The 64,968-nt window shown below is 38.1% G+C and overlaps 4 protein-coding genes across 7 annotated transcripts; 1 reads left to right on the top strand and 3 right to left on the bottom strand.

Moving 5' to 3' along the window:
- Window positions 1-276: 276 nt before the first annotated feature.
- LOC145785100 (kinesin-associated protein 3-like) lies at window positions 277-13,774 on the top strand. Of its 4 annotated transcripts, none has more exons than XM_082596801.1 (19): window positions 277-404; window positions 631-762; window positions 1,611-1,759; window positions 2,647-2,880; window positions 3,363-3,499; window positions 4,589-4,676; window positions 5,079-5,177; window positions 5,932-6,113; window positions 6,503-6,665; window positions 6,981-7,138; window positions 7,615-7,710; window positions 8,271-8,405; window positions 9,091-9,256; window positions 10,202-10,327; window positions 10,661-10,761; window positions 11,191-11,274; window positions 11,698-11,863; window positions 12,863-12,977; window positions 13,219-13,774. In XM_082596801.1, exons 1-19 carry the CDS (start codon window positions 337-339, stop codon window positions 13,361-13,363), a joined length of 2,544 nt encoding a protein of 847 aa, XP_082452927.1. In that variant the 5' UTR covers window positions 277-336; the 3' UTR covers window positions 13,364-13,774. The 4 variants fall into 4 exon arrangements, with proteins under 4 accessions (XP_082452927.1, XP_082452929.1, XP_082452925.1 ...); XM_082596803.1 differs by having other exon boundaries at window positions 7,038-7,138; XM_082596799.1 differs by lacking the exon at window positions 631-762 and adding an exon at window positions 931-1,071.
- A 2,080-nt stretch (window positions 13,775-15,854) lies between these two features.
- On the bottom strand, window positions 15,855-27,888 carry LOC145785786 (glomulin-like). Its single transcript, XM_082597497.1, has 13 exons — window positions 25,689-27,888; window positions 25,019-25,232; window positions 24,604-24,766; window positions 24,125-24,242; window positions 23,677-23,809; window positions 22,868-23,082; window positions 22,559-22,646; window positions 22,015-22,204; window positions 21,254-21,383; window positions 20,735-20,911; window positions 20,037-20,160; window positions 19,746-19,819; window positions 15,855-16,053 (listed from the first exon to the last, which is right to left on the bottom strand). Exons 1-13 carry the CDS (start codon window positions 25,809-25,811, stop codon window positions 15,955-15,957), a joined length of 1,848 nt encoding a protein of 615 aa, XP_082453623.1. The 5' UTR covers window positions 25,812-27,888; the 3' UTR covers window positions 15,855-15,954.
- LOC145785787 (protein odr-4 homolog) lies at window positions 25,856-36,112 on the bottom strand. Its single transcript, XM_082597498.1, has 11 exons — window positions 35,974-36,112; window positions 35,218-35,295; window positions 34,900-35,025; window positions 34,419-34,580; window positions 33,945-34,076; window positions 33,171-33,359; window positions 31,330-31,452; window positions 30,227-30,323; window positions 29,717-29,832; window positions 28,803-28,971; window positions 25,856-27,984 (listed from the first exon to the last, which is right to left on the bottom strand). The coding sequence occupies exons 1-11, from the start codon at window positions 36,067-36,069 to the stop codon at window positions 27,926-27,928; spliced, it is 1,347 nt and encodes a 448-aa protein (XP_082453624.1). The 5' UTR covers window positions 36,070-36,112; the 3' UTR covers window positions 25,856-27,925.
- Window positions 36,113-51,587: 15,475 nt separating this feature from the next.
- Window positions 51,588-54,636, bottom strand: LOC145785959 (alkaline ceramidase 2-like; the record flags this gene model as incomplete). The annotated part of the gene is made up of 5 exons (XM_082597651.1): window positions 54,530-54,636; window positions 53,405-53,525; window positions 52,995-53,136; window positions 52,219-52,356; window positions 51,588-51,609 (listed from the first exon to the last, which is right to left on the bottom strand). Coding segments are annotated over exons 1-5 (528 nt in total), but the record flags the coding sequence as incomplete, so codon positions are not given.
- Window positions 54,637-64,968: the final 10,332 nt, after the last annotated feature.

A 64,968-nucleotide genomic window follows, 5' to 3' on the forward strand; every position in this document is an offset into this window, starting at 1 on the left:
CAAAACACTGTCTGTGAATCGTCATGTCAAGATTTCATTTGTAAGAGTTATGTAAACATTTGATTAGTGAGCACGGTTGTCTTTATTTTACTGTTCACAATTGTGTTCAAAGGTAACCTTTTATCTTTCTGAGTTAGTTGAAGACTGAAATATGATATGTTTTTGTTACATTTTAATTACTGAGCAAATTTTGCAGGAATTAGTAATTATTTTTAACAATTGTTTTGAAAATATGCTATTGACAAAGTTATACTTTACCATGATGTTATAGGAAAAGGGTGTCTGCTGGTTATTATTATTGAGCCATTTAAACTTTGTGCTAAAGAAAACTGTATAATGTATTATGATGAAACTAATCCTCCCGAGATGGTTATGCAATCTGAAGATGCCCGCTATTTGAAAAGGTCAGTAAAAGAATTACACTTCTCAAGTTTTTAAATCTATATATTGCTTTGCATGATTGTTTTGGAATGTATATACTACTTTCTTACCGTACCACAATGTGTACGGTAATATTTTTTTTTTTCAGTGTAATGGATAGTGAAGTATTTTACATTATAATTCTTAATTCTTTTGTTGATCTTGTTCACTACTTTCTTGATCATTGCATTTTTTCTGGATATCTTTCAGAAAAGTTAAAGGTGGTAACATTGATGTTCATCCAAGTGAAAAAGCAATACTTGTCAACTATGAAGTAGAAGCCACAATACTTGGCGAGCTTGGGGACCCAATGCTTGGTGAAAAGAAAATTAGCCAAAAAGTGTAAGCAACTTCAATGCCAATTTACATCACCACAAGCTGTAGTTTTCATCAACACAGTGATGGCATTTGCTCTTGAAAGCATATGTTGCCCAGTGTTAATATATTGTGGTGGTTTAAATTGGTGGCAATAATTTAGCCGTGTATAATTTTGTACTGTTGTTTTTGCAGAGAGTATTTCACCACCAGTCTAGATGTGCATCCATATGAGACAGCAATCGTAGTCAATTACAGTGCCAAGTTGTCAGTTTCAGATGATACAGGGGTCGACTCTTTTGCTTTGCTCAATGATAAGACTGATTGCAAGAAAATGTGAGAGAGCTTGAATTTGGCAGTGAGACTCATTTTTTTACATAATGTTAGATAGCTCTTGACGCATATTTTTCTAATTAGTTTTTGGTAGCAAATAGCAATGTAGCTTTGAGACAAGTCAGTGGTTATTTTTAGTTTTTCTGTATCTCTTCATGCACTCTCAGTTGAGAAATACAAAAGAGCAAGGAGTTATCAGAAGTTGTGTTGCCATACTCATTTGAGGAGAGGTTTACATCATTCACTCAGTGTCAGATCAAAACTCAAATAAACAGACAGAGTGTATGTACCTATGCAATATGCATTGTAGTTTATGCATGTAGTCTATGCATATGCACCTATGCATTGTAGTTTATAACTTTAGCAATAGATCATTACAGATAGGACAAAGTGTAAACTATTTGTACTCAATCTAATTAATTTGAATTACTAGTATGGTGCTGTTTAATTGGATTAATATCATTAGCTGGTAGTTAATAAATAGTAAATTGCTGAGAATTTTCAACTAAACACTATTGTGTTGCATGTTGTCTTTGCTGCAGGATTCGGTTGAAGAGCTTAAATGAAACCACAGACATCAGTGCTCTTGCAAAAGAGGTGGTGGAGAGATGTAAACTTATTCATATTTCAAAACTTCCTGAAGTTGAACAATTACTGTATTATCTTCAAAACCGCAAAGAAACTGCCAAAGGTTGGTGGTGACCTTGTTTTTGTAGATTTTTTTTTTTTAATTTCTTGTGAGTTGGAAATCACAGTGAACCTTCAATGTTGAACACAGTAAAGAGCAATCTAAGTGTGACAAAAGTGCAGAATATGAAGCATTTTTTACTTGTAGCATAAAAATAATGTGTATATATATTTCAAAATGACCCAGTCTGTCTACTTCTACATAAATCCTTATGCATAATTTATATGCACTCCAATGATTTCAATCAATTTCTTGCTGTAAAACATGCCACAATATAAAAAACAGCACAGACAAAACCAACAGAATAAAATGGCCATATGATTAAAACTGTACTAAAATGTACTTGACTACTTGTGGTATACTTTTACATGAAAACATGGTTTTATAACAATAATGCACTGCTACTAGCGGTCTTCTGTACTATAGTTGAAGCTGGTGGGTTCTTGGGAATTCATTGTATGAAAGTTTTTTAATTAAAAACTGGTCTTTGTACAAGCTTTCCTTTTATTTTGTGGGGAAAATGAAGTAATAAGCTTTCCAGAGGAAGACCACAACTTCTTCAATTAGACAATTTAAAGAATAAATATTTTTTTATCTCACTTTTGTCACCTTGATGCAACTTTTGAAACGATTTAATGAAGAATGTAAAGATGGCACTTGAAGTAGGTTGAACAAAAGTATTGCAATTTTATATGCATTTTTGTCAGTTACACCATTGTTTAAATGAAAATTTTCAAATAATAACAAATGCAAAACTTAAATTGACTAGCCTATTATTTGAAATGATTCTCCCACAAAAAAAATCTTTTAATTTCTAGGTACCAGAAATGCGTGAAAAGCAACTTCTGTAACTGAAAGGCTTATTACCGTTTTGTCTTTTCTGTTTCCAGCTCCCACTCAAGACAAGGCATCACGACCAAAGAAACCATTTCATGGACTTTTAGATCCCACTCCAGACTGCTTAAGTGACTCGAATTTAAGTGATGAGGAGGTTCCGAATATAAACAACATTGATGACTATGTGGAACTTCTCTATGAAGATGTTCCTGCCAAAGTCAAGGCATCCGCTTTATTGCTGCGTCTCACACGAAACCCCGACAATTTGGAAGAGCTTAATCAACACGGTATGTTGTGTTTCATTGTCTAAAAGCATCAAAACTATTCTTTTGAAGAACGTTCTGAAATGCTTTATTAAGAAAAGTTATTTAAGAAAACATGCCCGTCTCAAAATGTTTATTGAATTTATTCGTGTTGCAGAAAAAGAATTGTAAAGTAATTACAGGCGTCTTGACATTAGATTTACAATCAAGAAATAAGAAAATTATCAAATTTTAAAGACACACAGCCCTACCCTCAGCGAATAAAATCAGTTGGCTTTGAATAACTTTTACATTGTAAATTACTAACAGAAGGCACTGCCTGCAGTGATGCCTTAAGGGACGTTTTTTTCAATTAAGAGCTTTTATTTAAAAATTGCTTTGAAGTCAGCTGTTGTTTTTGCTAAAAGTGTAGCAAGGTGAATTTTAAATTTACTTATTTTGAAATTTTTGGAATTTTCTATTGAACACTTTTGAACAATAATTGACTTTTGATTTGATTATCTCAGAAACTGTGTTGGGCGCATTGACACGAGTTCTACGAGAAGACTGGAGGAAGAGCGTTGAGCTCTCCACCAACATAATGTACATCTTCTTCTGCTTTTCGTCGTACACGCAATTCCACTCAGTCATCGCTAAACACAAAGTGAGAGAAGCTATGGCATTTTGTTTAAATTGCGAAACTTTGCGTTGTTACATTCGATGCAAAGCACACAACATGCTGAATAATTGATGAACAATATTTTTGCTACGGCCGATGAAGACGTGTTTTGAACCCAGACTTTCACTTTTCTAAGATAAAATAACGCTGTTTGAACTCCATGCTTTCTGTGAAATCGAACCATTCGCCCAATATGAAACTAACTCAGGGATATCTAGAGAAGGGGATACGAAGGCTTTTATTACGTCTGACAATAGAAGGGCTTCTGTTCATCTTAAATAATCTCTGTTTATGGTAAAATGACAATTGGCACATATAGTAATCTAATAAACTTTGTTATGACAACCTGTATTGCACTATTACAACCAGGTATGGATATTCAATAAATGCTCATAATCACTTGTTAATTCAACTACCCGTATACTTGCTTTACACCTAGCCAACTGCAAAGGTTTTGTCAAAAAAAAACAGCTAAACTGGTAACCTTTCAACTGTCTTTTCAAACAAGTATTTTTTAAATATGTTCTTCATAACACTTGCTAACTGTCTTGTGTAGCTAAGTGTACCAGCTGCACTACAAAACTTTCTGCAATTTAAAAAAAACTGCATGTTTTCCGTGGTACCAACACCGCCCTTCTAGTGTCATGAGAATCAGCAATCGCTCTGAGCCTTCATATCCCCTTCTTTAGATATCCCTGACCTAATTACGGTACATTAGTGACTTACCTTGGTAAACTTGAAAATTCACTGTTGCGTTGAAGCAGGTAAGTAGTTCGTGAAGAGACAGATGACATGATCTACCCTTTACAATGCAATCGAGATGTGAACAATCACACAGATTTAAGACTATGTTGTGTGTTTTTGAACAGACTTTGCTAAAACCTTTTTTTTCAACTCGGTTCTACAGACTCAGATCTGTGATAGTTACATATTTATCGCAGCTACTTTAACACGAACAAAGAAAAACTTGGAAGAAGAAAACGCTTATTGAGGCTTGGCATAAAATATTTTGAAGTCTATCTGCAATTTTTACCTCATATTAACGTTTCTGTACAATTTATCACATATGCGCAGATTGGAGCGCTGTGCATGACGATTGCTGAGCATGAACTGCAGCGTCATGGTTCCTGGAAGGATGACGTGGAGAAGAGAAAGAAATCAAATATCCTTTCAATTCATGTTTGTTGCAACACTGATTTGTATTTAAGCATTTTTGTGTATTTTGCCAACGGTATGTAGCAAGAATTCACAGTGATAGACACGTGTTTCGTTATGAGACAAAATTGCTCGCTGTTCTAATGTGCTGTCTAATGTACAGCCTTGTGCTGACTGCCTGGAAGAACGTGTTTGAGCATTTAGTTTTATAAAAGAGCTTCTGATTACGTTAAATCAATATAAAACCGCTACATTTAGTAATGAACGTTGGTATGTCCTTGACCGACCTAGAGGTCCATACTTTTACAGTTTTCTTAGCTAGAGTTGACAGTGAGAGTACATATGAGAAATAGTGGTGTTTTGTAGCATTGTAAAAAGGAGTGATATTTCTTAACTGAATCGTCTCTACTAGCCAACCAGTCGGACAACGAGCGAGCTGTAAAGGAATTCGAAAAAGCCAACAAGAAATATATCGGTTTAGTGAAGAAGCAAGACCAATTGCTGAGAGGTGTGATTCATATGAAGCTTATATCGTTTTTACATTGGAACTGTTTCTACCCAGCCAGCAAAAGTTGCCCTTTTTACATTGTTTGCTGGGTAACTGCCAACCTTTCAAAACAGCCGAGAACAACCAATGGCTTGGCTGCATGCATCGAAAACGATAAACCTGAGTTCTTCTCAGTTCATTCATGTCGCTTCCTGGCAATATTGTGTGGACCCAGGCTACGTTAAACACAATTTGCCATTATTTGACGCAAATTTCAAATGTATTTAGCTCTATTTTTTCGACCCTGGTAGTTAACCTCGCTAAACAGATATTTGTTGACGAAAGGCTGTTGGTTATATTGACAGGGTTTAACTAGTTTTCCACTTTACGTCATACTGTGTAGTCGAGATTTTAGCCTTTTCTTACTTTATGTTTGAGCACTTGAGACCGATTGTTTATTTTTTTACCACCCTGGGTTGGAATTGTTTTTTTGAGATTCCTGATGAGGGCTGACGTTTAGTCGAAAACGTTCGATGGTTCACTTTTTTGCTTATACATGAAGTATATTGATTGTAATGCTTCAGCCCATGGTGTTACTTTGCCTTGCTTACTTTTGTAGCAGAAGGCAACAAAGAGCAGCCTTTGGTCTCATCATTTAAGACACATACACCTTCTGCTCCATTTGGCGGAAGAAGGATTTTTTAACGGAATTGTTACATTTTTTAACGTGTCTCCAACATTAAGGAAGTTCTTCCAACTTGTCACTGCTTTTCAGTCGCTTTTTATTTACTGCTGAACTTGTCCGAGGACACACGGGTGGAGGTGAAGATGAAGAACAAAGGGATTGTTTCCCTCCTCGTCAAAGCTTTGGAAACGCGTCAGAATCCCGACCTTATTCTCCTCGTCATTTCTTTCCTGAAGAAACTCAGCATCTTCATCGAAAATAAAAATGATATGGTGAGTGGTGGACCACTTGTTGGTCGTGTTGGTTCTTTGTCATTTGACGTGTACTGCGCAACAAATGCATGACTCACATACAGTCGTTAATGATTTTATTTGAATAAGATTTTTCTAGCGATTCCATTTTAATATGAAACAACCTCTGGGATTTTTAGATTAGTAAGCTGGGATGTAATTAACTATATCCCACAATTGAAAACTTCTGTGTACCTTGGAGTTGATGTGGCTTGTTGTACAAAAACGTGAATAAAGCTTTGCTGACAAAGGCCAATTTAGAAAAATCCGTCCCTTTTTATGCTTTCAATATCTTTAAACGTTGAATCAATGTAAAAAACGAATTTCACTAGCCGTAGAATGGGCACTGTTACAAGTGATCCGTTGTTTAGGCAAAGCAAGATATCATTGCAAAGTTGGCGCCTTTCACCGCGTGCGACAACGAGGAACTTACAAGCTTGTCTCTGCGGCTTCTTCTAAATCTTTCCTTTGATTCTACACTTCGTCAGAAAATGGTGGACTACGGCTTGCTGCCTAAGGTTGCTTCCACCCTTGGTGTGTATTGCTTTGAACTAGCTGATGGCTGTTCTTACCGCATATTTGTTTGTTTAAACATATTGTGTCAAGTTGTGCACAAAACTGGTTACCTGAAAGCGTTAGAAATTTTTAACTATTTTCTTAACCCATCGGTTTGTTCTCAGATAACAACTAACCCAGACAGCAAAATCCGTCGTATTTACACGTCTGCAGACGTTATATCAATGTAAAAATGACGGATTTTGTTGTGTGGAAAGTGTGATATTTGAATGTTCGAGCAAAATCATGGTCTGTTAAATCCAGTGAACGTCTGTAGACCATATGCTGATTTAGGGAAGTTCCGAGTGGGATTTGCAGTTTATTTCAAACGTTGTTGTTTCGTGTTGGTAGTGGACGAAAGGAACCAGACCGTCACTTTATGTTTGCTCTATCATTTGAGCCTGGATGAAAAAGTCCGGTCCTTGTTTTCCTATGCAGATTGCATTCCTCAGGTATGCTATCCACTCAGTCAACAATTTAACATCTGCAGACGTTGAATTAATCTAAAAAACGGCTGATTGACTGGTTAACAAATCAGAGTCTTTATTTTTGCATCATTGCTACTTTCTTAACGTCTTTAAGATAAATTAGGTCGGCCAGACGCTAATTTTTTAACCATATTACAAGTTCAAATTTCCGAGAATAGCCGTTTTAAAAATGGAATAAGAAAAATAAATATTCATCGTTCGCTCTAGCTCGTGTCCGAGCGTTGGTTTTGTCTTCAAGATGAGTGGTGATGTCGGATGTGGCTTTAGAGGCCCAGTTTGTGATGAAACAGACATGGGCAAAGTCACACTGCACAGAGGGTGGTGACGTGGATTGTTTAAGTTTTCGTTTCATTTTATCTTCTAAACATTTTTATTGGATTGTGTTTATGACTGAGATCAAGCGAGCACGGCTAGGTCACTTTACATCGGTATTCTTTCAGTTGATCGAGCTGGTGTTTCAATCTCCACCCGGTCCTATCAACATTGAAGTGGCAGCCCTGTGCATAAACATCGCTACAAAGAAAAGAAACACTCAGGTCAGGTGCTGAACTCGTGCATGACGAATATCAGTGACTATTCATAGTTTTAAGTTGAAAAACTGAACGCATGCTTTGAACGCAACAACTGCATGGGTGTTCTTGGTTACGATAGCTAAAAGATTCATGTTTAGTTTTCTAATTTTTTTGGATTGAGTAGCTTCAATAGCAGCCCAGACACTGGGATTTGTACCTGAGTTTCTCAATCTTGGAATCTTCATAGTCTTTTTGTAAATGTTAAAAAAATAGCAGCCATTAAAAAAATGTTGCGAAAAGTTCAAATATCTTTCACTGCCATCTCATTGCTCATAAGCAGCTTGCATGGCATTCAATCAGCTCTGCAGGTGATGTAGAGTCCCCGTTTAAGTGTCGGTGGATTTTAGTTCGGTCACGTAACAACAGAACCTTGTTTAACCTGAGGCATTAATTTCGGGCGAAAAGGAAGCCGCATAACTTGATAGGCTAATCTTTTCGATCTGTTCATGGTTTTTCTGAGGTTATCAACCTTTAAGCAATGAAGCAATACTGGAATTCATTATCTGAATGCTTCCGTCTCACAGATGATGTGCGAATGGGAGGATGGCAAGGCGCTCAAGTATTTGGTGAAGAGAGCCTTCAAATATAAAGACGGGCTGCTGCTCAAGATGCTGCGGAACATGTCTCAGCATGACGGGCCCACCAAGGAACTGTTCATTGTAAGTTTAACGTTGAAACAGACTCATAACAGCGCCACTGATATATTCGATGCTCATTGCTCATACGCAAAAGAAGTGACTGATATCAATTTCCAAAGCGCGTGTTTGCATTGGATTTGGCTTTGGATTATTTGTGCATTGTTACGTAAAAATATATCATTTTCGACAAGATGACAGCTCGGTTGGTAGAATGGCGTGAGTGACATGCACTGTGGAATGTTTGTGGGTGCTGGTTTGAATCTCATCCGACGTATGCTTCAATCCATTCTCACATGTAACCACTTGCTACGTTCTAAAGGGTTCTGGTTCGTCACCTGTGACACTTTGTGACGTTGAATGAAGGTGGACATTAAGATTGGCTTTCTTGCTTTTCATTTTACTTGATCTAAATCTTCAACTACCGAGCATCAGCTTGAATATAACAAACTCTAGACTGCTTGAAAATATGTTTGCATAATTTTTGATTGAAGGTGTCTGAACAAAACGTTTGACCTGACAACAACGAAGTAAAGCTATAATAATATAAACTGTTTTCTGGAAGTAAGAAAATTAAATAAAAGGTAGAAAAAGTTATTTGTCTTATGGTTACTTACAGTATATTGTGTTTGTTGAAGTACCACTTCGTCTAACAGCCGTTCATATGGCTCAACTTAACAGCAATAACCATGATGCAATCTTCTCGAAGGGGTATGCTGGGGTGTTTGCGAAGGCGATCAAAACAGAGAAAGAAGAGGATTTCGTCATCGAATGTCTTGGAACATTGGCCAATCTTAACCATCCCAGCATCGACTATGGCTCCATTCTGGAGCGATATGATCTCATGTCGTTTATACAGAGAGTACTGATCCCAGGTAAGGACCTGTCATCTTTATTTAAACCCAGCTATAAATTCAGTCCCTTTCGTCTGCAGACCACTATGAATCATAAAGGAAAAGATTCAACCAGTTTTGCAAAAAATCTAGCTAAACTTATAAAAAAGAAATTTCCATGTGATATTCATCCTGTATATAAAAAATTTAAAGTCCACCAATATTTTCAGCTGGAGTCGCCTACCTCCTTTACTCTTTCTGCGAATGTTGTATATTAGTTTAGTTGTTTGCGTGACACAAACCAGACATACATTGGTATGTCAACCAGACATTTGTTGACAAGGGCCGGGGAGCACTGAAACCCAAACTTAACTACTAAAAGTGCAATTGAAGAGCACATCGCCTTTGTGTGACATGCACTGACAATGTCTCGATCGACCAATCTAAAATCATCTCTTGAGGCAGATCTGAATTTCAGACTAAGATCATGGAAGCCTTAAGAATCAAACGTAATAATCCGTCTCTCAACAAGCAGTTATTTGCTTGTGGTTTATCGTTCCTTTTGTGTGTGTTCTAATTGTTTGTCATACGCCTGTATTTTACACCTCATGTGATCTGTATCCCGTCATTTCATTCTTGTATCACTTGTTCAGTTTGTGCTTTTCAGTCCAGAGTATCGTTATTGTCACTAGTCAGATTTACCTTATAATTTTCATTTTATGTATATTGCAGATTTAAATAATTCCTGATGAGGACACACGTACGTGTCGAAAACGTTTGCGTAGATTTTTTAATTATGTTATATCTTTAACAAAACATGTAAACCCGCTAAAGTTATTTTTTTTGTTTGTCTCACTGCGAGTCATTGTAAAAGATATTGATTTGCTGGATGGTGATTATAAAATGGATACAAGTCCAATGATTCAACGTTAAAAAAAAACGTGTACCAATGCAAAAAATGACTGAAACGACTTGTATTTCTTGCAGGCAGCGCGGAAGATGACTTGGTACTCGAGTGCATTGTTCTGCTTGGGACAGTTGCTTTTGACAGTGATTGTGCCGCCATGTTGGCTAACTCTGGTATCATCCAAGTACTGATTGATCTTCTCCAAGGTAATGTGAATACGATTCTTCATATTCTATTGTTGAAGCGTTTTAAAAGATGTCGTGAAAACGTGCACAGTAAGACATCGCCTGATTGGTTTGTTTAGACAAAGCCAAAAGCCCTTCCAATGTTAACCAAATACATTTTTCGAATAGATAAATTTCGTAATTATTGATGGAAACAAACAAGCCTAGGCCTAGAACAAGTACGGCATGCGCAGGAGATTTGTGATAAAAAAAATTATACATAAACTTTTTTTTGATGGATTTGCAAGTGCATGGCTTTTACAGCATGCTGGAGCGAAATTCGTCTGAAACCACAATAATTGTGTTCATTTTTAGCCAAACAAGAAGACGATGAGTTGGTGTTACAAATAGCTTACGTCTTCTACCAGATGATATGGCATGCTGAGACTAGGAACGTCATCGTTTCAAAGACTCAGGTTGCTTGCTCTAACTTTTCCAGGCTGCAAATCAACCGTTTTTTACATTGATTCAACGTCTGGTTTGAACCTGCTCAAATATTGTATCACGCAATTTTGTTACTTTCTTTACCTCTGCCGATGTACACTGTGCACTTGTACAGAGTATATTGCAATATGATGGTCCTGCCTTGACGTATTGTATTTAAACAGCATCTTACAAGCCCCAAACTAAATCACATTTTAATGAAAGTCTTTCCTTCCAGACCTAGTTTTCTGCGTTGAGTTTGTTTAAAATAATTGATTATAAAATTTGGCAGACAACAAATTACACATCCTAGTAATCATTCTATTTCTCACCATTTGGGCTTATAATGATTTACTGAAAGCCTGGTAGATTATATAGAATTGACTTCAGGAAGCTGGTAACGTTTTTATTTCTCCCATTAGGTGCCAGCATACCTCATAGACCTGATGCACGACCGCAATGCAGAGATAAGGAAAGTCTGTGACAACACACTCGACATGATCATGGTGGGAAAGTGGAAATATTTCTTTAGTTTCTTTCTATTTAGAAAGTCGGAGCTGTGAAGATCAACAAAGCAGTATTTTATTTTTAGGTTTCAGTAGATTAAGGAGTTGCTGATGCGTATCTCCAGTTTATAGGTTTAAAACACATTTCCATATTAATAGCTGGATAAAGAAATGCAACTATAACTTAATTTTACCCAGCGGAACTATCGTCTGACGGTTCAACTTTTGTGATTGTTTTCAGATCTTTAAGTTGACCATAATATCAAAAGCCAAGACATTTTTTTTATGGATGTCGTTATTTTCTCGTTCATCATCATCATCATAATCCATCGTCGGTTTGTTCCCCACTAGTGGGGGTGGCCGATTGTTTCCGCGCAGCAATTGTCTTAATCCCTCAGCAGTTCGTATTTCTTTGATTGCTAGGAATATGACGACAATTGGGCGAAGAGACTAAAGCTTGAAAAGTTTCGTTGGCACAACTCCCAGTGGATAGAAATGGTGGAAACCCAACAACAAAATGACGAAGATGATTTGTACGACGACGTTTTAACGCCTTACCTTCACGATGATGATCTTCTCTACGAGCCCAGTGAGTTTTTTTAGTTGCTTCACATGATATTTCTTGAAATATTGCTGACAATTATGCCACCACAGTTTCATCATCATCATCGGCCAAGCCTGAATAAGTGAGTCTCCACAACGATCGATTGTCCATAGTTCTAATTAAGTTTTCAAAATCTTGGTTTGTCCATGTTGGAAGATTTTTGAAGATTTCCAAACGTGGACGCCCCCGGTGCCTCTGACCAGGAAGTCGCCCCATCATTGCCGAGTGTTCAATTCCGCATTTGCGGTAGACATGCCCGATAAATGTCATTTGCCTTTTTTTGATATTTGTGATGAGGACGCTAGTCTACCGACGATGATTTTGTTTCAAATTTTATCAAAATGAGGTTTTCTGAAGAGGAACCTGCTGCGTAATTTTCTTTGCAGAACTTACACAAAACCCACTCGAATGAAATCATGTTTGTTCGTTCGAAAAACTGTCATAGTACTCGAAGTATGGTGTGAGCGAATTTTTTGGATAAAAATTGCACATTACATTCTATCCTTGACATTAGCTGTGGTGGGATAAATCGGTTCACTTCCTGGTATATACTTTACCACTCAATGCGTTATTTTATGGCTATTGCTGCATTATGTAGTGCAGTCTGCCTTCTGTGACTGTGAAGGAACACAGTGCCTCTAGTCAAGCCTACCACGCCTCGATAAAAACATTAGTTTTATGAAGATCGCAAAGCCGTGATAGGTTATTCCTGGTAGTTTTGCACACTTGTAGAGGCTTTTGACGCAGGCCCGGTCACCGAGATTGACAGAGTGAAGTTTTCCGACTATTGAAGTGTTGTTGCCAGGGAATTATTCTATCCATTAGGTGCCGCTGAAGAAAGCAGTCCTTACATGCGTTACTCAAGCGCACACCCCGAGAGTCGAACCAGCAACCCTTGATCTTGAAGCTTCTTCGTTAACGAAGTCACGCGCTAACCAGAGCTATTGGGGCGGATAACGTAACCCGACAATTATTATATCGCAGATTTTGATGACGATGTGTTGTTGGAAAACGGAGGATTGAAGCCAGAATTCATCGATGAGGAGACGCTCAGGAACGGACTTGCATCCGGACACATCGTACCATCCGGATATCCATCGTACGTTATGGATTATGTTTTTGTGTCGTCGTTACTCGCTGTTGCTTGGCAATCATTCAGAAAATTGTTGCACAAACGCTATGAATTAAAGAACAAGCCTGAGAGCATGGTTGGAAAGAAAAGTATAATATTGTCAATGATGCCTGTGGTAGACACCACATTTTATCGGGTTATTTTAGGTGATGCGAATTCTTCGCCCCCCATACCGATGCCTTATAGTTTATTATTTTTGATGTTTTAGGTACATGCCTGAGTTTGCTGATCCGTCAGAAGATCCTCGCTTTATGATGCAGCATGGTATTGACATGAACAATTACTACAACAACCTGCAATCCTACGCTCGGCCAAGCACGCCTGATTACATGAAGTTTCATGAAACGTATTAGACTCGGCGTCCGTCGTGGTTTTCCCAACTCGCTTCGACAACTTTACTGCGGTGTTTGTACCGTACTGAAAGTTTCCCCTTCCATTCTATCAACGATAAACAATTAACGGCACGATTGTTCACGTGTCTTGGAGGTTACTTGTTTAAACCTCGATAACTGTTCTGTGCTGCGAATACGTTGTTACTGATCGCTCAGACAGCAAAATCTGTTTGTAAAGATAACGGATTTTTCTGTCTGGGGATTTCAACTTGTTTGTTTTTCACTGTGGTGGTGCGCTGGTAGCTTACAGTATTGTTTTTTATGAAATGCTGTGTCTGTTAGTTTTCGAGATTTCAAAGTTCTCCAGTCAAATCTGCCGTTTAGAAAATATTTATTATCGTTCTCAAATGAAATACAAATGAACTTTCTTGACGTGCTTGCGTGAAAGTGGAAAGCGATAAAAGTAGTAGTCCAGTTTCAGAGGTGGGCAGTAGCGCGCTACTTTTGTAGCGGCGCTACTTTTTTGGTAAAAGTAGCGGTAGCGGCGCTACTTTTTAGTTGGAGTAGCGGCTGCAGTAGCAGCGCTATTTTTATTCCAAAGTAGCGGGAAAGGCGCTACTTTTTTTCAGTCGCACTCCCGCTACCGCTACTTTTTAATTTAAATTGAAAAAAATCCTTGTTTTTTTGAAATGCTGGCGTGGTCAAGCAGCTATATAATCGGCTTGGTTGCAAAGTTTCGGTCTTTTCTAGCTGACGTCAACTTCTTCGGCGAATATCTCCGTGTGATGAAGCCTATCTGCCAGGCTTTAGACATTCTCCAGGGCGAGTCCAAGGCATATTACGGAGTCTTGCTTCCAACCATCACAATTTGCGGGAAGAAGTTGACCGAGATCAGTGATCTTGTGACCTGTGAGGAGTTGAAAGTGAAAGTCCTTGAAGGGGTGAAGAAACGATTCAACAAGTGCTTCAACAACGTGAAATGCGTTATGGCATCATGTCTTCATCCCTCCTTCAAGACGTCGTGGCTACAATTTCTGCACTACGTTTCCACGGATGATGCTGACGCACTGCGAGAAAAAATCAAGACAGATGTAATTCGACTGTTGCGGGAGACATCAAGCCAGGTTGATACCGATAAGCGTGACACCAACACTAGTCATGACTCTGAGGATGTATTTTTTGGAGTGTTTGCGCCGTCCCATGAAACGTCGGTGCAGAAGGAAGCAACATTGTGGACGCCTTTTTTTCGGACAAGAGCAAGTCCTTGAGCTTTTCGAATACCGAGTTAAAACATCTGTTCATTAAATACAACACCCCCATTCCTTCCAGTGCTGCGGCGGAGAAACTTTTTTCTGTTGGAAAAGATGTGCTTAAGCGGGCAAGACTTAGTGACTCTCATTTTGAAATGCTCGTGTTTTTGAAAGATGCGTAACAATAAATTTCCCTTAGAACGTGTTTTCAATAACGACATTAAAATGACAGCGTAAACGAATGATAACATTCGTTTTCAAGGTCATTTTTGCGTCACTAGGGACTTGAGTGTTTCCTAGTGTCATTTTAGACAAAAGTAGCGCGCGCTACTTTGGCCCGAGTAGCGGTAGCGCGCTACTTTTGTAAATTGGTAGCGCGCGCTACTTTGGCCCAAGTAGCGGTAGCGTGCTACTTTAAAAGTAGCGGGTGCCCACCTCTGTCCAGTTTTAATCCGGTGATGTCCCCGTTACCGAGGGTGGCCGGATTCACCTCCAAGTGCCACAATCGCCTTCACACCCTGCCTCCGCATCGATCTGTCTAACGCGTCCTCTCTTGTCAAGCCTACCTTACTGCTTTCCTCCTCAACTTGCCCTTTCCACGTTTTCTTGGGTCTTCCTTGTATTCTACGACCCTCCACTTGCAACTCCAGCGCTCTTCTCAAAACATCATCTGCATCCCTTCTCAAAACATGCCCATACCACCTCACTCCATTCGCTTTCGCCAACTTATCAACATTCTCATTCAATCCAAGCAAGTTCACAAGTTCTTCGGTACCGTATTCCTTAAAATCGCCAATTCGTTTTCCCATAAGCACCATGTCTCACTTCCGTACAGCATTGCAGATCTCACACAACTAGTATAAATTCTTCCTCTTATTTTCAACGGAAATCTTCTACCACACAACAACTCTCGACACTCTCTGAATTTCACCTAACTAAACCTTACTCTTGCAGTCACTGCCGCTTCACAACCACCACTGGCATTCAATCTATCTCCTAGATAGCAAAAGGCATTCACGGATTCAACTTTGTCATTCAGCTTTTCAACAGGACCAACCATTCCTTCTTCGATCTTCTTGCATCTTGCACCCACTTTCTGCATGTCGCACACTTAACAGAATTTGCCATCACTCTTCTTCCACATGGGTCAATTTTGCTCATTGTGGTTTCCCCTTCCTTTCCACTTATTACGACCTTTGTCTTTTTGATGTTGACACGCATACCTTCACATTGAAGCGACTCCTTCCACTTCTCAAATTTTGAGAAAAGTAAAAATTTTTATTTCACTATAACAAAACGCAAAGAAAAACTGAGCAGCCTTTGACAAGACACAACGAGTTGGATCGGTAGCAGCAGCCGAAGTTAATTCGCCGAACCAAACCTCCTTTCGTCAATGAGTTGCTGAACACGTATGCAAACAGTTTCCATCATATCGAAGCTGTGAATTGCCGACTCCAGCGCCTGTGGTAACAAAAGCAGAATTTATGTTTATCTTTAAAATGATTGTATGAACAGTAGGGTGTTTCATTTTTTCACCATTTTTGAAATTCAAAATGCCTGGGGTCCCATCTGGTGGTATTTGGGGTAAAAAGTTTACACCCCAATTTTTTTTCAATTATGACGTCATATTGAGGTGGTCCACGAGGTTTGAAATTTTTGGGCCTCAAAATCTCGAAGTTTGGCCGTATCTCCGGAACCACTCATCATAGATCGACAAAATTAGTATCAAAATGCGCAGAAGGGTCGGTTTTCTATACCTGATGTAGAGAATATTAAAGGGGTACTAAAGGAAAAACCTGACTTGGCGATTTTCCACGTTCTTTGTGTTTAACATGCTACCATAAAACGATTTTCAATAAAATTTTGCCCCATTGCGGTCTGACCACCATTGTGCGCGTGCTTTTGTCAGAGCTTTCAAAACGAGATTGAGCCTGAGCAACGAAGCGTGCGACTGTATAGTCTACGTCATAAAGGCTAGCAATCAACCGATCACGCAATAATTGTTACTGTGCGGGCGATTTGACTGTAGGCTATGTATGTATGTACATCAAAACAGCACATTTTAACATCAAAACAGCAGACAGTTTGCTCAAAACATCAGATGTGGTAACGTGGCTTTTGTTATTGCTGGCTTTTATGACGTATTCTCGAGCAGTGTTTGCACGTTTTGGTCATTTTGAAAAAAATAAAAATAAATGAAACACTGGACTTTGGGCCTTGCCAGCGCCATTGAAAACAATTTTTTTTCGGTAATTGTTTTTGAAATGTATTCTTGAATGTTCAGTTAACTCATTTTAATGCTTAATAACGGTTTGAAATTTTCCTTTAGTATGCCTTTAAGGTCTATCTGCTTCAGAAAAAAAGTTATTTAAAAAAATCTGATTTTTGGTATATTTTCTTCTGATGAACAGAGATCAGGTGATCAAGATAAGAAGTTTTTCTGTATTTTTCCATCTTGGAAGCTGCTATTGCGTAATAATAGTCCTTGTTCGTTTTGCAAGAGATGAAATAGTAATTTGAAGGTATTCATCATCATAATCCATCGTCGGTTTGTTCCCTACTAGTGGGGGTGGCCGATTGTTTCCGTGCAGCAATTGTTTTAATCCCTTTTCTCCATTTCACCCTGTCCCTTGCATCTTCCTCCTTCAGTCCGACTTTTTTTAAATTCATCCTTCACTTGTAGTTTTCACGTTCTTCTTGGACGACCGCGTTTCCTCTTCCCATCCACCTTTAGATCTAGTGCCTTTCTAAGAAAACTTCCTTCCTCCCTCCTTATCATGAAACCGAAACATGTCCATACCATCTTACTCCATTTGCCCTTGCCAGTTGGTCTATGCCTATGGTCTCTCTCATCTCTAGCATATCCAACAATTCTTCAGTCCTTTTTTCCCTTCTCGTTTTCACCCCACACATTGCTCTCACCATTGACCTTTCCTACTATTATAATATTAATGTAGCCTAACCGTTGAGGAAGAGGTATGCTGCTCACCTGCTTTAGATTAAGTGTCATTATGGCATCAAGGTCAAGTATTAGTAAGTCGATGCAAAACTTCAAGGAATTGGAGAGAAATGTGCTTCCCCTTAATTCAGATATAGTCAGTCACTATTTTTACTTGAGGAAGAAAGTAGCCAAAACTAATTCTAAGTTTTTGAAGAAAATACTTCATTTCAAAGATTTGAAAGATGAACTGCTGAATGATGTAGTTCGCATATGGAAAAAAGCTGGTCTTCCAGTGCTTAGCAAACAGAGAAACCTAGCACTTCTGGCATACAATCTGCCAAAGCATCGGCACTACTATGTTTGAAACAGAGAAAAAGAAATGAAGTAGTTAGATGTCTACACAGTAGCGAAAGCGACTCTGATGGTGATATGAATAGGGAAGATGATAAGGAATACGTGCCTCTGAAACCAGCTGTTTGGGGAAAAGTGTACAAGAAAGTACATTTTTTTTCCATAAAAGATAAAAGTTGTGTACTTGCTGATCGTAGGATGACTTCGGTACGCCAGCAATCAAATCTTATGAGCTCGGTTCTTGGAAAAGATCAAGTAGCTGCAATGCTGCATCACCTTCGACAGTATACCACCAACGACAAAAAACGAGAGAAAAATCTCTGATGGAAAGTGAGAATCTTCTCAACTCAGCTTCTGCCATGCAGTTATGTTATGATGGGCGCGTTGTCGATGAAATAGATCGATACGTTTTCTTGGGCCAACTTGTTGATGATAATGGCATGAAGCACGAAAGTGTCCTTCTGTTAAATCTTTTCCTAAGTGTGTCGGTCACTGCAGAACTGATTTTTGGCACCATCATCCAGGAGGCTTGCAAAGTTCACCTATCCCAAGTATATTTAGTCATGGCTGATACGACTGCTCTCAACACAGGAAAAAGTCCGGAGTCAATACTCTAATGGTCAATTATTTTAATGATGAAGTTGGTCATGATATTCATACCCCTGAATGCATGTTCCACATCAACGAAATATATCTTTCCCATGTCATTTCTTTTGTGGATGGCGCCAAGAAGAGTCACGGAGCAATGCAAGATGGGGCTTTGCTTAACCAGATAGCAAGACTAGACAAGCCCAGTACTAAAACCTTAACACCAACTATTATTACGCAATAACAGCTTCCAAGATGGAAAAATACAGAAAAACTTTTATTTTGATCACCTGATCTCTGTTCATCAGAAGAAAATAGACCGAAAATCAGATTTTTTGAAATAACTTTTTTTCCGAAGCAGATAGACCTTAATATTCTCTACAGCAGGTATAGGAAACCGACTCTTTTGCGCATTTTGATACTAATTTTGTCAATCTATGATGAGCGGTTCCGGAGATACGGCCAAATTTCGAGATTTTGAGGCCCAAAAATTTCAAACCTCGTGGACCACCTCAATATGACGTCATAATTGAAAAAAATTTAGAGTGTAAACTTTTTTCCCCAAATACCACCAGATGCGACCCCAGGCATTTTGAATTTCAAAAATGGTAAAAAAATGAAACACCCTAATGAACAGTCCACTTCAGGTCTGCAAGAAGAGGGGAGATGTTACCTTGACAAAAATGGGTGCTTTTTTCCAATGAAAGCAAACAAATTGTTTGTGTATATGGAAATTCAGAGCGAAACTCAGTAAACTAATGCTTGCATTGATGTATCCGACAGGTAGTGTACCGTAAGCTGTGACATCACAAAATAACTTTAGTGTTACGAGGCAATGCGGTAAAAGTTGCTTACGGTGTGAAATTTCATGACGTTTATTTCAATGTACGTTTACTTCAATGTATGACAGCAAGACAAGGAATAGGGAAGATGATTGTGATGTCACAGCTTACGTGACGCTGGCCGAGTGGTTAGCGCGTTGGGCTCGCAGTCGAGAGCCTGCATGTTCGACTCCAGCCACCCGCACTTGCTGTTGTTTCTCTGGGCAAGAAACTTTACGATAATTGCCTCTACCCAGTGATCGATTTCGAGTAATGGGTAGTACCAAATTTAAGTCATAAGTAGAGTAGACAACCGGAAACAGACATTGCCGTCGGCTGCAGCGTGGGTCAGGTGTACGTCGGAAGGCGTAGACCGATGCATAGCGCTCAAGTCCGCTTTCCCGCAATGCAGGATAAAGATAATAACACAAAGGAAGACCACATGTTCTTACCAATCTTCTGTCTTTTGGAGGTAGTGATGGTAAGCTGATGCCGTTGATGTAAAAGTCGGGTCTTTTGCTGTCCTCTGCAAATGAAAATGTCTTGGTAATGCAAGAAATAGCAGCCTGTGTGCGGTAGCGTGCCGAGGTAAAGCTTGCATACCAACGGAAAAAGCCAATGTGTATGCGGGTACACCGGTACATGTTACTTAGCCTTACGTCATGAATAGACAAATGTCAAGAACTCAAGCTAGATTTGCTTCGGTTCATTTTTGACACAATACAAGCATGTCAGTGACTCACCCCTTTGGGGGCTTGATTGCTTCTTTAGTTCTTCTCGGAAATGCATCCTTGAGAGGTTGATTCCCGTTCGAAGGGGTTCGAGGTATTTCTTCTCCACTGATGTTGCTCTGCCCCATATTCCAGTCTAAGCACAGGGAGCGATAAAACATAAAGACGGACTAGGATAGTCCCTGTTGATAGCTATACTACAATTACTACATGGCATGAATGGACGTTACGCCACTACCACTTTCCTTCGTTACGAACAAGTTTTTTTTGTTAATAGACATAGGCCTTCTACCAGGCGCGGATTTATGGGGGGGGGGGGCCAGGGGGCCCACCCCAAAATTTTGTAAAAAATTGTATGTTTCCGCATCAAATAGTTTGATATGCTTCTAAACAGCTGATATTAGTCCCTCGGCATTACAATTGATGAAAATGATTGTTTTAATGTCTATTTTCTAGCATATCGTATATGTCGTAGTATCATTGTACATGTCTGTTTAGCTTTTTCTTTCTTTTTAATTGATTTTCAAATTTTCTGGCCCCCCCCCGAAAAAAACTCTTAGATTCGCGCCTGCCTTCTACTTAATTCAAATCAAATCAAACTAAATCCATTGTATCAGCAACGAATAAAGCTCCAAAAACATTCTGGACTTGAAAAAGTTGGACAAAAATAAAAAAGTTAACATTTGTAATTAATACTTTACTAAGCATACCTTGTCGCCGGAGTCTCTGATGAAAAGAAATCGAATAAGATTAAGTGATGCCATTAACTTGTCGTATTCCGACAACAAATCAGTTTCCGATCCGTCGTTTAAAGCAAGACAGACATCCAAAACTCGATGTAATCTGGTTCGCTCAATGAAATACTCGCAGTTTAGTGGCACAGGATCCTATCATTGAAAAAGTGAAATGACTCAGCAACTTTCAGTTGCAAAAACACTAATACACTGCTAATAAGGTTTGTAAAACTTCAGCCCTTAAGAACTATCGGTTCAAGTTTAATTCAACACACTATGGCAGTGTATTCAACAACACAATTAATTATGTTTCAGGAGCATTGGTGGTTAAAGCGGTGTCTGATGTCTCTACGACTCTAGATCTTAATTGGAAAAACACACGAAAAATTATAAGGAACACGTGGCGTTTCAAGCAAACTTTGTAAGCTGTTTGAGTGTTGCATCACCACAAAACCAGGTTGGAGAGTCTAGTAGACACAACACGGTGTCTTGTACCTGTAGTATCTGTGCCAGCTTGTCTTTAAAATAACCAGTGAGATAGCCAAGGACGCCACAGTGTTCCACAGTAGTAAGCAGGTGATAGAGTAAATTGTATCTGTCCATCCAAGTGAACTTATCTAAAAATCTATGAAATGCATATAATTTGACAGAGTAATAATTTCGTTATATGCTCTCTAAATGAACGTCTCCTGTCATCTGACTGCCAGTGGCAGCTTGGTTTAGCGACGCCAATAAACACCTGTTGTTGACTGCACGAGCGACAAATGAACGGTGATATAACTACCCACAGCCCAGCCAACAAACAATCCTTTTTCTATTAATTCAACGTCTGCGAGCGTTGAATCAATGTAAAAAAGATGGATTTTGCTGGCTGGACATTGTGGACAAACTCCGCTCCTTCATTTCAGATCATCATCCCACTAACACATCCAGCCGAGATAACTGCAGGAGCGACAATCGTTCGCTTAGGGTTGGAATTTCATTGCGACGGCGTACAGGTTGGAAATGACAACCTCCCGCTACGAGTAAAAATGCCCCATCGGCCAATGAAAACAAAAAAAGCTCTAAAACTGCCGTCAAAGTACATTTCTTGTGTTTAACTAAACCAATGTCGGCTGTGTTGCACTGGTTTTGTTACAAACTACCCTGCTAGCAAGAATTACCTTTGTAAATCGTTCATATTGTCTTGTGACGAAGAAGCGATGTAAAAATATAAACTGTAGCTATCTTTGAAGTGAATCGCCCGTATAAATCACCTGATTAAAAACTGTGCTGCTCTCTGACGCAGTATCTTAGACGGGCAGTGGACAGTGATGTTGACTGCTTGATCGAGCAGACTTTTGCACGGCTGCTTTGCTGCAGTGTCCTTCAGCGAGTGGTTGATGGTGCCACATTGCAACGATAAAGGCTCCAGACGATTTGTGACAAATCTGCACAGTTCTAACCCTGCAATTAGCCTAATTGTTTATAAATTTTCCGTATGAACAAACAATTCACATATATTCAGGCACTTGCATCACAAAACTCAAATCAGAACGTAAGAAACGAGGACTGTTTAAAAACTTATAACAAATATTCTATAATTTCCAAACTACACCTCACGTAAATTTATATGCTCGGAAGCTGAACAATTGTACATCCTGTCTTCGCGTAGTTACCAATGTGGTGGCCCGCGGTACTTAATCAACAAGTTATAACTTCAAACTTGAAACAGCACTGACCCCATTTCACGCACGTGGTTAAGTTCGTTTGCTAACATTTCATAACAATGTTTGCATGGAAGTCGGTAACGACCCTTACCTTTGTGAAATTGAACAGGGTCAGGTGTTTTCCAGAAAGCTAATATTGATGGAATGGTTCGCAAAAACACAAATTCAGGACTCCCGACCTACAAACGACAACACTGCGTAAGTTCACCAATGAATGGCCTGAAACCAAAGCCATTCATTAAGACACCACTACACTTAGGCATTGAAAAGGTCCATGCGTCCGCTTCACATTTAATCAACTTTTAACTGATTTGGAAGCAAAGTCAAACAGTAGCTTATATTTAAATTTTTTGCAAGATGCAAACATTCATTTCAATGCAAATACGATCAAAACACGTACCTGAGGAAAAGACAAGGTTTCACTTTGTTTGATGAGGACGGTGTACAAGTAGCAGGCACGTGCCAACTCTATTTTCGCACTTTCTTCTTCAGTAAATTTCCTGTCATTTCTGTGGAGCTTGTTCCAGTTGAAGATACAAAGAAGCTCCCAGGAAGAAGATAACATCCGCATCAATGCGCACAACTTGCTGGCGGAGGCTGCACTGCTCCTCTCAGCTGAGGTTGAAATGATCAACACTATTTCAATGAGGCGGTGGTCGCTACAGTTTTTAAGTCTCAATATCCTTAAACCAAATTAGCGTGAGTCTGAATACTACAGAACGAAATTTAATAAAAAAATTGGTATATTGGCTGGGCAGTATTCACCAAAACCTAATTCTTTTTATTTAAAAAAATGACAGCCTCATTGTTCGCTCATGGATTGTGACACTCCCAAAACTTCATCTCAACCCATTGAGAAATAATAACAGCCGTCTACAAAGATTTAAACGTGAGGTAGGTGGGCCCAAGCGAAACCGTGTTGTTACATCAGATTCATGATTTGCTTCACGGCGAAATTAACGACTATCTGATGTTTAAAACTCCTTCTACCAGCATGTGACGAGCACTCGCCAAGCATATAGTCAGTTCCAGAGAAGCATTTTTTCAACATTTGTGAAGTCATCATAGAAAAGATAAACCACTTTCCAAAAACAAATCATGCAAAAGTGACATTGAAAATAGTCAATGTTTAAACATTCAAATATTACAAAACCAAACAACCTTGAAACATGTTTACAAGCAAATAAATAGATGAAAAATATTCTTTACTTTGTTGTAAGTTCTCGCTTTTAACGGGCTCTTGCGTTTTGCTGCACGAAGTACAAAGTGGATTGTCAGGCTTAAGCAAACTTTGTTTGTCCATGTCCAAGTATGAGAGCCTTTCCAAGAGCCCACTGCAATACTGAAAATATTAATTTTATAACAAAAATGGCGAATGCGCAAAAATTATGATTTATCCGGCTGTTCTTTCTTAAAAGCAGTAGAAGACAGGATTCGATGGAACGCAACCTAGAACTTCAGGTTCAAACTTTTTGATTCAGAAAATTATAGAAAGTTTTGGGATTGTTGCAGAACTTTTAAGCAATGATGTTTTTTAGCTTCATTGTATTGTTGACCGAAGAAACTGAGAATGCGGCACATAAGACTTAGTTATAAGATGTGGGATCGGCTCCCGGTCCGGAACTAATGCATTCAGTGCCGGTAGAAAACGACTCACGTTCATGAATTCCATCTTGACCGCGTTGAAATGTGCTTCGTGGATTTCGTTATTTTTGAAAAGCGTTTTTATTTCTTCCATCAAAGCACTTCCTAGTTCAGTGCAGCTGCCCACAAATCTAAATACAACTTTCTTCTATTAAGGAAATTTAAGCAGGAAGAACCAAGAAGATCCAATACAAAACTCTGTGTGTACAAACCAAATTTAGCAAACATATCCCAAACATCATTACATACTATACATATATTTGAAGAAATAATTTACACATTAAAAACGCCAAGATTCTTTGGGTGGCTACTGGCTTTACAGATAAGCCAAACAAGCAACCCAAGATATGTGGTGTCAGACGAGACCACAACCTGTCACCCCATAGTTCTAGATCGGATTTATAAACCATTTGCAACACTGAAACATCAAGTAGTTAGCTGCAATGCTCTGTTTTAAAGAGCGCTGGTACTTCTTAGAATAACATAGACTACCTTGCGATTTTAAGTTCTTCCGAAACCTCGGCGTTTTTCATTGGCTCAAAATCGTTGTACTTTGGTAGATTTAAACCCTCAAGGTAATACGTCAACGTTGAAAACACCATACTGAGGTTGTGACAGTGGTTCCGCTTGTCTGTTAACACCGAACGCTTGCAAGCTGAAAAATTAATGTCAGCTGGTAAAACCTCACACTCTCAGTTAGGTTGATAAAGCCGTCCGCACTACCTTAGAGTTATGTCAGCATAAAAAATTTAAACCAACCATTTTACCCATAGTTTTCCAATGCAAATAAATCTACATTGTAGTACATTTTTGTTATTTAATCAATAGAGTAATGCAGATATTGGATAATTTCAAAGCAACAGCAGATTTTTTTATGAAAAGTCGATGAAAAAAAGTAGCAACTCACCAACAGAAAGTGCGGGAAGTAGTAGTTGCACAATGGCCAATTCAACCATTGGGTCAAACTGCTCAAGAATTGACAACAGAATTTCTTTTGGCTTTGATGCAGTTGCGATGTGTGTGAAGATTTGTTGAAATATTTCAAGCTGTTCGTCCTCAACTTTTTCATCTTTCAAATGCGTCATTAGTAATGACAATATGTCCCAGCCATTCTCACCGACCTGAAAAGCAGCTTGAGAGGTTAACAGAAAATCTGTCACTGCAAGACATAAAGCAGAATTTTCAAATAATTGTTATGAGTAAAAAGCTTGCAGGAACCAGATTGCATGTGGAAGAGTGTTTGAATAAAAAGTTTTATTTATTGTCCCTTGTGCAGTAGCTTGTGTGTGTCAACAGATTATTATCGTGCAACCTTCGCCTTATAAAGCACAACACAAAATCATATAGGTCTGCTTTTTTTCAAAAAATTCGGAGAAAGAAGATTGTAGTTACAACAGAAGTAACGATAAAAGTTAGGCAGATTCAAATTCTTCGTTGAACAAAAGTGCTTGAGCGATATTTAACGCTAACTGTTGTATGGACCAACAGTCAAATATGATTTGTATATGCAGCACTCAACTTTTCTATTGGTAAAAATACTTCTTCTAGAAGTGCTACTTAATTATTTTTTACCTCACCTCTTCGTAATTTTCTTTGTCACAACAGTATTCCTGTACTTTTAAAACGCCATCGTCCTTCAGTATTTTCTTAACGTTTTCCACAAATGGAATAGGCTGATCGCCTCTGCTTTCACCTGACATCTTATTACACAAACTAACTATATACACAAAGTATACAACACATGCTGTAGAAACATAAGCACTCTAGCAGTTTTCATTTTATAATGCAGCTATCAGGTTTCGTAAACCAATAGATAGACATTCTTACTAAATACTTTGCCACCGAAATAAATATCATCTAAGAATCACAACACAAGAAATCAATCAAAAGTTTTCTACATTTTCAAAAAAAAAAAAAATACAAAAAAAAAAACGGAAATCAACCAATATAGTTTACAAACTCAACAGAGCAAACGATATCACCCTTGGAACATACTTGTCAACGGTAAGTTAGGAAATAATGATAGATGTTGTAAACATTCTATTTAATTCAAGGAAACCTAGCAGCGTGTCTAGGCTTACGCACGCCTTGACGTTTCACGAAAAAAACATGTGTCTTCAGTAAGCGTCCAACCGGCTACTTTCGGAGACAGATGCTTCCACGAGTCGGCAAAGGCAGCGCCAGAGATTGCACGAACGAAAAAAACACCATGAGAAGTGTAGGACTATTTTTCCATAAACAGTTTCGCTTGAAAGGAATGTATTAATTAGAAGATTTATTTCCACAAAGTTATCTAATGAAAGAAGTAGACATAAAACTGAGGAAACAATTTAAATAGTAAATTCACATATTTCCAGTCGCCTTTTACAAAGATGGCATACAACTGGTTCACAATATCGACCTATAACCTAAACACAATGCAACAGCATTGGTATGTGATACAAATAAAAAATATATCCAGACTTGTGGTTCTCAACCGTTTCATAGTCACGCACGCCACTCAAAGAATGGTAAACCTCGTAGACCGCTGAACTTGATCCCCAATGAAAGTTAAGCAAGGGCACTTTTAAATGTATGAACTGCAGTGCTAAGATTTTCATGCTTTTTTTTTTAAATGAAAACAATAACATTCATGGATTTTGGGTTGAAAACCGCAGGTCTACATTGATGTAGAGATTTGAATGTACTTAAGAGTAAGAGAAATAAACCAAAATTAAAAAGTATTGCAAATTATCAAAGCATATCATACATCCATGGCAAATAGCCGCCTAACCAGAAACAGTTACCATTGAACAATGTGAACTTTTGTCGGCCGGGAAGCGGTTTATAAAGCTGTAACAAGCAATGAAGACACTTTGATAGAACACACGAGCTTTGTGTTGGTAGTCTATTGCTATTGGCAGGAAAAACAATAGGCGTGGTCCAGTTCTGACAATTTGGTACATGGCAATATGAATACGAGTTATAACGTTTTAGTTAGACAAACAATTTGCAGTAGCACAACTGCATAAAAAATCAGCCAGATTTCAACAACTGGAATTCCTTTCAGATTTGCTGAACCAAGTTAAAATTAAAGTTAGAGAAATTCATATTTCTTGAAACTTAATGGAACTGCGAACAACGAATTTGCGAGAACCAAAAACTTGGAACGAGTTCAGATCTCCAAAACGAAATCTAGTTAGATCAAAATGGCGGCAAAAATGAAACATACTGTGTAGGCGTTCAGCATACAAATGTATTGTATTGGTAAAGCATCGTTAGGTGGTGATTCTATCACCTTTTCACCATGAGGCTTTGAGCAAAAGGCTGCACGTGAGAAAAAAATGTTCGCTTTTCTTCAAAATTAACTTGGGACGATTAAAAGTCTTGACAAGATAGGAAGATATAAAATTGGACCAAATATCAGAAAATCATTTCTATTTGCTTTAGTTCGGAAAAAAGTGTAAAGTGTCAGTTTAAAAAGATCTGGTTATATCGCTGAAAGGAAACATCAGTTTTGCTCTGATTTGACGTCGAGAAAACAGAAACACAATGGCTACTGCTGCTGGACGTGCCCGAAAGAAAGTAACTGAAACCTTCGCTCTCACATAACACTTCACAACAATTTGTCCAATCCGATGTTCACCAAGCACCAGACGGCACTGAAATAACCAACGAGAAAAATGAAGAAAAATAAAACCATAAAATTGAAAAGTGAGTTTTTCTTTGTGTTGCCACCGAAAATTTTCCAAACCTCCACCATCTCTGACGTACGCATTGTGATATTTCTTGTTTGTCGATGCCTCAGTGGACGATTTGACGTTTATGAAGAAGTTCACATTCTCAAAAGGAACATAGCAAGTATCACTGCTATAATAGCCCCAACAGCAAGCACTGAAAATAAAAATTAACAATGTAGTCGATACACAGAGCGATAATATCATGCAAGTATCAACTCAAGGGGTAGTAAGTGCAAAAAGTTGAAAATTTTCTACATCATTATTTAAGTTGAAATCAAAAACAGCATTTATGAGAAAGTAACACCAAGGTTCAATGAACACTTTTAAAAACAAGGAAAAACAAGTTAACTCCTTAACAAGCAAAAAAATAAAGACAAACTTGGGCGCTGCAGAGATTTAATTACAAACTGAAAAATTAAAAATGTAACAATACCTTCCAATGAATATGTAATAAAGGCAAACAAAGAATATAACAGCAGAGGCGCCAAATACGGAAGTGCGTGACATGTCCGTAATTTTGGCCGGGCGTGTTGCACGCCTGCTAATTTTTGTTAGCTTCTTAATTCCTATATATTTCGCATTTCTTGTGCAGCAAAGCGCATTGTTAGTCCTCCCCGTCGGCTTACAATCAATCAACCCTCGATCGGCAATGACTCAGCAAAAATTGACACCTTGCTGTGTGCTAAATATTCATTCCGCAATGACAAACAAGCTTAACATTGTAACCTTGACTCGTGTTTGGATGAGCATAGCTGTAGTCTGCATACATTGCCTGCATTTATATAAATCAGTATTTGAAGGTGTTTAAACTATCATTGGGGTTTGCATTGTGCCTTGGTATTATGTTTACTGTAAATTACAAGTACATGCATGTGACGTCATGTTTCATGACGTCACTTATTCCGCATGATCGCAACAATTTTAAACTCGGCGCCTATGTGTAGCACATACTAAAAAGTATGCTGATCTTACGTGAACCAACGTTGAATTGAAAGTAACGACTTCCTTCTTTGTTGTGATCAACTTGATCCGTGATGACGTCATATGTCGCTTCAGCGATGTCGGCAATGTCCGATATTGAAGGAAAGTCTTCAAGATCGGTGATTAAATCGTCAGGCTGAACATCCATACCAAATTGTTCCTAAAAGGATTGCAAGTAAAACAACATGCCAGTTTTCGCCACGAAGGCTACGATAGGCTGAATGGTAATAGCATGGTTTCTTCCATGCCTAAACATCCACTTCTGCCCTTAAATATTTGTTTTGCAATACGCCATAGTAGTGAAAGTGAACACTTTATTTCTGATCCGTAGCGCGTTAAGTATTGTGGCATGGATAACAACACAATCAGTAGACTACAGTGCCATCTTATCAACATTTGGCAGAAACTTCTTAGGTTTAATTTTAACTTTTTTTTCCTATTCGAAAGATAACAATACCTAGCAATACGCAACAGTATGTACAAACAGGTAAATAAGTAACATCGAGAACAAGACCATAAATTGATTAACTGCATTGTTCAACTACTATATAGAAATTTAATGACCGACTTTAAAAATGTATTGTTGAAAAGTAAATCCAATAAGTGTCTATTTCAGAAGGTGTTAATCAAAGAATGCGACTGAACAATGAACAATTGAACATTCAGCATGCTCTTGGCTGTGAAATGAGTGACAGTTAAGTTAATAAGCTCACAGAGAGTCTGTTGTACATCATGGTATTGGACTATGTGGGTATGGAAGTCAAATTTAAACAAATGTGTGTTGTTCTCTGCCCAATTCCACGAAGTACAACAAAATAACCCGGGTATAAAATTAAAAACTGTATACTCCAGCTTAGAATTCAGTTCCTATACATCACAAGTGTGAACTTTAACCAAAAACAAACTTTTATTCTTTTAGTGCAGTCCTCAGATAACTCCTCCTCAAAAGCATAATCAAAATACATGAAACCGTCTTTCTCTCCGGGCTCAGAGAATCCAACGCGTTTTGGTAGAATTATAACTGAAATAAAAACGACACTCTACATATCTGTTAATAGAACAGTTCTGCCATAAACCAAGACAGCCACTGCAAAAATATTATCAGCGAACGCTACGCCTACAGCCTACAGGATTCGAACGACCGCCCTTTGGGCTCTTCGTCTAGTGTTTCATGACTGGAGCACTTTCGAGAAAGAGAACCAAAATCTTTTTGTTTCTGAGCAAAACGTAATCAAGGTGTGTAATGTGCTAGTAAAGGCCTTTGAACCCTTGGCAATATTTGAGTGTCTTAGCCCGTTATCATTACGTTAGTAAAACTTCTAATCAATGCAGTACAAGACGGAGCATCATTTAAACAACAGATTTCACTCCGATATGATGGGAGATGTCAAAAACGACCAATAACTCAAAAGTACCAGAATTTTCACTCAAAGTCTTTTCTGCGTCTTGTAAATCTTCTGCGGCAAGTTTGCATCTGTGATGAAGACTGGAAATCGCATCTGCCTTTAGTTCCTACATAAAGCAAGATAAACAGAAGCGTTAGCTCAACCATTGGTCACTGAGATTGATAGCTTGAAGGTTTTGCTTTCAGTTGAATTGCTGCTGAAAAGTATAGATCAGCAGTTGAACCATTGTAACTTCATGCTATTTGTTTTGCCTTTAACGAAAGATGTTTGTCAAATGAGGTTTCAGAGGTAACACTACCTCAGTTTAATACATTTCTAAAACAATAGAAGCCTTTTTTGTCGCATCCAGGGTTATGCCCGGAGTCTGAAGAAGCCAATCTTTGTGTCCAAAGACACAGCCACATGTTCTTGAGTGGCGTCGAACTAGCGCTCATTCGAACTTTGAATTGAACCAAGACTCTCACTGGTAGGATATGCTGCCGACGAAAGCCTGGTAAGTACAGACGGCAAAGCTATCTTTCAGTGCGAAAGTAAATGGCCAATTTAATGGCTAAAAATATATTTCATTGAAAAAATTAACATCCTTAACATTTAATTTTCAAACCACGATATTATAAAAAATCTGGAAGTATTACAGTAATACGTCTATCAATGTCTTTCAATCATTAAAAAAATCCAAACGTATGCAGATCAACCTTTTCTCCGTTCACTATTCATCCACTGTTAGGACAACTGTTTTGTTTTTCTCGGTCATTTATCGATCATTGACCGATTTTTTAGCAAAATGTCTGAAAAAAATATAGTCAATTCGGTCAAAATGTCCGAAAAAAACAACGTTTCTCAGCGAAACTTAATGTTGTAGCTGGTCAGGAAGTGCAAATTTTGGTTTGTATCAGCTACTTGAAAGGAAACATTTTCATCAGAAAAAATGACCGAAATAAATAAAAAAATGACCGAATTTTTTCAAGTCATTTCGGACAAATGACCGAAAAGTCTCAGCAAAAAAAAACAAAACAGTAGGACAAATGAACTTAACATTTTAGAAAAAATAAAACACTACTTTCATACTACAGTAACTGTAAACAAAACAACGAAGCCATTGAAGTACATGCCTGTATTGCATCTTGAGCTGTAGCATTAGATGCAAGATAAGCACAGGCATAAACGCTTCCTTTCACCCGGGCCACATATTGGTGGGAGGATGGTTCAATGGAATCTGAAGAACTTTCTTTGTTCTGCAATATACAGGAAAAATTACGTCACATGCTTTCAGTGCAACCATAGGCGTCATTTCAGGGGTGCGAAGGGTGCTTGAGCACCCCAAAATGAAAATCTGAGGTAACAACATAAATGCGAGAGCACCCCTGGGCCCTGGTTTGCATACAAAATACACCGATTCAAATGGAAATTTGCATTGCTAAATAACGTTTTTTTTTCTTTCTCGAAAGTCGTTTCACCAAAGTGCAATATTTTCAGTGTTTTACATTTGTGTGTGGCACGCAGCGCCACACATATCAAGGGCAGACATGATTGTACTATTGCGTAACAATTAAGCACAAACACGCGCACTGCGTCAAGAAGTGCCGTTCGAGAGAAAACAATTTGTCTGGCTCGAAGAAAATTGCTGTTTTCTACTCAAACGTCTACAAAAACATTCTGCAAACGGCGTCAGATGTAATCGTTAGCCGTTTCCCTTCTTCATCATACCGAATGGCAGACTTGCTACTAGAGCTGCTAAAGAATCCCACAATGAAAGACGACGAAATTGCTGAAGACGAAATTGCTGTTTTCTACTCAAACGTCTACAAAAACATTCTGCAAACGGCGTCAGATGCAATCGTTAGCCGTTTCCCTTCTTTATCACACCGATTACCGAATGGCAGACTTGCTACGAGAGCTGCTAGAGAATCCCACAATGAAAGAAGCCGATGTTACCAAAATAAGCAAATTTTATGATGGTGACTGGGAACGCAAGGATTTGCTGCGTAAACGCAAACAGTAGTTCGCTTGTTGCAAACGTGACGGTGATGTTGTGACAGTGAATACGCTACGTCAGAAATTCATTGCACAGCCGTCAATGGTCGATATAATGCCAAATATACGCAGCTTTGGTAACTTACATTGTTATGCCGACTTCTTCCTGTGAAGCCGAATGTTCCTTTTCGTTATTACGACGCTTGAAGACCTACTTTCGCAGCACTCAAACGCAACAACGACTGAACAATTTGGCCGTTATAGGTAGTCATCGCGAATTGGCGGAGAAATTAAACATGGAAGAACTTGTCACGGAGTTTGTTTCCAAGACAACGACCCGCATAAACAAATTTTTGGATGTGATTAATTTATAGCAAGCCGCATTATAAGGCAGACGTGAACAAATTAAAGTCGAATATATTTCAATATTCAATGTAAGATCACTTTCGCCTCGCATGTAATACTTGTTTTCATTTCTATCTGATCGTTTGACATACCGCTGCAGTCTATTCGATTACACATATGACAAAATTATCTTCTTTTGTGTTGATTCGACGTTTCATGACGTAGGCTAAACATGGTTGAATTTGCTATTAGATTGAGTCATTTGTTTTAACATTTTCCATCGGTCAGGTTTTCAATTGATTAGCCTATATTGACAATTTTCATAAGATAACTTAGAGCACCCCTAATTTCGACAAATTTTTTAAAAAAATTACGCCAATGAGTGCAACCTGCATTATTTTATAAGAGTAAAGTATGTTTACTATAGAGTTATCATTGAGTGGCAAGTCTTTCACATGTGTTTCGCTAGAGTTTGGGCGATGCGATATTAAAGACATATTTTAAGTCATATACAAATGAAAAATTGATTCATATAAATAAGACGGTACTCTACTGTAATATTTTGAACGGTTTCGCATTTGAATCAGTTGCATGTAAAATTCAGTCTAAAACTTTCTTATGAAAACACACTTACAGAATCAGGAAAGAACATGCTGCATTCGAATGACTTGATCGACTTCGATGAACCTTTCTTTCCACTTTTCATGGATGCTTCAGTTGGGGTAAGAGATTCAGACAAAAATTGCTGATCTGGTCGCAAAATGCTTCCATCAATTTCAACAATAGCCTTGGAAACTTCCTCACAATATGAATTTATAGTGTCCTGAGCAAGAAGTATAATAAATAAAAGTGAAAAGCAAAACCTAAATTTAAAAATTAATAAAACCACTGAAAAGGATGAACTGTATGATATTGTCCTTTTCTAGCCTATAGCGGAATTGTAATCGGCAAATAATAATGCTAAACTGGCAGCCACGCTTATTGGTCCAATGGCTCTGAAAAGTTATGAAACGGTTGTTTCTTTATTCAATGTTTCGTTATTAACATGTCCAAACGAAAAAACGTACCAACTGCACTGCGAAATACACTGTCACATGACCACCACCATATATGGGGGAAACGTGACAAAACCTTGACAAAACGTGACAAAATAAGAACAGTAGTTTGGGTAATATAGTGTATGTCTGTAGCTTACTACTGGTTACTAATCATTCAGTGCAAGTGTCATTGCATTTTGAGTATACTATACTAACTAACATCAAATTATGTATTGTTATCGTAATATACCATGTCAAGCAAATCAGCATCATTCCATTAATTTTACTGTGAAGAGGTGTCATCCAATCAATGCTAAGAAAGTCAATTTGCCAGTTGATACAAAAAGTCACCAAAAGTCGCCACCACATACTTTCAGTTGCTTCCTTATGTTTGTGGATAATTGATTCAAGTAAAGAGTTTCGTCAATTTCTAAAGTTGTCTTCACCAGTCCCCATCTTGCGCTGATATTTTGATATCGCCAATCTGCAGGTCTTGATGATGACTAGAATCGGTATATACAAAGCAACTTAAATCAGTGTAAGATTGATGCTGAATTACTAAATACAATTTACTTTTTTTCTCCATATTTTGTTGCTAAATCTGCATTGCATTGTATCTCTTACAAACTAATGTCGTACAAAACACAATTAAAACTGACAACTTATAGAAATATAGAATACACTTCGACTTGAAATAATTTGATTGTACAAATAATTCAGCAATTGCTAATTCATGCAGCTTTACTTGTTTCCCAAAAACCTTAAATAGTATCAAAGTCACACTGTTTACAAAGATTGCCAAGTTAACATTCACCTTAACAAACATATATCTATTAAAAACTTACAGCATGATTTCGAATGTCAAACTGGGTGCATATGACCGGCTTTCCTGTGTTAAGCTCAAACTGAACTGTTGACCAATAAGCAAGAGGATCATTGTCACCTCTGCTGACAGTCAATAACTCAGGCTTTGATTTTGACAAGATCTTGTGCATGACATAAAGTGCCTAAATAGGGAGAAGAAATAATGCATAAATTAACTTTTTAACGCTAATCATAACTTATAGATGTAACTTGTTAAAATCAATGTGCATTATGGAAAACAATAGGCAACAAATAAGTGGTCTTTATTAATAACACAGTTACTAGAATATGATAAATACTGTTTAACAAGCTGAATCTTCTTAAAGTCCACTGGTCCTATTTTTAAGAGATGCGTGCAATCTTAACAATATATTTATTAGTAAGAAAAAAATGCATTCGAAGACCTTCATGCAGTATGCATGGTAAATGTTGATAGCAACAGCTCAACCTGCAGAAACTTACCTGCCTTAGGTCCTGCTGCATTTTATTTTCATAAAGAGCAAATGCAAAAATTCCAATAATGCAAATACCACCAGGAAGCATGTTTGCCACTTCAGCAGCCGAACCTGCTAGCCATACGTCATCCATCTGCAATTGTTTCAGTGTTGAGACAATGAATGTCATAAATTAAATATACTTGCAAAATTTTATTTTACAAAAGTAAAAAACTCTACTCAAGAACAACAATGGTGAGCTTATATTGGAATATTGATTTAACAGTTGCTTCACTAAGTGGCAGATTATACAATGAAAACATGATTTGCTAAATGTTACACTAACCTGAAAGGGATTTGAAGGATTTTCACCATTATCTGGCACAGGAATCAATTTTGTGGCAAAATACTTAGAGGCAGTCATCTAAGAAAAAAGGTGTAAAAGGATTTTGAACAGCTATGATATTGTAAAACATTCACGGTGCAGTTAAAATAACATCAAATTTTGGAACTCTCTCATTTTAAAACCACATCAAAAAGTTATTTTTTTAGTAATTACAGCACATTGCAAATATACATTTCAAAAGCTTGTACACATTCAGTTAAATCTGTTACAAGATTGTTAATGTTAAAAAGCATGATTTCCTTAGTTTTACTAACATTGCAAATATGTAACAATCAGGATAGAAAAACAAAGATTTGAAATTATAAGCAATGTAAACCACAGATATTATTTAATAGCCTACCGGACCAGGAGTAAAATTTTGTAAAGTTTTTTGGGAGCAAGCGGCAAAGTATAGTGCATTATGTTTTACGCAGTGGCTATTCTTACCATATATTGTGAATATAGCCTCTGAGGCTATATGCACATATCCACTCGAGCACAACGTATTCTTTTCTTTCTCTTTTGAAATATAGAAGAGAACAATAATCAAAAATTACATATATAACTATATTCACAATATACCGGCATGGTAAATATAACCTCTGCCTATGTTTTAAGATTATATGTACATCAAGAAGTACTTGTTATGCTATGACTAGGCTATCCATAAATAAAAAAAATTTAAAAATTAAAACATTACACTATTCCTTGTCCTACCCTTCCAACAATTACTCCATATTCTGGCTTCTTCTTTTTCACCAGGTCCTCGACAAATATCTTTATAGAATCCTCTGCATATATGTGCTTAACCATATCAAGTGACAACAATACAGACTACTCAAATTCTATAATTATTTAAGAAAAGCTTTAAACGTATCTAAACAGATTAATTTTAATCCATCTTATGAGTGTGGCACTTTGAAATATATTTGTGTTTTTTTGGAGTGAGGTTTCCAAGCCCTTAAAGCTATTTTTAATTTATATCCTGAAAAAAATCACTTACGGTGCAGTGACTACAAACATACAAGTGATGCCACTGACATGTTCCCGACAGAAAACTGTCTTAAAATTATTTATGAGAATAGGCTACAAACTGTCAATTTGCGATCACTTGGGAAAGTTGCCATTGACCTAAAAACTAACGCTGTATTGCAAGTGTTTTTACTTTACAAAGATACAGTTCCACAGTTCTATAAAGAGTGGTGAAAACACTTTTTGTCATTTTCTTTCATTGAGAGATTGAACAAAATAATTTTTCAATTGATTCGTTTTATTCAAGCTGATGAATGTTAAAGCGACTTATTGTGAATTACCAACACAATAAGTCGCTTTAACATTGTGAACAGAAACTTCACATAGTCAGTCTAGTGCACTTTCCTTGCTCTGACAATCTTTAGTTAACTTGGATCAATCTGTGACTTGGATGCCTGCATAAAGTTATGAAAGTTTTGGCAATAAAACGTTGAATAGTAAACTCTTACTCAACAGGTGAACATCTTTCAAACAACACTTTGCAGGCCTTGCAGGTACCATCCACCATATGCAGTCTTCGAAATTAGCCTCGGCAATCGGCAATTGCCGAGGTGATTGCGACGCAGATGCATGAATGGCGCATTAGCGTCGGCAATAAAAATGCCGAGGCCACACGAGCGGTTGTAAGGTTAGGGTTAGACATTTCTTCCAGTCATTATGCCACAGCCATAGATTTGTTCCTTAGTCAACACCCTGATTGATCTCTGCAAAAGAGGCGTGTGGATGGGTATCAAAGCATGAAAGCCGCAAAACGTGGACGCTCCATTGCGAACAGCGAAGTCAGTGTGAATTTACAGCCAAGCGATGAGCCTCTTGATGTGTCTGATGACACAACAACCTCATCCTCCGATACAGCATCTGATGATTCCGATTCTGACAGCTAGTTCTTTATCAAACAGACTTTGTGTTGCTCGCAGTTGTGCCGAAATTATGTTAGTGTAGTGTACTGTATACGTAAATCGAGGCAATCTTCTCGCAGGGAGCTATTAATTTGTTAGGCTACAGGTACGGTACCTGGTTGAGCAATTAACGTTATTTTATGATAATTCAATGTCGCTAGATGTCGAATTAATGTAAAACAATCGTAAATTTCTTATTGGGCATTGTTGTTACACAATATATCCCGCCGGAAAAATTAAATCGATTTATGCTGACTCGAACGTTGAATCAACCCAAAATTAACTTACTTTCCCCCCTTGAGTTATTTAACGTGAATTGCTGTAACAGCGTGCGTAATCGCGTTGCTCGCTTTATCGCTACTTTTAGTATTATTACATCACAACAAATCAAACAGTGCGGTCGTGATAGACTACTTTAGTATATTTTTCGCTTCTCTTTTTACAGGTTTTGATAAAATATTTTCGTAATAAAGTTCACAGCAATTACGGAGGCAATTTCAACTTTTGCCGTTTGGCCTCGGCAACGTTTTTGTCGAAGTAAAAATATGCTAATTTCGAAAAGTGATATGACAAAATCAGAAATAGGTAGGGTAAGGGTAGTAAATTAACGTACAAACAGTCGTACGTACGATACACTACAGTGAAATGAACATAGAATAATAAATTAAAAATAGTGTTGCCAGATAGCCACATGTGAACATGAGGAGTCGAGAGAAAAGTACGATACAATCAGACACAATGACAAACAATACGAATAAAATAGCGTCATAGCAGTCTAGAATCTTACTGACGAGTAAGAGTTGAGTGTTAAGCTTTAACTGTTGAGAAAGGTTATGCTCTACTAAAGATTTCTAGATAGCCTACATCCAGGGTTGGAACTTGGAAGTCGTTAGTCAAAAAGCAATGACTATTTCACTATTCGATAGTGCCCAAAAAAGCAATGACTTTCCGCTATCGATACTTAAAATAAGCAACGAATAGCAATTACTAAAAATTGACTGGCCAAAAAAGTCCCAAAAACAAGCAACCCGCAAACTCAAAAAAAGTACCATAACTCGAAAAAAAACAATCCCAAACTTGCGGGAAAACCGCAAGGTTTGCAACACTGTTAACGACTCTCACTGGCATGGTTTTTCTGAACTGTGTTGCCGAAAAATTTTCCTTAATCCTTTAAAATTCGAAAACCGGAAGGGGACTAGGTCGGATAGTAATCCGAAAACCAAATCTCGTCAATTCGTTTTGACGACAAAGTAAGTGAACAACCAAAATGATTCAGCAGTTCTCCTAAATATCGATTAGTGAAAAACGAATAATGATTTCGTTACTTGCATAAAAAAGCAGTGAATAACGCGCATTCGATATTTATTTTTAAAAGGAATGGGTATAAGCATTCGATATTCAGAAAGCAACGAATAACGCTATCGAATAGTGACAACTAGTCGTTACTTCCAACCCTGCCTATATCAAATTTGTTTAATTTTAAATGCCCAAATGGTTTTTATTTCTCAAAATTTTCCAAATCATTTATTTGGCTACACATTCTCGATTTGGCTTGGCAACGCCTAGAACAACACACAACTAAGGCGAAAGAAAAAATTGAACTGAGTCCTGTCTTTGTCATGAGTTACCAAGGGGGGTGGGGTGGAACTTGTATACCTGGGACTGGTATATAAGTCCCCCCCACCCCCCTTGGTAACTCATGACAAAGACAGGACTCAGTTCAATTTTTTCTTTCGCCTTAGTTGTGTGATGTTCTAGGTTTTTCCTTGCAAGACATTGTTCAATGTACCGGTAACTTATCTGTGAGAAATGCTGCCAAAAAAAATAAACTTGATCAATAGAGGGATTCCACGGTGAACCAACAGACCGTGACGGGCTGAAGCTTGCGCTGAAAGTCTACACAAACTACAGTAGCCTACTGCACACTGCACAGATTGTTCCGTTCATATTAAAACCAGTTTAACACCATCTTTCTGATTTATTTTTAAGTCATGAACACAAAATAGGTTACATAATCACATTATCACCATAAAAGCAATTATTCAGCCAAATATGGTAACTCAAAACTAAAATAAAAGCTTGCAAGGGAAGGTAACATTTTTGCAGTCCAGAACATTATATCGAAGTGTATTCGCTCAATAAATAAAGACTTTGAAGTATAGACAACTAAGTCACACCAAGACAGACCACTGAGGGCTATTTTCTCCTGAATTTGATAAAAGTAGTTGTGTGTACTTTTCAGTTTTTGTTCATCAACAACGAAATGGAGACAAAAGTCATCATTAAGAGCTGCTTCTTGTACACAGTTGTTTCTATATTTAAATTGACACTTCACTTCCAAGAGTCCAAAATTTTTCCGGGTTTTGTGCTTGTCAAACATTTTTCCATTTGTGAAAGCTCCAAAAAAATTTAACCTAGGATTGACTATTAGGCCGCTGTCAAAAATCTCTACGTCTCTGTTTAGTTGTTTTTTCATCTCTTCACGATATAACCGAACTGCATGCTTCTCCTTTGTCAAATTGTGGCGAACAGTTGGAACATGGTGTAGCATTGGTGGTTTAAAAATTGATCTTAAAAAGGAAGTAGGCTAGCCTTCCGCTTAATAATTTTTCCAAAATTTGAGGAGGTTAGTTGTTGTTTTCGGCTATTGAGCCATAAAACTGATTGAGACTGCAAAGTTGTTGCTTCCTCAAGAGCATGTAATAATAATAATCATGTTTTTATTTGAGCCCCTTGCGATAACATACAGTACACTGCGATCACAGATGCGGTACAACAGACGATGGGAAGCAGGGAAGTGACATATAGTCTTCGAGTCAGCTGCTTCCTTTATTTTGGCTTGCCACTAAGTGTCTTTGCCGAGACACAGCCGCGTGCTCTGGAGCGGTGTCGAATCCACGTCCTTTCGAACGTCGCGCAGACGCTCACCACTCGGCTACGCAGCCGACGATGTGCTTCCTGTAAGCCCATGTACATTGTACAAGCATGTCTTCATTTGATGCATCATGATGTTTCAAAAGGTAGGAAAATGGTGCATTTGAAGCAGAGCATGTTGCAAAGCTTCAATTTCGCTTTCTAGCAAGGGACGTTTAAGGTCATTGCATCTGGCATCGAATCTGCGTGATGTGATGATGCTTTTCACCCTCCGTTTGGTCCGAGTGGTCTCCGCTCTTGTAAAGATGTAATTTGTGACTGGTTCTGCAAAAATGGCGTTGCCTCTTGGTTTGTGCCACTGTTGCTCTGTGCTGGTGCAGGATAAAGCTCCTGGGATCATTTTTACATCACAAATGTGAAAATGATGCATCTTGTATAGCAATGCAGTAATGTGACTGCATCTACCATCAAGTCTGCAACACAAAGAAATGCAAATTAATACCAAACAAAAGTTTATGCACGTTAACAGAACAAAGTATAGGACTATGTAACCAAACGTGGAAGGCCTAGTTTTAGTTATCCATGTTAGTAGCATAAACTGCTTCATATTACTACAGTAGGTACTAGGTGCGCTATACATAAACCGCATATAGGCTTAGCTGTAATATCAAATGGCTTACGCTACAAGCAGCAGTAGCAATAATATGGTTAAAAAAAACAATAATCCTCAAAAGTGTAAAAAGACTAATTTGCAACTACATTACCGTACAATTTAATATCACCCATCCAAACTTTCACATGACATATAGAAAGAAATATTTAGCATTATAGATTGCCTATAACCATTTACTTGCCCTGCCTTACAAGGGCACTTTGATTTCTACATTACTGGAGTCGATTGCTTCATCTGAAGTGTGAGTTCATGCGGTTTATCAGTTTTTCTCTGACTTGTCCAACAGTTTGCCTTGCAGATAAAACTTTGAGAATCTCCACGTTTAGTAAAAATTTCACGCAAATAATCTTCAATGAAAAAGTGATAACCTCCTTTGAGAGGTCTTGCAGATGGTCCAATCCAGTCTGATATTGATCTTATATCAAACCATGCTAAATATTGTAAAGATTATGACCAGTTATTCACTTGCATCGTAGATATTTAGCATCGAAACAAATAACTTGATTGGTAACACTAACAGAGGGTTTCGCAATACAGTACCCGGTTTCCATGCAACGCTTCAACCTTTCAGTGCGCATTGAAGCGTAACGTGGAATTCCTCTATTGATCATAGCCTACTACTTTTGGAAGATACTTTGGAAGATTCACTGTCTGATCTTGTGTGTAAGAAAAGCATGAAAACAGCTCAGGTAGCCTACATTAATTTATCTGAACATCATTAAGTTTTGTCTACTGATTGCAGTAATATTCCTGATAGGCTACCCACGTTAGGGTATAATTGTATTTTATAGGTAAGCCTACTTCGATGTTCAATTTATTGCTGTTGTTTTATTCATAGATTTTTACTGATGAAGAGGAATTAGAGCAAAACTACATCACAACAAACTCAAAACTATTTCATGGATTAAACAAACTCCAGATTAAACAATTGGCCTATCAATTTGCCATTAAAAAAGGAATTAAAGTGCCTTTTAGCTGGATAAAAAACGAAAGTGCTGGTGAAGATTAGCTGAAAGGGTTTCGCAATCGTCATGAAAGCCTGAGCCTTCGTAAGCCAGAAGCTGCAAGCCTTGCTCGGGCCATGGCTTTCAATGAGCACAATGTTCAACACTTTTTTCAAAATCTGAAAGCAGTTTTTTCCAGAAGTCATGCTATTTTACCAAACTACATATACAACTTAGACGAAACAGGCATCTCCACAGTGCAAGTTCCTCATCACGTGCTTGCACAGCGTGGAGCAAAACAAATAGGCCGAATCACATCTGTGGAGAGAGGGGAAAACACCACAATGTGTGCGTGTATAAATGCTGTTGGCCATGCTTTACCACCAGTAGGCTATTTATTTTCCCTACAGTGTGTTTCAAGGACCAAATGCTTAAAGGTGTTCCATCCAGCAGTTTAGGACCGGCAAATTCATCAGGATGAATAAAAAATGAGCTATTTTTTGAAGTGTTATTACACTGTATTACATTTATGAATCTCTGCAAGACCAATCCAGGTATTTTGGTATTAGACAATCACGGCAGTCATCTTGGGATTGAGGTCATTGACATTGCTCGTGACAATTCACTGTCCATTTTAACCTTTCCACCTCACTGTAGCCACGAATTACAACCACTGAATGTAGGCTATCTATGTTTGGGTCATTGAAGCGTTACTACAGTGCATTTTGTAATTGTAGGATGACAACTAATTCAGCAGTAATCCAGGCAGCAACATATCGATTTACGAAGTTGCAGAGTTAGCTGGAATGGCATATTCCAAATCCTTTACATTAAGAGAGAGAGAAAGAGAGAGAGAGAGAGAAACCTTTTATTTCGTCTGTTGCGACAATAGTACGGTACAATTATAAACAATACGAATAAAATAGTACCATAGCTATCTAAATACCACAACAGACAGGAAGCAGCGAAAGACTATATCAGTCATCGAGTCAGCTGCTTCCCAGTTCTTAATGTGACAAATGTCAAGCATCGGTAAATTACGTTGAAACAAGATAGGCTGATGTTCAGTAATATTAATGAAAGAAAAAAAAATCATGTGCTGCTGCGATCCTTAAGTGAAGTCCTGTGGTTTTATTCAAATATAAACTTTATTCCGGGTGATTAAAAATAGGAAAAACTTTTGAAATCAATAAACTCTTGTAGCAAGGGCGTTTAAACTTCAGTGCAACCAAGAAAAGTTCAAGCCAATAAATAGTTCAAGGCTACGAGTAAAAACATTTTCAGTAACAGTATTACAATACAAAAATAATCACAATTTAAAACAAAGGTATAGCCTAGGCCTATTGTTCCGTCATAAAAGAAATGGCTGAGTGACTCTAAGTGGTACCTGTTAGGCTGCATGAAACTAGCGCAATGTGACCATATAATTTGACAAACAAATTGAATAGAATGTAAATGAGAAATAATTGAGTGTAACCGAATAACACAATAGGTCAATAATGTTTTCTTCAGACGAAATTTAACAAAAATCAAATCCAGACGACGTATCATTACAAAGTTTGAGCCCAAAATAACAATTTATGACAATTTTTGTCACTTTTCTACTGACATAAAGCAACAAAATTTAAATTCAATTAAAAAAATCAAACACTTTGCATTGAAATAAAAGCAAGAAAAAAAAGCATTTTTGTCGATTTAGGCTAAGTGCGATTGATCCAAACTTGTCTGGCAGCCCTTCTTAAAAACTGACTAGGCTTGATTGCTGGCCAACGTTCGATTTTTATGTCAAAAACTAAGTAAATTATCATTAAAAACTCTTGCGCTGGTTTAATTAAATTGATTTATACCGATACAACACACACTAATCCAGAAAAGTTTAAAAAACAACTGAATTTAAAACAAAAAATTAAAATATCACTTCGGCTTTTCGATCAACTGGCATTCATCCATTTAATCCAAATATCTTCCTAAAAGATACGTATCTTCCAGCAGATGTAATAAATTAAGTAAATGAGCAGTTGCCTGATATTTCTGAAAACATACAAAGTGAGAATTCAGTAACTTCTGATGAGCATCACCAAACAGGACAAACTGAGCCTTGTACCTCAGCTTCCTTGCAACAAAATGATTCGATTTTGTTATCTTCAATACGGCCATATCCAAAAGCTGTTGAAAAGGCAAGAAAGAGAAAATGAAAAGATGAAAACGTAAATCAGCTGTGATTGCTGACAGTTCTCCAAAGAAGAAGCGGCTGGAACAAAACTTTAAAAGAAAATCTTCAGAATCTCAGGAAATCAGAAAATCTTCAACACTGCTATGCATTTTAGCAGTGTTGTGAAATTTCATCTAGAAACTGACGTTGAGGAGTGTTTGCACTGATACCAGTGATGTTTCAGGTGAAGAAACTGGATTGCAAAACATAATTCCTGATTGTCTTTCCACTGGAACCTATGTAGTGGCCACAGTTCATGCAAATGCAGATGGTAAATTTAAACATTTCATCGGCCGGCTTGCACATGGTCCTGATCAAGATAATGACTATAAAATTGAGTTTGTGAAAAAATCAGACAAAATGAAGGGCTGTTTTGTGTTCCCAGAAAATGAAGATGTGGCTTCTGTGTCTCATTGTGTGTGTCTTCTGCCAGATCCAACCTCTGTTGCCAAAACGAAACGCCTGTCTGGTGTTTTAAAATTTACTATAAACTTGTCACTAGCCTATATATGACATTGCCCGATGAAAGACTTGTCTGTGTCGACCCCTCCCCAGCTAACTGTTAGGCTACTGTTTCAACAATTTTTTTTTTGTTGAATCAGCTTGTTCGTTCTTCAATCTGGCCATGTTCGTTCAAGAAACTGTTTTAGCCACTTTAACATGACAAAATTCTACCACAGACATTAAAACTTCGAACCAATCATAAGCTACGTTTTCCGTGACGTAAAAAAGGGCGAAAAGAAGATGAAACAAAGCAAACCAAGTGTTGGATTCTCTGTCAGCTGGTTGGCTTAGGGGTTAGGGCTAGAAAGTTGTCATTTTATGACATGGGTTCGATTACCACCTCTACCATTAGGCTACTCGTTTTTCTTCTGAAACTATTAAATAAAGTTCAAAACAAAGATTAACTCTCTGGCTGAGTGCTATGAGGGTCACAATTGGACGGTAGCTTCTTATAACATGTTCTGATTGGTTCGAGTTTTCAGATGCAGTGGCAGAATTTTTTCTTGTTGTAGTGGCTAAAATCTCAGAAAAAGTGCTCTTGTGTGAATAGTAAACCCGTCTCATTGGTCCCATTGGTGTGTTGCAAAGGTCCCACCTAGATGGGACCCATAATGCAAAAAAGTGAAATACCTTTTTAAATCTGTGATCCAATTCGAAGTCCTAGCTATGCGTAAATATAGTAAGAAGGTGTGCTTCACTCAAACGCTTAAGTAGCCCTTGTACTGCGAAAATCACGCGCAACAACGGCAAAAACCCTCATTTGGTCTCATAGGTCCTACATCTCCCCTACAAGTATGCGAAACTGCCAGGATTAAGCTCTACAAGAAGCTTTCCCAGTCCGAGAATAAAGATTCAATCAATCAATCTTGAAGAGCTAAAGCAAACTCATCAAGAGTTGTCTCCCATGTTGACCATCAACACTCCTAATAACGCACCACGACGACAAACATAACAATTGTCTGCCATTTTTATTTTCAGGTAGACACTATAATTTGTGATTTTCTTTCTTTTATATTTGCTGCAACTTTTTTTAATTTTTTAAGCTATTGTGACCGTGCCAAAATCCTTGCAGGGTATTTATAGCCTACTAGCCTAAATAACTCTTCTCTTTCGAGCATAGCCTACGGCAGGGCTTCCCAAACTGGGGGTCGCGACCCCCAAGGGGTCTTGTAACGAACTTCAGGGGTCGCAGAGAGGATACCAATTTGCACAAGATGTACTGCATATTACCACTTCTGTGCAAGATGCTGTGACTGTTATTAACTTTAGAGTTACGCACTCAATAGGCTGCCAGTAGGCTATTTTTGAAAATTTATGAGGTGAAATGGAATCGGAGTTAAAAACTCTTTTACTACATCGTGAAGTGAGGTGGCTTTCGAAAGTCAAAGCTTTAAAATGGCTAGCCAATTAATGTTGAAAATCGAAATCGTGATTTTTCTAACAAAATAAAATTCAGTCTTTGTCCATCATTTTCGGAATAACATCTAGCTTTTGAAATTATGTCAAATGTCAGATTTGCTTGAAAAACTGAACGAATTTAATTTGTCCCTCCCAGGAGAAAAAATCAATATTTTGCATTGAAATCTAAAATTGATGCGTTCATCAAAAAATTGAACATCTGGAAATCAAAATTTCAAAATGATTTATTTGAAATGTTCTCACTTCGCCTACCGTTCCAACCTAAGCAACATCGAAACCGTCTTGAGACCAGCTTCAACTAACATTGAGCCACTGGTGGACTTGGTTTGTGGCAGAAAGCAGTCATGCCCATCACACTGAATAAATGTGTTTGCTTTTTTGTTTTATTTCTAGTAGGCTGCCCATAGGCTTTGTTGTTATGGTAAGAAATAAATAAAAACAAACTGAACTGAGTGCCGGTAAATTGTTTTTGGTTTTCGTTAGATTTAAGCTCTTCAATAAATATTACAAATGTATATTTCGCATTGTTCGTCGTTTTAATCGTAAGGGGCCGCGAAGCATTTTAGGGGATTAGAAGGGGTCGCGAGCAAAAAAATTTGGGAAGCCCTGGCCCTACTGCAACGTTTTGCGTTTTGTCGCTTCTACCGTTGCAGTATATCCATGCATTCTATAGGACAGTTTCTTTTATTGGATATCGCTTTGTGAATGCGACTTTTTTGACTATCTTAGCTCAGCTAATATTTTTTTTCTTCTATTTTTAACTTATCTGTGTCATTATATTTTAAATAAAACAAACAATCAATCAATTTTTTCAGATATTATTTTATTGAACGTAACTTATTTATTCTTTTTCATGGTGTCGTAAATGAAAAACGTGATGATGATGAAATTAGCTATTCTACTGCAATATTTGCTGCTACTGCTACAGTCACTTCGAGCTATAACCCAGTGGTTCTCAACCTTTTTTTTTTGGCGAACCCCTTTGGCCTTTGGTAGGCTACGTTCGAAGAGGTCGCGGACCCTTAAAAAAATTTATCTGAAATTTTGTTATATCGCGTCTCCTTATGGAATCAAATGTTTCATAAGTTTCGAAGCGACACACTTAGAAGAATTTGCTGAACTCGTAACGCACTTACGACGATTGATGACATTGACCAAGTTATGTTATAAGCTATATGTTGGCACACAGCATCAAAAATCGTGTAATCCAAAGTAATCTATAGCCTATGTTGATTTGATGTTTTTCAATAATTTTATCAAAAATCAATAAAATTTTGCGACCGTTACAAACAATTTCTCCCTATTTTCATTTCTAATCAATATTAATTCGTTATAATCTTTGTCATTGCAAAACTGTGAGTGGTGATAGACTGCTGACTAACGTTTGCATTTCTAAGTTAAGCATTGATCAATAGACTGCTCACTACTGTCTCAACAGAATTAAGTTGAACAAAGCCTTATTAAAAAAATAGCTCATTTATATGATATTTTTTTCGTTAAGAAACCAAACCTTTGCGCAAATCTTTAAACTTTCAAAGCACATCGCACAAGTTTGTTGGGAAGTACCGTAGTTTGAAAATCACGGTAATACACAAATAAAGCACAACCAACCAAATTTTAAATTTTGTAATTTATCAAACATACTGCAAACTCGGAAACTTTCACGGACCCCCTGAAATCGCTTCGCCGAACCTTGGGGTCCGCGGACGCCCGGTTGAGAACCACTGCTATAGCCCGTATAAGCAAGTTTGTTTAACTATGTTGCCATTGGAAAACTTGATTGTCCGCCTGCGCCAGTGGTTCAATGCCTCTGCATTCTGCAAACATGCGAAACTGCCAAGATTAAGCTCTCAAAAAAAGCTTTCTCGGCCTGAGGAGAAAAGTTGAATCAATCAATAGACTATAGGTCTAGACCAGGAGTGACAAACCTTTTTGCGGTCGCGGGCCACTTTGTCACTTACACATGAGTTATCGGGCCACACAACTTTTTAATCGTAACCTACTATGAAATCTTCTATAAGCGACTCCAGATCTTATTCATGAAAAGTAACAAACGGCAGATGAAAGTAATAAAACCCACACAGTTGAACTTATCTTACGCAGAATCGAAACATACAACAGTAAAAAATAAAAACAAATCAACTTGAGCAAAAAGGATAGAGCAACAGCAGGCCTACTTGCACTGATAATGAAGACAGTTTAATTTTCGAAGCGTTTGCTTTTTTTTTGGCTCTATCCTTTTTGCTCAAGTTGACAAAATGTTTCGACCATTATGCTCCGAAACAACAAATCAGTTAATGAAATTTCTTTTTCAAGCAACAAACAAAAGCCCATGCGAATCATACAGCTGAAGCTATCTAATGCAGAATTAAAGCATAAAATATTAAAAGCTTTGAGATATCTTTTGTATTTAATGCATGAGCGATTGTCATATTGTTTTGCGGGCCGCACAAAATTCTTTGACGGGCCGCTGGTTCGCCACCTCTAGGCTCTAGACCAGTGGTTCCCAACCTGGGGTTCGAGGACCCCTTGGGGGTCCGTGAGAAAGCATTTGGTGGTCCGTGATTACCTTGATGAATTTTGAAAAAAACAACAACTTTGTTCTATATGCACGGATGGAGCACCAGCTATGCTCGGGAGCAAATCCGGATTTGCTGCTTTAGTAAAAAACGAAGCTCCTCGCGTGGTTCCATTGCTTCTTGCACAGGTACGCCTTAGCAGCAAAAACTTTACTAGCAAGTCTCAAAGAAATTCTGACAAATTGCGTGAAAGTCGTTAATTTCATCAAAAGCAGAGCTGTAAACCACTGTACTTTAAAAGCGCTCTGTCAAGAAGTAGGATCAGATTACCTACTTTTGTATCATTCTGAGGTACGTTGGTTATCTAGAGAAGTTTTAAAACGACTGCAGCAGCTAAAAAATGAGGTATCAACTCTTTTGAAAGCAAAACAAAGTCCCCTCTCAAAATTGTTCGAGAGTAAAAGTTTTTTATACGCATGGCCTACTTAGCCGACATTTTCGGTCATATTAACAATGTTAATCGTGGCATTCAAGGGCCAGGTGTGACAATAATTGATACAGCTGAAAAACTTAAAGCGTTTTTAGCTAAGTTGCCGGTTTGGAAACGCACATTGGAAGCAGGTAATTACGCTAACTTTCCAATGTTAGAAGATCTTATCTTGATGGATGAAACTCAAAGAGAATGTACTCTTTTGATCTCCATGAGAGAAAAATTTTGCGCACACTTGAAACCCTGCAAATCGCATTTCAACGTTATTTTAATTTAGAACATCTGCCGAACGAAGTTGAAACATGGATTCGAAATCCTTTTCTTTTTGACTTGAACAACATTAGCCATGACGATCTCAGTAAAGATGACCTAATTGATTTGAGATCAAAAGAGTTATTACGCATTAAGTTTCATTCAAAAACCGTGGAAGAATTTTGGTGCTCACAATTGCAAACCTACCATTCTTGGCAAAGCAAGCGATTATTGTTTTGTTGCCATTCATAACCACTTAACCTTTGCGAGGCAGAATTTTCAGCTCTTGTTACAATAAAAACAACATCGAAATCGACTGGACAGTGGACGTTGAAGATGACATGCGTGTTGCATTGTCAAAAACTCAACCGCAGTTCAGTCGTTTAGTTCAGGAAAGGCAACAACAACCATCTTATTAAATTTGCTTATGTTGAAAAAGTTTCGGCATGGCACTTTAAGTCACCTTAATATTCAAATACTGCTGACATTTCTTGAAAAATTCATTTATTTTCTTATTTGAGCAACTGTTTAACCTGATATTTGCCGCAGGAGTCACAGCGGCAATGCAATATGACACCGTACAGTAGTCGAGTAGCATAATTATTACAATAGTCAATAGTAGGCTACTGTGATTGAACTGATTCGTGTGAAAATAAATTTCTTTGCAATAGTCAATAGTAGCCTATGTTAATTGAGTTTCAGGCAAAATTTAGGTAGGGGTCCGCAGAATTAATAATTTGTCTAAAGGGGTCCGTGACAACAAAAAGGTTGGGAACCACTGCTCTAGACAGTCTACCTATGAATAGCAGTGTAAATAGTAGCTTACACTTAGGCCTATAATTTATTATTTTATTATTTATTATGTATTTGTGTCAGACAAAGCTGTCCATATCCAAAACAAAACAACGAAATAATACACAAACTGCAAATGTACAAAGGTCACAGTGAGCCACTTTGGATGTCGTCAGTTTAAGAGCTCACTAAATATCTACTGTTAAAAATTTACGTACAATGAGCGTTGGAAGAGTTGAAAGTATTCAGAACAATAAAACAATCAGATGATATCAGGTGTGATATAAAGCGATTTGTGGAGCGTATGCAACGGTTAATAAAAAGAAAGCATAGCCTACTTAATGTTACAAATGAGAGGGGGGTTTGAATACTGCTTTCAGATGGATTCATACAATTGTGAATCAGACTAAAACGCATTTCTGACCGCATTGCTTAATATTTTTTGAAGAATCACTATCATCCTTTGAGCAACTTGGCTATAGCTAACTGCAGTGCATGGGCCAAAATGTCACTAGATTAGTTTTAAAAAACTGAGAAAGCGTTTGTAAATAGAATGCCTATGGGTGTGTGGTGTCTACTTATTCAACAACAAAATAGCCTACAAGTTGTGTCTCACAAAATCATAAAAGTTTTATAAGACAAGTAGAAGAAACATTTTTGTGTACAGCGCCAATTAATTAATACGCAATTACAAGTAGCCTACTGCGCAACCAAATAAGGTTAGTTTTTTAATCCAATTATTATGTTGGTAAGCTATAGGCTTAGACCTAGGCTACAGTAGCGCTACAAAGTTAAAAAAATTCCAATGTTTACTGCAGTTACACCGGTTGATCTGTTGGTACTGTAATATGTTTAGGCTTACTCGGTATTTTTCTTATGAAAAGAAACATACCAAATACCTACGGGAGCAATGTTCGAAAATTGATAATACGAAAGCTGAGGAGTACTTTTGGTAGTTTGCTCAACAGCAAAAAAGTATGCATAGCAAGCTGAGGCATCGCAAGCTCCGAGGATGACCAGAATATGCCTGAAAAAGAAAAAAAGTAGTTACAGTACCGTTTTCATTGCGCTGATGATTTTTCAAACTTGCAACGTGAGCTTATATTAAACCATACAACATATAAAGGCTGTAGGCTACTGAAAATATAATCTCTTTCACCAAGTGATAAGATATGGCCGATGCGCGATGCTCAATAGGTTGTCAGTTTGATGAGAGTGATGTGTAATGTGTCTTGGCAAATAGCCTACTAATCTACAGTAGCGCTGATAAAGAGGTTCAGGGGATACTTTCAGTCCAGAGATAATTTTAATTTTAGGAGACCGGATCTTTCACAGAGGACCCGGAAATCTCCCAGCTCCTTGGATAATCACAAAAAATTGCTTTTCCCTAATGGAAATATGTTTAAAGAGGCCCTAAAATGTTGCAATGAAGTTATTCTTCCAGAAACCCGAGGTCCACCTTCAACACCCAGGAAGTCCGGATTCGGACTGCGGTCCGCCAGTTGAGTAGCCCTGGTGTAGACTAACAAAAAGCTAACAATAATTAACAATTGTTTAAAAAATTAGGTTGTTATAGTTCTTGTTTTACTAGAAACTTCTACATACCAGAAACCATGTAAATAAGGAAAATGAACCGCTCGCCAAACAGGGCAAAAAAACTTATCTAACCCCCAACACGACAATGCGATAATCCAGACGAAAGCGGCTTTCCAACAAACTTTTCGAAACGTAGGACACATCAACCTGAGAGGAAACAGTTGATCTGATAGCAGACAGAAAAATATTTTGCAAGTGGCCGAAATACAATGGAATCTTTTTTATGGCAATCACTGAAACACCATTTTATTTTTCCAACACGCTTAAGCCACTGTAGTGTAATCTTAAATCGTCGACGAAACATGCGACGCCAGACACGTTGAAATTATGATGTTTCTGTTTTCCCGGTGTTTTCGTTTGCATTCAGGCCAAAACGAAACAAAATTGAGTGAAAGATGAAGCAAAACTAAAACAAACGAGATTTGTCTCGAAATGAAACAAGAAGCCGAGTAATTTTGAGTTAAAACCGAATTGCAATTTTGCTGTAAATATTTTAAAGTTATTTTTGTTTTTTATACAGTCCTAAATTCTGGAATATAGAAATATTGTAAGTAGTCTAGACTCTAGGCTATAATAGACCTAACCTACTGTAGGCTACATGCACGCTAGTCTGTGCCTCAATGTCCAACGCATAAATCATAAAAAAATTCAAACAATAGAGGCTACTGTAGATTAACGAAGGAAGATCAAAATGTTTTTAAAATAAAAATAGTGGTTGGTGAACATCTAGGCTTAGCTATGGCTTGATTGACTCACTTGTCGTAAGAAAGTTTAAGATAACCGAATGCTGGGATTACGAAAATCATCAGTGCGAAGTTGTTAACCTCCGGCTTCAGAGCACAGAGGCAAGTTATGAAAATAGAAAAACCAAACAGATAGAGTTGAAATTTCAACCTGTGACAATATTAAAAGTTAAAATCAAGTTCTAAATCAGAAGCTGACTTGAATAGCAGATAGGTCTACATTTTCACTCTTACTATAAATGTAGTTTTTCTGAATTGCTGCGCAAGATTAGCCTATGTTGCAAACAAATAGGCTTAGCCAAGTGTACAATGAGCGAGCAATCAATGCGTAGCCGGTTTGAAAAAGCGTTGATATGTCAAATAAAGATTTTAAAAACGGAGACAGTATCACACTAAATCGGCAAATCTAAGTTTATTATAGTATTACTAGTAAAGATTATATATTGTATGATATTATAATAAAACAATATACATATGTACTATTATTACTACAAAATGTGCTTAATGCCAGGCTAAAAAGCCAAGAAGAGCGAATTGGATCAAATTCAGTTACTATGCACTAAAAATTTAACAGCTTGTCTCACCATATTAGGAACATCAAATGGAACTTATTCAAATAGAATATTTGAATATTTTTGAATCAGATTCTATTTAGCCTAAACAAGCACCTTCTGATGACCCTAATACAGTGAGACAAGCTGGTAAGGTTTTAAGTAAGTAGGAACTGAATTTGATGCAGCTAATATTGTATTATATAGCATATATAATTATAATATAGAAATAGGTTACCTGTCTTTTTGCAGCCACAGAGGAAGATGCATGTTGGGCAGCCAAAGGGCCAAGAAACCACAACAAACCCAAGCTATGCTTATTTCATCAATAAATTGCCCCAATAAACTCAAAGTGGAATGAAACATGATTGAACCAACACCTATATAAAATAATAAGTAATGTGTAATTTAGATACATGTTTGAATTTTACACTTTTAACAAGAATCTAACTCCTCAAGGCATTTTTAAATACGATACAGAAAACGTATTTTTTTAAATTTAGTCGCTTTTAAGCCTTTTTAGGCTTACTACCAGACTATTTAGATTTTAGAACGTAACATACAAAAATTCTGCGTTGATTTTATTTAGTGATAATTCACACTTTCAGAAAATTAGGCTAGGTTACTGTAGCCTACTTTATATCTTACCCACAATCATAATAAGCAGCCAAATAAAGTGCAGATATTTGCAGGAGGAAACCTGTTTGGCATAATCGTTATACAGAAACATTAAAATTGTTGGAATGGCTACAATAGGAATAGAAGATATCTGCAACATAAACATGTTTTCAGTGAAATGTGACGCAATGACTTTTGGATTGATATGGCGCGGTCCTATTTCAATGTCGCAAATATGGCTCTAAGAATTTCATGGCCCATTTGTAACTACCTATGATTGGTTGGTTTTGAATCTTTATCCTCAGACTGACAAAGTCTCTCATAGGTTATTCCTGGTAGTTTCGCATACTTGTAGAGGCTTTTGACGCAGGGCCAATTACCTAGATTGAGAGAGTGAAGTTTCAGATTGTTGAAATGTTGTTGCGGAGGAATTATTCCATCCATTAGGTGTCGCTGAATTTAGAGCAGTCCTGAAATGCGTTGCTCAAGCGCACACCCCGAGTGCCGAACCAGTGCCGCTTGATCTTGAGTCGGACGCTAAACCTCTGAATTAACGGGGCGGACTACCAGTGTGCTAATGGGGCGGACAGTGAAACCGCTTTTCCACTCTGCTCTCCATCAAAACAAAATTCCGAAACAAATTGGATGTGACATATGGCCTGAGTGTTGCGTTATTGAAAACACAGCTCAGCATAGAAGAACTGAAGAAAGCCAAGCAAGTGCAGCCATCACATTGAGCTTAGGCTACTCACTCTACTCTACTGGTTTTGGGAATAAACTATTGCTTTTAAAATAATCTTTGTGCTGTATTGATTGTTCTTTAGTTTACAGTATAATGAACCGTAAATCATCAAAAAAAATTGTGAGAGGACCGCCACGTGCAATTTTTAGAAAAGTTTAAGAAACCCTGCACTAAAAAGAAGTAGTCCAACGAAAAAGCTGTAAGTCGCCAAATTACATAGGCTACGCCACTTGCAAAAAATTAATTCTGCATTTAACAGTTAGAAGTAGAGGATTTTTTTTTTGCAAAAATGCTTGGGTACAATTGATGATATTTGGGAAAGAACTCTTTCCCACCTCTAAAAACTAACCTTAACCCTCATGGCTTATACGGTAGGCTACCTATATGGTTCGTAGCTAAATTACCTTCCTTACCGTATTCCAGAATTCAGCTATGTGGGTTGAGACTACATAGTTTGGCTCACACCAATCCACTTTGGAAGACAAGTGAGACACATAGTACTCAATTGGTAGCTTCATAGTTTTTCATTAACAAAAGTGCACAACAAACATATGAAGATTATTAAATTATTCTGTAATTAAAAAGCAGAAGATTGTGAGCTAAGACACGCAATTCAGATTGAAGGATTATATAGGTTGTAGCTTAAGCATCGAAAGGTAACCGGTATCGAATCAGGAACATGTAGGTAGTAACGTTAAAAGGGTTCCAGGAGTTAGGTGAATTTGAATCCGGCTTGGGATTTGACGTCTGGAATTTGACAAGCTATTTTGCGTATACTTTTGTTGTAGTGCTCAACTGCACTTGCATCTGTAGCGCTCTGCGTTTCACCTTAGGTCTTTTCAACGTTTGTTACCGTCGTGAAATTGTATTTTTTTTGCATATATGTAACGTTACCCAGTAATTCAAGTAATTTTGCAGTTGTGCTTCGGGATTTGAAGCGTGATTAGGAATTTGAGTGCCTCTCAAGAAATCGCATGCCAATAAGCTAAAAGCATTCTTGCAACCGGCAGTTTCAATCACGTATGCGTAGTTTTTCGTCTCTTCAACGTTTTAGCCTACAGATGCTTGATGCCTCAACGACTATGTATACCACATCTAGCGTTCAATTCTACCAGTAACAGTATAATTTTTTGGTGCAGAAGAGCTGTTATTATGGTGCGATTGGAAGTTTGGTCCAATAGTGATATAATTTCTAGTATGTTCTAATTTGTAGTCAAGTTCTTTTTGCTGGGATTTAAGCCATGGCTCAGTTTGGTTATGGTGATTTGAATTGTGTTCGATTATAATCAAGATGGTTGCAACCTCCTAAGTTATATGGTGACGTGAAGTTCCTTTCTACAATAAAAGCATGCTTATAACTAAGAAGTCTAGATGTTGTTCTCGATAATTCCCTGCGATCACGGCGCTCGGAATGTCGCTGTAGCTTAAGCTTCCACAGCTAGGTATAGGCGGATAAGCTAAATTATAACTTATACTGTCCGCTACACATCCAATGGCATACCTTTTCCTTTTTTATTTAGCAAACCCTAGGTTTTTTAGGAATATCAAGGAGTAGCCTATCGTTTCACCACTGATTTGACTAGTATTTTTCAATTTTTTGAGGCAGTGTTTTTGCATTTGTTTAGGAAGTGTATTGTTTTGAATGGTTTTTCCTTCAAGGCCCAGGATCTCATTGGTACCGGGGCCAAATGACTCCTCAACGGCCTTGCACGTAGATGGTAAGCTTTCAAGCAGGCAAAATAAGTGTTGTTGCTTTACAAAGCTAATTCGCACGAGCTGTCAATTCGTGAAATTGGAATTTTTGTAGCCTACAAAAATTTCGCCACATGCTTACTTCTACATATACGCTAACATTGATAATATTTTTTTAGGGTTATAAAATATGAATGACCTAGGTCTGAGAAGTCCATTCTTTTTCAGGAGGGCCAGATTTGACATTGTCGAAGAGCTCGACGGCCAACAATCAGTAATGACCTTATTTTATACAATAAAAATGTAGCCTAGCCTAATATGCTCTGTTATTCAATGTTATTTTCGTTGAACAAAGCAAATGCTCGTTTAGTTAAAGCAGATAAATATTTTCACATCACGCGATACAAGTTATCAGCATTTCTAACCAAAATCAAAACATCCAGAAACTTAGCCAAGTACAGCTACAGTAGGCTATGTTACATGTTAAAGAATGAAACTGATGTCTTAATTTCTATACCCCAGGTCAAGTTTGATTCGAGAGTAATGGTAGATGAGCGCTAAACGTTGCGAAGATGATAATAATTAATCACTCAGTTTTGATCTCAAGCGGTTCTTCACCGAGTAGGCTACGTTTGCTCAACCTAAACAAGCACAAAATTTTGTTGGAAAGAATAGTTTTAAAAATGACAATGAATGAAGAACTAAGCTGTAAAACTGCATTAAGTCACGTTTTGTGAAAATTGAGTTATCACCAAAAATATGCTGTATGATGATCAATGCCTGTCCGCGCGCAAAATTGATTTAAAAACGGCTGAATTTTATAATAACTCACGCTGGTGTTTGCTTAGAATTAAAAGATTAAACAACGTAGAATGAACTTTAACTTTCCTTATCTCAAAAGTCGTATTTTAGACTTAAGTAGTTCTTTAACTCAGGCCTTCAATTGATATAATTTATGGTGTGTCTGCGGCCCAAACAAATCGCATGGTGCAGTAACAAGTGCGGGTCATATAAAAACGCATCGCGGGCCCACGGGCCCGACTCTGGACATCCCTGGCCTACGCTTTCAATAAACTTCTTTCACTCAATAAATCTTAGAAAACAAGCCGAAATTATTGCCCATATGAAAAACAATGCAATAATGTAGAAAACTTTAAGCTAACATGTCGAGATGAACTGAGTCGTGCAAATTAGACCTTAAACTGCGCAAGGTCAAATGTTCTATCTAATGGAACTAACTTCAATGCCCTATGGCCTACACTTTCAAAACATATTTTCAGCAGCTTATTGAACTGTAGCAGGCAGCCTACAAATAAATGCAAATAGAGGCGAATGCTTTCGCTACTTAAAATACATGTAATCTGTGATAGTCTACCCATTTAGTTTCTTGTAACCGTATCACCAAAGAAAAATCCTGTTTACAATAAGCTCAAACAAATCATAAACTGATAAGTCTTGATGAATGTTATTAATTAATTTACCCTCAGTCTTCAACACTATGGAGGATCTATTGCACTACATTTCATACTATTCGTCGCAATAACAATTTTATTTTTGGTAGCCTACTGCAGACAGGCCTAAGTGCTTTAGATGTAAAAGATTACTACATGATATCTAAGCAACTACACACACTAAAGTCACCGGGTAACAAGTTGTCAAAGCGTTACTTAGCCGGTTTATTTTGATTACATAGACCTCGTTGTAAACTTTTGACTTAAAACACCGTGTGTTACTGTAAAGCGATGGACATTTGACAACTAGCATTTCAAAGCAATTTTAGAAAACTTAAACACAAAACGAACTTTGGCAAAAGCTTTTTCGTTGGATTGGCCAGTTTCTTGGTAATTTATTATTTGTGTGGTTTTTATCCTGTTAGAATTAGAGCCCTTAAGTCGATATCCCGATACCACAAACAATCAATTAGATACTCGAACACTTTTAGCGCTGTTTCAGGAAACGTCTTATCGAATATTAATTTAAATAGGCGACAAATTCAGTGACGTATTCATTGAACTGTTAAAAGACTATTTATGAAAAGGATCGGGAACATATGGCTCATGAGCTCTATGTGGCTATTTTGATGACGGCAACTGGCTCATAGATAATTCTAACTTGTATTTCAAATAAAACTTTACGATTTGTCTATGAAAAATTTCGTCTGTAAAACGGTCGAATGTAAAGAGGCATTTCGACACATGCCATGCAACATTTCCATCGAAATATCTAGCGGGGGATAACAAGAAGCAGGTATGCCAAAAGCTACTGCACAGGGTGAAAGCAAGTTCGTGGTAACTCCGTACATGGACCCGGCAAGGATATTGCGGTTTGGCTTGTTTTACGGGTTCTTCAGTATCAGGAAGGAACGGAAAGCCATTTACAGATGGCGAGTATACCACAACATTTATGTTTGATGTGGCTAATAAACTTTTTAAGGCTTGCTTGGGTCAGGCTTAACCGCCTGCGAACTGGCGTCGGCCGCTTTCGTTTGGACATGCACAAGTGGGGCCTGGCTCCTTCATCAGAATGCGAATGTGGTGCCACGCAACAGACCGCAGACCATGTCATCCACCACTGCCTAACCCACCGGCCTCCACACGTTGCGCATGGTCTGAGGGTCCTGGACGACGAGACTGTTGAGTGGCTGATGATTTCCTGCCCTCCAATCTAGCCTGGAAAGATCGCTCATACGCCATCATCATCAACTTTTTAAGGACTACTTCATTCTACTATGATGACGAATCAAATGAAGGAAATGCAATAGATTGAGTTTCGCTTTTAGTAGCATGATCGTTTCTTACTGCACAATGTAGATATTGACAATGTTCGTCATAGCAAATGACTAGAGAACTGTGTTCCGAAAGCTAATCGCTATTACCACAGCAAACTCACAGCATCAGGCTAAAACAGATTTTTAATACCTACATTGTGAAGCAAGTGAAGAAAGCAAAACTGAAGAACATAAATGCAACGTCATACCTTCCCCTCACTTTCGATGAGTCTGCAGACGTAAGCCATTTATTCAGTACCCTAAGTAACTTCAGACATGCAAAAATTTAGTTACACGACAGTTTTATTAAGAATTAAAAATATTAACTTGTATGGCTCTGACAGAAATACATTTCAAAATATGTAGCTTTTACCGCTCTCTTAGCGAAAAAGTTTTCGGCCCCCAATTTATGAGAACATAGTAACATTTATGTTAAAACAAGGCTTGTGGAGTGAAAAGGAATTTGAGATGATCGCAGTCGGTAAAAACACACGACTCTGACCAAGTATAAAACGAAGAAAAGTAAGCTAAAGGGCTACATTTTCTGATGATCTTGTTCCCTTTTCTGAATTTTTCTAAGCTGAATATTAGCTTTTTTGCTCTATTTTTTTCAGAGGTGATACGAATAAGTTAGCTGGTGGTTCTAAAACTTGGTCAAGCTTGAGAATGTTGAAACAATGAAACAATAATATTATGAAATATTGCACTTCTTTGTTTGAATACTTTTCGTTTCAACCAAAAATCCTTTTTGAGCAGCTCCACTAGATACAAGAAAAAAACTTTTGAGACGAAATAAAACAAAAATTTTCTTAGAGGAAACACAAGCTCATATAACTGATTTAAAGACTAGGCTATTCTTGAACAGAGATCGTTATTTTTCGTTTTATTTAATGATTGCATTGCAAACTTCTAGACACAAACAATAACAGTTAACTAAACATGTAGCATAACTGAGCATAACAATTAAATACAGCACGTCCACAACAAAGGAGCTGCTGCCGCTCGATGGACTGGCTAAAGCGGTAAAATGTAAAACAGTAAAACGTATAACATTGTGTGGTTACGACTGTAGCCTAAAGGAGCTGCTGCTTGCTATCCTGGCATAAGGCTATATTCAATCACCATCTCCGCTCGGAGCAGATTGCTCATCAATAAGGGTTATCTGTTTCCATGAGTCACGGTTTTTAGTTAGCTCGGCCAGTGTCGTCAAGTTGATTTCGATTTATGCCTAGATGTTGTCAAGTCATCGCCTTGGTGGTAGCCTACGCCTCTTTTCCTCTTTCGGTAACTAAAGCTGGCCTGGCAAGAGCAACCAAAATGATTCAAAAGGAAAACGCAGTTATCTCGCGCAGTGTACGTTACAATACAGGCAATCATTGGCACTGTATATACAGTAAGTTAACAGTCGTATCGCTATAGTGGCCGAGGGCCAGGGGCGCCGGAATGATTTTTGACTGGGGGGGCAAGATTACAAACAAAGGGCACTTTTGTTTACTAAAAGGCCATTTTTTTTCAAGTTTTAAGATAAGATAGAGCGATAATGCTAATCTATCAACTCACTATGTAGGCTATTGAGTAATGATAGCCTACAAGTGTCCGGTATACAAAGAAGGGCATCATGCTATGTTATAATGATGTAACCTACTGTTAAGCCTTAAAGCAGCCTGCGGCCATGGCCGCTAAGTAGTGCTTGAATGACCGCCGGTACTACCTCCTCAATCGGCCAAGTTTGGCCGCCGGTCTCTTCTAGCCAATTATTTAATTTCGCAATAGAATGATCGTGGATCAACTGTCGAAAATATGTAGTATCAAAGAGTGACGCAAAATTAGGTCAGCGCGTCATAATCGCCACTGTTGCATTGTGCGGGAATAGTTGTTATTGATGGAATATATTCATCTGCGATCACCAGCGCTGTAAGTCTTGTTTGTAATTCCCGACGTTTATTTTAACAAAGTCTTAATCCGAAGTGCTAATTTACATCGGCTGGCAATATTGTCGTTTTTATGTCGATTCGATGTTGTCGGACATTGAATCGTTGTTAAAAAGGAGAACTAGGTTAGTTGACATCCGAGGGGAAACATTTTTTGATCATAAGTTATTTTGCAAAAATTATATGCTTCGTTTAGTAATGTCCTTCACATCATTGAAATACTTATTTTATTACCTTGCCGTCATCGTCAACACATGTCGATTGTCGAACGTTGTTTTTCGTTGCTAAAAAGAATTCTAAGGGAGTGGCGAACTTCTTTAAAATCAGCCACATTGGAGACACTCGTGCGAGTGTCGTTAGATGGTCCTGCAGTACTGGAGTACAATTCCGAGAAAGCAGTTAGGCTACTGCGTGGTGCAACGATTCTATTGTAGGACGTCGCCCAGGCCCAGACTTCAACAACGCTAAGTGATCATTTTAGCATTGTCGCAAGTTTAATTTTATTTACTTGTGCTATCGTTATTTTTATTTTGTATTTTGGCCTCCAAGCACGCAGATTTGGCCGCCGAGAAGGAGCTCCCGATAGGCCACGACGGCTGCCGAAAAAAAACGAGTTTTAAGGCCTGTAGCCTACTGTGTTGCAGTTGCAAAATTTTGTGCCGTAGATATTATTTTGAGGCAAAAATGAAAGATTATAAATAGGATGAAAGCGAATAGCAGAAATTGTTATATTGCAAAATGTGCAGTAGCTTACATGACTTTAAAAGGGCACCATTGCTCTCCCTGCCCCTCCATCTGCAGAAAAGTTGAGGCACTTCCGGCGCCCCTGCCGAGGGAACAATTGTAGGCTACATTCACCCAGTTCGTAAGATGAGCTTGCGTATTACGAATGTGCACCTTTCACTATCTATTGAGCGAAGGCACAGAGCGCTTAGAACATTGCAGGTCAGGCAATTCTTCAGATCGAGGAGATCACCCAGAAGAAGGATTCGGTGATTGCGTTGATGGGTCTTGTATAGAATAAGTCAGCACTCAGCAGTTGTGAATTGAACAAGCGATAACTGAGCAAGTGACAACCGGGCTAGCAACATTTGAGCAAGGGACTGAAGTTAAAAAATCATGAAACTGAGAAAATAATAACTGTGAGCAAGCCGATACTTGACAAGTCCCAACCAGGTCAGCAAATTCAGTTTAGCAAGAGATGACCAAGCAAGTCCGACGTGAGCACGTAATTCTCATTTGCTGACTTGGCAGTAGCTGAAATGTAATTGCTGAGCTGAAACACTTGCTGAGTTGTCGCATGCCGAGTGATTCGACGATCTGTGGTGAGTCGGAAACGGGTAGGCGCTCTACAAGAACAGGGAAGCGGTGATTCGCAATGCTCGAGATTTGAAGCTCGTGTAAAGCACTAAAGTAACCTGAGTTCCGTGATATACGGCGTATTAGGGGACTGTCAGGCTTTTAGCTGGGAAATGGTGTGAGATGCGGAGTGGTATAGGAGGATAGTAGTCGGTGTTGAGAGTCCGAGTGGGAGGGGGTGCCGGAATACGGAGTGCTGGTAGTAGTTGGTGAGAAATGGATGGAATCGGCACTTGCTTTTGTGGACGTTGTCACTCGCATGAACCGGCGCTTCTGTTTTCTAACTTAAATATTCAAAAGCATCGCACAAAAAAAAATGGCCACACACGATCTCTGCAGAAGAAATATCCCAATGCGGGTCGGGTTTGTGACGCAATTGCAACAAGAAAGAGTCGTTATTTAAGTGTTCATTGAGACTCACATTGGCCAGTGTAACCGTTTGGAAGTTTTTTATTTTATTTTTTTATTATCTTTATCCTTCATTGCGGGGAAGCGAAATTGAGCGCTATGCATTGGTGTACGCCTTCCGACGTACACCTGACCCACGCTGCAGCCGACTGCAATGTCTGTTTCCGGTTGTCTACTCTACTTATTACTTAAATTTGGTACTACCCATTACTCGAAATCGATCACTGGGTAGAGGCAATTATCGTAAAGTTTCTTGCCCAGAGAAACAACAGCAAGTGCGGATGGCTGGAGTCGAACATTTGATACTGACTAGCTCAACCATTGGGTCTGGGGCAATAAGGTGATGATATGCGGTGATAAATGCCCGAATTGTTAAGGAAATGCTCAGTAACGAAAGTTGTAAGTTTTAGGCCACCATCTGTAGATATTTCCTCGGAAACACCAAATGTGACATAGCACTAAAGTGAAAGTAAGGCCAAGCTTAAGCTACTCCTGAGACGCTCGATCTGGATGTCCCCTGAAAAATCTGTCTCCAACAATAAAAAATGACGTCTCTGAGTCGAAATAGTCAGTAGCCTAGGTTAAATATTTGTTCGAAGGTCGTGGCACTCAGGGGTCGCACGAAATCGGAGCTGCTTGAGAGGACGCATTATTGTTGTAAGTAGATAAATTCCGTACAGCGTGATATCATTAATCATATCAAACCAAACTACAACGGCACGTGCCGGTCTGCCGGATGTTCCATGCCGGACACACCTTGGTGACTAGCAAGTAATGCAAACAGTAGGGTAGACTCTAGGCCTGAGTGATGGTGGCGCGGTAATACAACCGTAGTATAAAGCAACGTCGTCTTCAACAAAGAATCCAACGCGAAAGGGAAAACAGCTTAGGCCTACTGAGAAGAATGTCGCCACTGCAAGTTTAAATCTTTATTTTCGGACTGAGAAAGCCTCTGGAAGTTTATTCCTGGCGGTTTTGCATATTTGTAGAGGCGTTGAACCATTGATGCAGGGCCGATTACAGAGATTAGCAGATTGAAGTTTTCGATTGTTGACGTGTTGTTGAGTGTGAATTGTTCCATTCACTAGGTGCCACTGAATGGAGAGCAGTTCTGATATGCGTTGCTCAAGCGCATTCTCCCAGATCTGAAACAGCGTCGCTTGAACTTGAGTTTTTTTTTCTTGCGTAGCCTGCAGTCAGGCGCTTAACCAATTGAGCTGACGGAGCGGACTAATGGTTAGAAGTGGTGAACTACAAATTTTAAATTACTGAGGCTCAGGGTCTGCTGCGGTTTCCTATACAATTTCCGACCATTGTGAAAAAATTGTATGGACAGCGTTTGTCTGTAGGTCGTTATGTGTGCTGTCTCTAGTAAGGTGTGTTTAATGACGTTGCTTTATACCATGGTTGTATTGCCGTGCCACCATCACTCAGGATCCTGTTTGCACTGTTTCATGCGCGCGAGGCTGCAGCAAAGTCACATGATACCGGGGTAGTATCGACAGCCCAGTTGGTTGCGCCAGGTAAGTGTGCGATATCAATGCGTCACATTAATTTGCACTGGTTTAAGCGAAACTGCTGACGTGTGTTAGTGGTTTCGTCTGACCTGTGTCTCCGAATATTTTGACCAACGGTTTATGTAGGCTTTGTAATATGTTATAGCCTAACAATCAATTATCACAACCTTGCGTGAATTACTTCGTCAGTTCGAAGTCCCAAGCGACTTGTAGATTTCTCACTCTGAGGGCATAACAAATTTCGGCAGATGACAGAAATCGAGATTTTATAAAAGTCATTGTCCAGCAGTGGCGTATAGTGACCATTTTTGGTGTGTTCACATTTTTAGAAAGTGTCAAGCGCATGCTTGATTTGCACAGTAACTCTTTATAGCTTATTATATCAAATCAGTTTATTTTGATATGATCTGAACAGCTTTTAAGCAAACCTAACGTGTGTTTTAAGGTTGCTGAAAAAAGTGAACACCCAAAAAAATGGTCACCACACGCCATTGTTGTCCAGCCTCATGGGCCGCACTCGGAATAATGAAATTTATGTTTAGGCTGAAAAAGAAAAGGCTTGAATGGTGCCATCAGATCGCGTAGCTTTGCATAGTTTCCAACTTGGTTGATAAGTCTCAACCAGCTGCGTTTGCCTGTGAAGTTGGTTGGGTCTGGAAATTCTTGAATTGTATGTAGAGGGTCTATATAGGGAGGGGCTCAACCATTGATGTTGAGATATGGAAGCCGGTAAAATCTATGGAGCGTTGGGCGAATTGGAACTTGAGAATAATAACTAATTATTATCTCACCAGAGTGAGAAACAAATTCTATAGTTCACCTCACTGCTCTTCGAGCTGATTATCGTAGAAAATTATGTCGTCAATGCAGATATTTTTTCGCACGAAATTAGTAAGCATGGCGTCAAAACGGCGGTTATAGCCATCTCCAGATGAAAAGAATCCTTGTTGGACTCTGGCATTGCGCGAATCTGCTAAAAGGCGTTTTTGTAAGGTACAATTAGAGGAACGCAGTGGCACACTATGATAGCTCTTCCATGGTTCGGTTATTGTTTTTCAAGTGTCTCTAAGGACAAGGCGAGATAGCTGCAATGGAGTTTGTGATGCGAATGTTTCTCGTTGGCAAAACTTCTTTAGTAGCGATAAATCGACAGTGCGCTTTGATGAGCGATCATGTTT

Source organism: Aplidium turbinatum, chromosome 16 (assembly GCF_918807975.1).
Source record: "Aplidium turbinatum chromosome 16, kaAplTurb1.1, whole genome shotgun sequence".
NCBI classification, from domain to species: domain Eukaryota; kingdom Metazoa; phylum Chordata; class Ascidiacea; order Aplousobranchia; family Polyclinidae; genus Aplidium; species Aplidium turbinatum.

Coding starts and splice junctions, on each gene's coding strand:
- LOC145785100 (XM_082596799.1), top strand. CDS start 337: ATGTATTATGATGAAACTAATCCTCCCGAGATGGTTATGCAATCTGAA. Junction 1,760..2,646: donor CCGCAAAGAAACTGCCAAAG/GTTGGTGGTGAC, acceptor TTCTGTTTCCAG/CTCCCACTCAAGACAAGGCA. Junction 3,500..4,588: donor CAGTCATCGCTAAACACAAA/GTGAGAGAAGCT, acceptor ACATATGCGCAG/ATTGGAGCGCTGTGCATGAC.
- LOC145785786 (XM_082597497.1), bottom strand. CDS start 25,811: ATGTCAGGTGAAAGCAGAGGCGATCAGCCTATTCCATTTGTGGAAAAC. Junction 25,233..25,688: donor ACAAAGAAAATTACGAAGAG/GTGAGGTAAAAA, acceptor GCTGCTTTTCAG/GTCGGTGAGAATGGCTGGGA. Junction 24,767..25,018: donor ACTTCCCGCACTTTCTGTTG/GTGAGTTGCTAC, acceptor TTAATTTTTCAG/CTTGCAAGCGTTCGGTGTTA.
- LOC145785787 (XM_082597498.1), bottom strand. CDS start 36,069: ATGGTTAAGCACATATATGCAGAGGATTCTATAAAGATATTTGTCGAG. Junction 34,077..34,418: donor TTGACATTCGAAATCATGCT/GTAAGTTTTTAA, acceptor TACCGATTCTAG/TCATCATCAAGACCTGCAGA. Junction 31,453..33,170: donor GCATGTTCTTTCCTGATTCT/GTAAGTGTGTTT, acceptor TGTATATTGCAG/AACAAAGAAAGTTCTTCAGA.